This window comes from Adiantum capillus-veneris, chromosome 16, assembly GCF_014529385.1.
Source record: "Adiantum capillus-veneris isolate H3 chromosome 16, ASM1452938v2, whole genome shotgun sequence".
NCBI classification, from domain to species: Eukaryota; Viridiplantae; Streptophyta; class Polypodiopsida; order Polypodiales; family Pteridaceae; genus Adiantum; species Adiantum capillus-veneris.
The window spans coordinates 120019702-120091790 of NC_140946.1; the positions used below are offsets into that span (position 1 = coordinate 120019702).

The 72089-nt window shown below is 44.8% G+C and overlaps 1 protein-coding gene across 9 annotated transcripts; it reads right to left on the reverse strand.

The window, feature by feature from the left end:
• Positions 1-2698: 2698 nt before the first annotated feature.
• Positions 2699-48072, reverse strand: LOC147439748 (uncharacterized). Of its 9 annotated transcripts, XM_086485536.1 has the most exons (7): positions 47513-48072; positions 46005-47251; positions 45739-45841; positions 45592-45657; positions 45000-45066; positions 44306-44514; positions 3926-5473 (listed from the first exon to the last, which is right to left on the reverse strand). In XM_086485536.1, the coding sequence occupies exons 1-7, from the start codon at positions 47907-47909 to the stop codon at positions 5409-5411; spliced, it is 2154 nt and encodes a 717-aa protein (XP_086341662.1). In that variant the 5' UTR covers positions 47910-48072; the 3' UTR covers positions 3926-5408. The 9 variants fall into 9 exon arrangements, 1 of the variants encoding a protein (XP_086341662.1); XR_015184633.1 differs by lacking the exons at positions 3926-5473; positions 44306-44514 and adding an exon at positions 2699-3653 and having other exon boundaries at positions 45739-48068; XR_015184635.1 differs by lacking the exons at positions 44306-44514; positions 45000-45066 and having other exon boundaries at positions 45739-47251; positions 47513-48069.
• Positions 48073-72089: the final 24017 nt, after the last annotated feature.

Genomic DNA, 72089 nt, shown 5'->3' on the forward strand with positions numbered 1-72089 from the left:
GGGTCGATTTTCTTCTTAAACGCAAACTTGTAAAGGGTGTCTGTTTTGGTGCTCGTGGATTTTACGAAGTCCTCTTGGCAGATATTGAAGCCAGGAACCTGCTATTAGAAATGTTTCCATAGTTTTTGGCATGCAGATGAGTCATATTTTTCTGTGGGCTCTAATAAGGGACTATCAAAGCCGTATTCATCATAAATGCCCAGTGTGAGTAGAAATAGTAGAATTTTCCCGCACATGGAGACATTTTCTACCACTGTTGGCTGCACAGCTTGGGAAAGACATCTGTTCTCCAAAACTGGATGCGAATACCAACAGGTTCTGCATTTTATGGGACACCAACAAAGCTACACCAAAAGGCATCATGGATGATTCGAGGAATCCATGGGTGGGCAAACGCTCATTCAAGCTTAAATGGGGCAAGTTTGAAAATTCTTGTTTCCGATGTGATAATTTAGGCACATGCAATCTAAATGCCTTGAACCTGTTTTATAGCCTCCACTATCAGCAGTCACGTCTCCTACTCCTTTTTCTGCAGGTAAATTTGTTGGTGAGGTTAAGCAAAATGTAGGCTTGATTGTTAATGTAATTCCCAATGTGGAAAAAGGGAAATCTAAGCTTGCACGGTCTGCAGTTCCAAGTAATGGCAATGCTTTGAAAGGTAAAATGTGGAATCTAGTGATTCCAATGCTTGGATGGTGCCTAAAAAGATTTGCACGCCACTCTCGTTTCGTAACTATGTTCCACCTGTTAATGCGAATAAGAATGCTTTGTTCAAGCAACTTCCATGTAATGATAATTGCACGTTGATTGATGCATGGGAAAAAGCGATGCATTATTATAAAGATGTGCTTCTTGGTGAGGCTTCTACCTCGCCTTTGAATTATGTGGAGGCCTGTCTTCCATTGAATCAACGGATTGGCCCTTGTACAACTTGGAAGCAGGTCTTTGCTGCTCCACCTCCAGCCTCAACAGTGGTTTGTCAGGCATGCCATGTTGCTCTCTCATATACGGCCAATCGTTTCCTCTCAGGATGCACAATCCCTTGAGGAACCTTTCACTGACTCTCAATTGAATTGTGTGCTACATTCATTGGGCTGCTGGCGATCTCCTGGCTGGGATGGACTTAATATGGAGTTCTTTCTTTCTTTTTGGGAGACTCTAAAAGAGCCTTTGCTTTTCATGATGAATGCGGCTTGGGAAAAACAAAATTTGCCAGAGTCTTGGACAGAGGGTTTGCTGAAATTGTTGCCCAAGTAAGCACTTTGTGAGCATTTCTCGCATTGGAGGCCTATTACGTTGATGTTTGTCATATATAAGCTATTGGCTAAGATGTTGGTGAATCGGATTAAGGATCATCTTCTTGCAGGGTAGCACCAAGCTCAATATGGTTTCATACCGCGTCGTCAGATAAATGACAACTTGGCTAATGTGATTATTGGCATGGAATATGCAAAGTACATAAGGACATATTCTTGGATGCCCTCTTGCCTCTAGTTTCATTTCAGCTTGGCAGGAGATTACAGCGTGTTTATCATGGCATGGTCGTTAGCACCCAGAGGGGAATTCGCTTCGATTGGAGAGCCTTCATTGGAGTCGGGTTTTCTCTCTTGCTTTGGTAGACCGCTCGCCTCGACAAACCTACTTTCTCTTGTTGTACCATAGCCTTCGAGTCGTTGGTGATGTGATTGATGAGGCCGGGCACACTTTATAGTTTCCTCTTGCCGCTCGTCGTTTTGGATTGGGCATGCATTATCGTCAGATTTGGAGAGACATTCAACACATGCTAGTTGATTTTTTGCCTGTTCTACTTTTGTTTGATGAGGGTCGCATAGCTAATTGGTGTCTCCGAGGAATGCCCTTTCAAGCCATGTCTACCAGTAATGTCTACGCTCTTCTTCTGCCTCAACCATGGATTGTTGATCATTATAATGCTTCATGGCCGATGCACAAGCCCGCTTCCTAAGTGGATGAAAGCACTTTCTGCCCTTTGGAAGAGCCACTTGCCTTTGAAGGAGCGATTGTTTCTTTGGCGATGCTTGCTTGGAGTGCTCCCTATGGGCTCCTTGCTCAATGCACGCCGTAACTGCTTCTCTTGCTATGTTCGTTGTTCTGTTGTGGAAGAGATTATTAGTCACCTCCTTTGGGATTGTTGTATTTCGCACGGGTTTTTTCATCGTGTATCAACTGGATTGCAACTCCGATTCCCCTCTGTGGTTTTTCATAAAAGGTTTTGGGCTTTTGGCATTCTCCCACCTTCCTTGCAACAATTTGCGATTTTCTTGATGTGGGTCAAATTTTGGGCTTATTGGACTCTATGGCATCATCGCAACAGTTGCATGTTCTCTCAGGCTTATGCAGATCCTTTTCATTTTTTCAAGCTTTCCCTTAGGCAATCTTTACGTTTTGCCTGAGAAGTTGGTGATATCACTTCAGACATGCATCGGCTTTCCTATGAAAGCTTTTAGCTTTTTGCTGATGAACACTCGTGTGTTCTCTCTTTTGTGTATGAGCTTTTATGTGGGTTTTCCTCGCCTTCAGGTTTCCCACTTGTAAATTAATCCCAAAGATTTACACACAAAAAATGTGCATGCGTGTGTGTGTGTGTGTGTGTGTGTGTGTGTGTGTGTGTGTGTGTGTGTGTGTGTGAGAGAGAGAGAGAGAGAGAGAGAGAGTAAAAATGAGTTTTGACCTCGAGATTTGAAAACTTGCTGAAAGGTTTACTCCAGGAAATGAGTGCCAAGTCATTGCCAGTTACATCCTCTAAGAAGGTACCTGCAAAAACACACGGCGTTTACACATGCACATGCTTGCCACATCATGCTCCGTAATTCCTCGCAACCCTGTATCCTATAAGGCTACAGATCAATAAGATGGGGTGTTCACTTTAAGCTTCTGAGACAGTCTGTAAATTTTGAAGAAAATCCAGTCTTTCCTTATCTAAGAGACTCCAGGTAGAATCTCTTCCTTTACAAATGTAATCTGACTTTTTATGCTGTCAAATAGAGCCAAGCACCTCATCCCCTGGACAAGCAAGAGAGAGGCATATTAGCCATCTCCTTCACTTCTGGGCCAACTCAAGAGAAAGGAAGTTGGCAGAAGCCCTTGAATCAGGATTGATGATCCCGTATCTATCCTGCTGATGGCTTTTCTTCTTGCTCTTTAGCTCTTCTCCATCCATTCACTTATTTCCTTATCAGTGCCTAACTTCCTTGGATGCTGCAACTCTGGCCCTTCTTCTCTGCACTCAAATCATCTGCCCAAAGCCATGATCTCCTTTCGCTCTTCCCCAACAAGTAAGAGAAGAGCAGTTCCTTATCCAGTCTCTGTAATACCTTTACCTGCTTTCAGTATGTCTCCTGATAGAATCTGTTGTGAGCTTTTCTAACTATGGAAACCCAAACAATCTTTCCCAGTATGTCTCCTGATAGAATCTGTTGTGGAGCAATCTCTATGAACTCTGACATGCTGCAAACTTTGTAAGAGGTTGCGATCCACAACAAAAATGTTGGCCCTGCTCTGTCATAGGCATTGAGCGATCTGAAGTCAATGGAAGCAAAGTCACTCAAAAGTGCTTCACACTGTCATTAGAAGTCTTGCAATCTTAGTACGGTAGTTGTCACCATGCTGCTTCCACATCCTCCTCAATGTTGAGACTGAAGTGCATGGCCAAGAAAGTCACATATTTAATTTATAGATAAAAAAATCAAGCTCAAAATAGATACAATCCATTTTGGGTATAAATAAGAATTCCCTCTATTTACAACAGAAATATAACTGCTCTAATAATGATAGGTGTACGCCATAGAAACTCGAAGCCATCACCAATGCCCCTGCACCTAGCCACTTACTAATATGCTACACACAACCGCCATATCGTGTCATCATATATCAATCCTCATCGCATCATCAATAAAATAATAATCGATTATTTTATTGATCAAAATAAACAATAATCAATTATTCAAATATTTATTTCCATTACAAATGGTGTTCTTCATTGTGTTTCTCTTGAAATAGTTGGTGAGTGTTGTTATTCAAGTTACAACTCCCACAGTTGGAGGCCATAAGCCTCCCGGGATATTCATGAACTTCTTGACATACTTTTTGGTGAAATTGGCATGAGACAAGCCAGGGCGAGAATTCAAAGATTTGGATACAAATTTCACAGACTCTGGATCGACAAGAGCTACAAGGGGTGCACTTTGATGCCAATGTGATGCAACTGTTCTAGGCATTTTCTCTCTTTATGCAGAAACAACACCCTAAAAAAGGAGAGGAGTCTACCACAAGTTCTCTATTCCAACCAAGTTTGTGGTGCCCTCCATTCAAGAGACCTAACCATCCTGTTAGGAATTGCCTTAAAGCGAAGTATTCCCTTTCTTCAACTTAGAACGTTCTGTGGAACCTCAAACAACCGCATCAAACTGTTCGATGAAGCCAAACGCTTTATTCTTGTCTACATCTCCATTGAAAGTGTCGAACTTCATTGGAGATCCACCTTTCTTTTAGTACTTTCACTTGCCCCTTGGTGACAGACGATCCTGAGGAGGAGGTGGAAGAAAGCGGGGTCAGCCACAATATATCCGCCGTGGACCAGATGAGACTACAATGCTCCATCCTGACATGACATGCATATCCTGCAAAATTCCGCTTTTTCCATCTTCTCGTTGTGCTTTCAAACATACTTCAATCCTTGTCTCTCTGTCTGATTCAAAGAGCGGCTTAGAAACATCAGCTGTGACATCATGATGACAGATGATGTATTCAGGCAATTGATTCGTAAACCAGTCGGTACACTAGTGACAGGCGATCACACTTCATCTGCAAGCTATAATCGTAGATATTCAGGAACAGAAACGCAGATTAACACTGGTGCACCCCGTAGCAAGACCACCACATGGCTGAGAGGAAAAAGGCCACGAAAATGGCCTTACTTTATTGCAGCAAAACTGTGCTGGTACAAAATTCTTCAGGATGTGAGCACCATGCTTTGTGGTTACACAAAGCCCTCATAAATCAGTTTACAAGAGGTGCCTGGCCAGATCTATAGGCTCCAAAAGCACTTCGTGAAAAGCACACCCCTTAAGAAGCTGAGGCGCCCAAAATTCACCCTCCAGGCCAATGATTTGTATTTCCAAAAACCTGGCCCCATCCGATCTCAAAACCTGGCTTCACTTCTGCTGTTTTATGTGCTTTTTGACAGCATTTTTCAGCGGTGCATTGCTTTTTGGTTGACACACACAGGTTGAAAATTCTCTTTTTTTTCTGCAACTGCCAGCATATATGTACGCAACTTCCATATATGTACACTATTGTGCCATATTCAGGCTCAAAGATCTTTCCGCCTTGAAGACCAGAAGTAATGCTGCAGTCGAGAATAAATGGAGACTTGTGTGAAGCTGTTGTCGCTATAAACAAAGTGAAGAGCTTGAAATGAACTCCTTATTGGTTTTGATTGTTAAATCGTAACTACCTGCATCATAAACACCCGTGTCAACTGTGGTGTATCTTTCATCTGATCCGTAATGCACATCTAGAGGTACATTTGTCGCCTTCAATCCAAATCTCAAATGCACACCAACAATAAAAGGCGTTGAGGTGTTAAAGCTCATTTCCAAATTTGTTGGTCACAATGAGCATCAGTATTGGTGTTGCTCCTGCTTTAAACTGATCTTATTTATCTAACCATTGACCTTTGCAAGCGTCCCTGATACAGCCCTATTTTCGTTGTTCCACCCACAACACAATTGCAAGTCACCAGTCACAGACAGTGTCACAAGTTGATGGTAGCAAATTAACTCGAGTCAACATTAAAAATGAAAAAACACAAAGGTCCCAGAAGCTTAATGCTCTTTCCTCTTGTGTAACAAACTTGGACACTCCAAGTCAAGATTCTACCGCGACACAACAGAGATTCACTTCAAAACAGTTCACAGTTCATATTGATTCGACACGGCCCGGCGGAGTTCCGTGCCTAGAGATATTGGCCCCAAAGACTGGCGCCCCTTTCGGTATTTCTTTTTGTATTAATCTTTGTTCAGAGTACAAGAGAGTAGGCAGGCGCTCACTCTCAGTCTCTGCGTCCAGATGCCTTGAGTTGTGAGGCCCTGCCCACGTATTTAAAGATTAAAGGGATGCCCCAAAAGCATAGTCCCAAAAGCATAGTCCCAAAAGCTACCACCTTTAAAAGCATCTAAAAATAAAGCAACTTATCCCAAAGCTTCTCCAAAAGCTTGCATAGGATTTCAGCTGCGCAAAAAGCAGTTTTCCATACAGCCTTGCCACGTCAGCTTGCTGCCGCAAATTGTGCCGCAAGTCACGGAAAGTCGTACAACGTGCCACGTCAGCATTTTAGCGCTTTTTCCGGGTTAGTCTGCCAGCTGTGTGTCCGGTCTGCTACCCCACTTGATGCTAGGGCCATGTCACGTCACCTGTTTGTGACATACCCCCCCTCTTAAAAGCATTGTAATCGCCCTCGATTACGCCTGCAAAACAGACAGAGGCCATAAACTATTTCAGCAGACACTGACTGTTAGTATTGACGCACTAGGAACAACACATCTAGCACATGTACCAATCGACAGTCACATCACAAGATATCACTTGACATCACAGGACATCACATGACAAATCACATTCAACAATCATTCCAATCACAGACCATGATTAATCGGCAATGTATTTAGCAATCGCATCTAGATCCAGTCGGGACCTCTCAGATGCCCGATTGACTAATCCTTATTACAATCATGTGTATAGAGATTTATCAGGCTGAAATGCTGCAGTCATTTCGTCTATCAGTTCCTGCACTCAAACAAGTCAAGTACAAATCAATCAATATCATTTTCGGGAATTCCAGTTCATAAAGTCATTCAACAGAATACTGTCAGCTCAACAGTATCCCTGAAACTCAAAAGAGACATCAGTGACTTTAGTATCAAAAATCGGGGCAATCTGTTGACAAAGGAGTGGAGCGACTCCCCTCTTGTGCATACCCGCTGCACCAAATTCCACCCAAGCTGATTTCGGGGTTCAATTTGGAATAGACTATGCTGAACCAGAAGCTTCAAAGTAAAGGTTCACAATCTGAGGAGTATCTGCCAGGTCCTCCTCCTCCTCCATCCACTCTGCATCCAATGCGGGATAGTTCTTGAATTTAATCAAGAACCGCCTTATCATTTTACCTTTTACCTTTCTATCTTTATGTGTCAATATCTATTGTGGAACGAGTATCTCCTCGTTTTCGTCCACTTCGGGTTGCTCATCTGGCTCCCCATCATCGGGCACATCGCCTTTAAAAGGCTTCAAGAGACTCACATGAAAAGCATTGTGTATTCTCCAGGTATCGGGCAGCTTCAGTCGAAAGGAGACATCATTTATCTTTTCTTTTATCCGGAAAGGTCCATAGTATCTCATGTGAAGCTCTGGAAAAAGCCGCTCCTTTCCTTTTTGTTTTCAGGCGTGCCTTCTCAAAACGTAAGAGCACCCAATCGTTCTCCTTTAATTTCACATCGCGACCATGTCGATCTGCTGCCTTCTTATGTCTTTCTTGAAATTTCTCTAAAGTCTCCCAGACAAAGTCCAAGTCCCTTATGAATTGGTCAGCTTCAAAAATCTTATCTTTCATGCTAAGGAAGGGTGGAACCTTCGTAGCAAATTCAATAATCTCAAATGGCGCCTTCCCCATCAAAGAGTGGATCGTATTTTTGTAGGCAAATTCCACCAAGGGCAAAATACTTTTCCCATGTAGTCTTTTGATCCAAAGAAGAAAACTTCAATAAATCCAGTACGAGTGAATTTGCAATTTCCGATTGCTGATTTGTCTGCGGATGGAAAGATGACGAGAACTGCAACCGCGTGCCAATGTTCTCCCAAATAGCCTTCCAAAACAAACTCGTGAATCTGGGGTCTCTGTCAGAGACAATTGTCTCAGGCATGCCATGTAATCTGAAGATCTGGGCCACAAACAGTCTCGCTAAGTGATCCGGCTTGACTATCTTCTTTACTGGAATGAAATGAGCTTGCTTGCTAAATCTGTCAATAACAGTCCAGATACCATCGTGCCCACTCTGTGTTCTCGGGAGATCAAAAATGAAATCCATTGCAATACTTTCCCAAGGACGGGTGGGTATGGGTGAAGGCTGTAACAATCCCTGTGCTTTATGCCTGCCAAACTTGACCACCTTGCATACAAAGCAACTACGTACAAAAACGTCCACGTCCTTCTTGAGTCTCGGCCAAAAGAAGTATCTCTCCTCACCTTTCAAGGTGGTAGCAATGCCGCGGTGACCGTAAATGGTGGACAGTGGCATTTGGTTAAAACCTTTTCCCTCGACGGCTGTGTAACGCACAACATTGTTTTCTTTATCAAGTAGCCATCCCGAATGGAATATCCCGTTACTACCTCCCCATTCCGTATCCGAGTGAGAATATCTGCAAAATCTGAATCTGTGGCATACTGATCGACCATATCCACGAAGCTCTTATGATGTATCGCGGAAATAGCCAGAACCAACGGCTTTCGGGAAAAAGCATCCGCCACCAAATTCTTATGTCCATGCACATGGACAATCTGGAAGTGAAACTGTGACAAGATGTTCGCCCACCGTATCTGCTTTTCCGATAGCTGCTTTGTGACAAGAAGTAGTGTAAACTCTGGTAATCTGTGAAGACCGTAAAATCGGCTCCGAGTCGCCACTGAGTAAGAGCATGGATAACCGCCAAAAGCTCTTTCTCATATGTCTGTGCTCTCAATTCCGACCTTGAGAACAATCGGCTCTCGTAGGCAATGACATGTTCTTGCATTAAGACCGCACCCAGACTATGACCACAAGCATCACAATATACTTCAAATGACTTCTGCAAGTCCGGCAAAGTCAAAACTGATCCTGTAGTCAATTTCTCTTTCGATGTCTGAAAGGCAGTCACCTTTGTGGATCCCCACGAGAAAGGAACTCCTTTCTGTGTCAAGATATGCAAAGGGGAAGCAACCTCTGCAAACTTTCTAATGAACCGCTGGTAGTAAGAACATAAGCCTAAGAAGCTTCTAACTTCATGGACATTCTTCAAATCGGGCCAATCATGTATAGTCTGAATCTTGGCCGAGCACTCCTGCTGCTGAGAAGATGTGTCCCAAAAAGTGACCATCCTCCAATACCTGTCGTATGAAGTGGTACCGCACATCTATGTGTTTGGTACGCGCATGAAACATTGCATTTTTTGCTAAATAGACAACACTCTGGCTATCACAACCCAACACTCGAGTATGAGCAGGCATGCCAAGTTCTTTTGCAAGTCTGTCCAACCAAATGGCCTCCTTTGAAGCCTTTGTGGCTAAAATGTATTCAGCCTCAGTAGTACTCAATGCCACGATTTTCTGCAACCTAGAACACCAAGAGACTGCACCACCAGCAATAGCAAATACATATCCAATGGTAGATTCGCTGACATCCATGTCACTTGCCATGTCTGCGTCACAATATCCCTGCAACTTTAAGTCACTTTTGCCATAACAAATACACTTTGATTGTGTACCTTTCAAATATCTCAGAATGCATTTAACAGCATCCCAATGCGCTTTGCCAAGATTCGACATGTATCGACTAACAACTCCCACTGCGTAAGCAATGTCGGGACGAGTGGCAACCATAGCATACATAAGAGAACCACAAGCTGATGCATAAGGGATTCCCTTCATTGCTTTCAATGCCACCTCATCCTTTGGGCAATCTGCTTTGCTAAGCTTGGTGTATGGAGGTAGAGGTACTCCAAGAGTCTTAGCATTAGCCATATTAAATCTGTCAAGTACTTTTGCAATGTACTTTTCTTGAGATAAAAACAACAATTTCAGCTTTCTATCTCTTTTAATACGCATGCCCAAAATATGCTCTGCATCACCCAAATGCTGAATTTAGCTTACGCTTCAGAGCATCGAGACTAGTCTTATGTTTCCCGGCAAGTAGCATGTCATCAACATAGAGAACAAGTATGATGGGACTACCATCTTCATCTCTTTTCATATACAAACAATGATCTGCATGGCTGCATTTAAAGCCTTGAGACAACATAAAAGTGTCAAACTTCTTATACCACTGCCATGATGATTGTCTCAAACCATACAAAGCCCTTCTCAGTTTGCATACTAGTTCCTCGCGTGTAGGAACTACAAAACCCTCAGCTTGTTTCATATATATGTCCTCTTCAATGTCACCATGCAAAAACGTTGTCTTTACATCCATTTGATTCAATTCCAATTCAAGCACCGCCACGAGCAAAAAGGACACGTAAAGTTGTAAGCTTTACGACGGGGGAAAAGATTTCTTGAAAATCAATTTCTTCTTTCTGTGCATATCCTTTTGCAACCAATCTTACCTTGTACTTGGGTCTTTCATCCACAATCTTAATCTTGTACACCCATTCGTTAGGAAGAGCCTTTCTCCCTTTAGGCAATGGCAAAAGATCCCAAGTATCATTTGCATACAAGGATTTCATTGCATTGGAAGCTCCCACTTACTGCTTAGACTCACATGACTTAGCCTCTTTATAAGTAAGAGGTTCACCCTCATCTATCAACATTACATGATGCAAAGAGGAATTAAATCTCTGCGGTTGCCTTCTCAAACGAGTTGACCTGCATACCCAATGATCTACATTCTCAAGCAACGGTTCTACATCATAAGACAACTCATTTTCAGCTCTATCATGCTGCTGAAAATCATTTTCAGCCAATTCAAGTGGCTGTCCATCCTCATTAGGAGCATCAATATCATGTCCTACCTCTTCTGGCTCAAGGTTAACCAGCTGATTATCAATATCAACTTGCAGTAATGCATCATGAGGCTCTTTTTCAACATCATGGATTGCACGGAAGGCTTAAATTTAACTGTTTTCTTGTCAGCATAAGGTTTTGTAGCATTCTTAAGCAATTTTGCCTCATTGAACACTACATCTCGGCTACGAATTACCTTTCTAAATTGTGGTAACCACAATCTAAAGCCCATTTCTCCTTCTTCCCCATAACCTATGAAGACTCCCTTAATAGACTTCATATCAAGCTTTGTTCTCAAGTCATTGCGTACATGAACGAAAGCTTCGCAGCCAAATACTCTCAAATGATCATAAGAGGCAGGTTTGCCATACCAAACCTCCTCTGGAATTTCATTTTTCAACGTACTATTCGGAGAGCGATTGCAAATATGAACTGCAGTTTTCAATGCCTCTCCCTCCAAAACTCTTGGGAAAGATTAGCGGTGGATAACATGCAACGCACTCTCTCACATAAAGTGCGATTGTACCTCTCAGCCACACCATTAGAAGACGGATTATAAGGGGTTGTCAACTCCCTTTTAATCCCATTATCATCACAAAAACGCTGAAATTCAGCAAATACATATTCTCTTCCATTGTCCGACCTGAGACATTTAAGATTAGCACTCTTTTGAGTAGTGACAAAAGCATGAAACTTCTTAAAAGCATTAAAAGTCTCACTCTTACTTTTCAACAAATGCACCCATTCTTTCCTAGTACAGTCATCAATGAATGTAACAAAATACAATGCACCACCAAAAGACTTAACAAGCATAGTGCATACCTCGGAGTGAATAAGATCGAGAGGATTAGCTTTGCGATAGACACCAGAGTAAAAAGAAGATTTCTTTTGCTTTCCATGAGGACAATCGTTACAAAAATCCAAGTTTTTGCCTTTTACATGAACCCTCTTCAAAGAGGAAAGCACATCAATACCCTTTTGGCTCATATGGCCAAGTCTCTTATGCCACAATTCCGTATGTGAAGCAACTTCAGCAACAGCAAGAAACTTGCCAGGCAAAGCTTTGCATCGAAGATAGTACAAAGTACCTCTTTTAGATCCTTTTGCAACAAGCATAGAGCCCTTAAGCAACTTCCATGAACCCCAACAAAGATGGTAGTATAACCATGTGCATCTAATTGGCCAACAGATAGCAAACTTTTCTTAATGCCTGGTACAAACCTGACATCATTCAACACAAGCTCTGTCACAAACTACTGACGTGTCAAAGCCTTGAAGAAGGGAGTTAACTTGCACATGTCGGCCAAGGGACCTAAACCCTAAGAAGAACAAGTAACATAAGAAGAAGTTCTACCAACTTATGGGGACCCCGTCCGATGGGGCCCCAAGTGACATAAAAGGAATAAAATAAAGCACGACCCGCACACACACGCAAACTGATGACATGGCAAATTTTTGAAAATTGCACTGGCATGATAACGTGGCATGTTGTACGGATTTCCGCGTTTTGCGCAGACTCCTGTACGAAATTCCGTGATTTACACTGGCAACTTTTTGGCATTGCTTTAAAGCCAGGAGCTTTTGAGTTTGAAGGCTTTTCATGTAAAACTGCTTTTGGGGCCTAGGGTGGTCTTCAAATATGAGGTTAGGGCTCATTCTCTGGCATGCTTCCTGGAGAAGGTGCAGAGTCTGGAGTACCGGCTTGTACTCTGTTGATGCAATATAAAGAAATACCGAAAGGGGCGCCAAGGTTTGGGGCCAATACACTCTAGGGTGGTATTCCGCTACTCCGTGTCGCGTGTTGTCTCTCTCTCTTTCAGTTCAGTTGTTATTGAAGTGCTAAAAGTTTGTTTAGTCTGTTCTTTTCTATTAGCATGTGGTGCCAGTCTTGTGACAGTGGTTTCAGAGCATCAGGCGTGTGCTTTTCTTAAAGCATACCGGTCCTACAAAAGAGCAGACAGAGCTATTGGAATTTTATTTGAGGTATCTTCGTGTTGTGACCCCGGACTTATTAGCCACTCCCACCCTTACTCCATCGCGCATCAGACGCGCTCCCGTCTTCACCACTGTGTCTTACAGGGCATAAGCCATAAAGAACCCAAGACTAAGAATTCATGGATTCAGCATAATATTTGCAGTTTCTGCTCAATGAACTTCACGACATTCTTTCCCGGCATCCTCAGCAAAATCTTTCAATGCTGCAAAGTTTTCAATAATTTTTGAACTACATGTTACCCCCTCTGATGCCCCAGGTGGTACCTCCTCCTCCGGCATCAAAAAGTACCGAGAGCTTCCAACCGGCAACCTTCTCAGCCATCTGTTCCAATCGGGGGAGTTTTTAGGAATATGGTGCAACCATCTGACCCTGATCCAGTACAACCGCCTTTGCCACCGCCGTTGCCCCCACCTCCATCACCACCACCGCCACCAGGATACAATGGTTAGAGCCCATATGAATACCCTTATTATCCATACCCGGGATATGCACCTAACCAAGCCAAAGATTTCAAAAATGGCGGCACGACAGTCAAATTTTTCACTTTTTCCGGGGTGAAAGATCGCAAGAAAGCATTGCAATTCCTACAGCAATTCGACAACATCTATGCTTTAGGGAACTATACAGAAGAATCCAAGATTTCTCGAGCAGCGGGATTTCTTAAAGATAATGCTATGCAATGGTGGAGTTCAATCGCGACACAACCGCATGCTCCAAGGACCTGGCAAGCTTTCAAGACAATTTTTGCACGTAGTTACATGACTTCTATGTTTGAAGTCCGGATTTTGACAAAGTGGGGCAACTTGAAAATGCTTGCCACCGAAACCATGGACGAATATAACCAAAGGTTTCTCGACGTGTACCTTTCGGTGTCCTTCTTTAGATCTGTTCTCTTGGAGGCCCAATGCGAGCGATACACATTGGACTACCATCACCATTGCAAGAATATTGTCTATCCAAGTAAGTCTCCACCATGCAAGAACTTATGGATCGTGCCACAGTCGGCTACAAACTAATGAAGGGAAAGATAGAGTTTACCACAGAAGAATCTCTTGCCACTAACCACCACTCTCGCCAACAAAGAACAAATTCTCGAGAGTCTCGTGAAAGTCAACCACAAAGGCCTCGTTTGACACCTCAACAACGAGACACCTTACTACAAGAAGGCCGATGTTTTGGATGTTTTCAAACAGGACATAACTATTTTGGTTGTCCCCAACGCACTGACAGACCCGCGGAACCAACTCCCACGTCGATGGTCGACAAAAACCCAGGACCATCTCCAGCCAAACGAGTTAAACCGGCTATTGGATTAGTACCTGACATCTATGGCATACGCCTTGAAAGTACAAATGAATTGAGTTGAGCATATGGCAAAGTCAATGGCTTCAAAGCCCTTATTTTCTTTGACCCCGGAGCTAAAGAGAACTTCATCCATCCAAGATTCTTAAAGCAAATGCACTTTGATTATGATGCGAGGGTGGAGAAATTGAAGCTGAGCTAGCCACGGGGCAAACTCAGAAAGTGGTACCATTCATTGGTGCTCTTCCAGTGACTATTCAAGATTATCATGGAAAAGCTGATTTCCACATCATGAAGTTGGGAAATTGTGATGTTCTATTAGGCATGCCTTGGCATGACAAGAATGATGCGACTCTCCAAGTTCGAAACCGAACCATCAGCGTGATGCAGAAGGGCAAGCCAATCGTCCTCAAAGTTTGGTTGTCCGAACAAAACCCTGAATGAACTCTCTAGTTGTTTTATAGTTAGATACTTTTGAAATTTGTTTGAGAAAGTATTGTTTGAAACTTTGTTTGAAATGGATGGTATCTATTTTGAACCTGTCTTGGTGCCGATTTGAAATGTTTGACTCTAGTTTTAATACTGGTTTCAATGATTGGTGATTTTACTCCCGAGTCGAGGGTGAGAAATGATGTTTGAGAATGCTTGTTCATACTGATGGCCCAGACCCTTGTGGTTATTTACGGGGAGAGTATTGAAGGATTGAAAAGTGTTGTTACTCATGGCCCGAACCTGCATGGTTATTTACGAGGGGAGTATTAAGAAGTCTGAGTAGTGGTTACTCTCAGCACCTCCAAACGACGCAAGCTGCAGTCTTGGGGACGTTTGGTTGTAAAAGGCCTCTATATCTCATGGCCTGGACCTTTTTAGATAATTTGCGGAAGGAGTGATGAGGGAGTTGTTAAACAGCTCATGGCCCGGACCTGGATGGTTATTTGCGAGGGGAGTGTTCATTAGTGGCTTTATGTTTCTATGTCTTGTAACATGCATATGTGAGCATTTGTGTTGCATTGTGATGTGCCAACCACTAAATATTCCTAATTGGATGAGATTGCCTGGGTATGTAATTTTAGTGCATCAAGACACCCGTGGAAGATCAATATGGTCTGGGTGTGATGGCTAATTTTACTACGCCGGAATATCAAGAGTTCCAATCTGGACAAAAGGAGAAGCTAACTCCTTGATCAAAAAGAGCCGAAAGGAAAAGCTAACTCCTTAACAAAAAGAGCAAACTGATTGTCCCTTGGAATGACCCTCTGAAATTTTTGAGCTAACTTGAGTTGTTTTGCAGATATGCTATAATCGCGGACGATTACTCTCTTTCAAGAAGGGGAGATGTCACAAAATGCCGACATGTCAAATCCTTGAAGAAGGGAGTCAACTTGCACATGTCGGCCGAGGGGCCTAAACCCTAAGAAGAACAAGTAACAGAAGAAGAAGTTCTACCAACTTATGGAGACCCCGTCCGATGGGGCCCCAAGTGATATGAAGAATTAAAATAAAGCAGGACCCACACGCACACGCAAACTGATGACGTGGCAAATTTTTAAAAATTGCACTGACATGATGAAACGAACGAGGAGAGAGGATCTCCCAGCTACACAGACCGCCTACAAATACGCGTCGGACGAACCACCCGACCATAGCAACCAACCGGCAGCTCCCTCGTGCTGGGGCCAGCGTCCGAGGACGTAGGCGTGCACCTGTAAGACCGAGCGTCCCATACCACCCGGCCTCACCTCCTCAAGGTGACCTCGCGGGCTCCTAGCCTCGCGGGCTAACCACTGACACTCTACCAGTAGGGTTTGATAACTGCAAATGAGCCCTTGGCCTCCCTTTTGTAATAATGGCCGGCCACATTGACCGTGTTCACACTACGTCCGCCTGGGCACTGGACACCCATCCCGACGGCATCTGGGCTAGATCCCCTCTCCTATGAGCGGGACATAACATACTTCCCCCTTAAGAACCATTGATGTCCTCATCAATGAAGTGGCAATACTGAGCCTTCAAAGCTCTAACAGGTTATAAAGTAGCAAACCTTTCAGATTGACCCTTCCATTTAATTAAGTACTCGTCATAAGCCTTTTGGCACGAATGACGGATACAATGATCTAAAACAGCTTCTGGTTCTCGAGGAATATACTAAGTTTGCATATCTTGCCATACATTTTCCTTGATAGACACAACAACGTCGGCTTCGCCCAATTTCACTTTAAGGCGGCTGACATGAAACACTGGATGTACACTAACACCCGAAGGAAGAGCCAGTTTGTAGGCAACTTGGCCAATTTTCTTTGTGATCAAGAACGGACCACAATATCTAGTTGAAAGCTTATAATGCTTTCCTATTCGCATAGTCTTGGAATCCTTGGGTATCTTCAGATAGACCCATTGTCCCACATCTAGAATCCTCGGAGACCTCTTTTGATTAGCATAAGTAGTAACTCAATCACGAGCCATTCTTATACTACCCTTAGCCAATTCAAGCATTTCTTGCATGTCATACAGAAAATCACGAGCTTGGCGTTCCTTGACTTTCTCTAAGCCAATAGCAATTGGGGATTTAGGCTCAAATCCATACATCAACATGAACGGGCTAAATCCAGTAGCAGAATGCTTGCTACTATTATAGGCAACCTCTAACTGTGGAAGATACCTTTCCCAATCAGATTACCTGTGAGAGACATAGGCTCTCAACATGTCCTCTAATGTCTGGTTCATCCTCTCAGTTTGTCCGTCGGACTCAGAATGATCAGAAGACGACATACTCAACTTCGACTGAAGATGAGCAAACACATCTCGCCAAAATCGGCAAGTAAACTTAGTATCTCGATCACTGACGATATCCTCTGGCAGACCATACAGCTTATAAAGCTGATCGACAAATAAAACCGCCAACTCATGGCTTTTTACTGTCAACTTCGTTGGTATAAACTTCGCCATTTTTGCGAGTCAATCGACCACAACCCAAATAGCGTCATTGCCCCGACTAGTATTTGGCAAACCAACGATGAAGTCCATGGAAATACTTTGCCACTTGGCATCTAGGATTTCCAATGGGTGTAGCAGGCCAGCTTTCCTAAGGCGCTCTGGCTTATTGACCTGACATTGAGCGCATCTCTTCACATAGCTCTCTATGTAAGAGCGCATTCTTGGCCAATAGAAATATCGCTTGACCAAAGCCAAAGTTCTCTGGATGCCTGGGTGCCCAACGCTAGGAACATCGTGGCATTCGCACAAAATCCTTTGTCGAATCTCATCGATTTTCGGCACGCAGACTTTACCATTTCTGAACAATAGTCCACCTCTTATGGAATATTGTCGATGTCTTGTCTCTCCAGCATGACTCACTTGGGTCTCCGGACCACCCAAGCTTGTATACGAATCATGCCCCGCTTCGACCTCGTTCCATATCTTGCCAAAATGGCCATCGGAACGACATAGCCTCAAAGAGAGAGAGAGAGATAGAAATCCGTCGAGATTTCAGCCATAGACAAGGCACTGACCTCAAGAATCATGTTGAGCGCATCAGCAACTCGATTGTTGGATCCTTTTCTATAACGGATCTCGAAGTCAAACTCTTGCATAAGCTCAACCCATCTAGCCTTCCAGCCTCTGAGATCACCCTGATCACAAATATAGCGCAAGGAGTGATGATCTGTCCATGCAACAAACGTAGAGCCATACAAGTAGTGCCGCCATTTCCTCAGGGCGTGGACTACGGCGTAAAGCTCCTTCTCATACGTTGGATAACGCATCTCAACATCAGAAAGTTTCTTACTTTCAAACGCAACAGGACGTCCATCCTGATATAATGCCGCACCAATAGCATAACCACTAGCATCCGTTTCAACCACAAACGGTTTGCTAGGATCCACAATGTGTAATATTGGCGCAGTAGTCACCAAGTGCTTTAATGTCCGAAAGCTCTCGTCGAGACGCTCATTCCAGACAACAAGGGATTACCTTTACAATGAGGACCCGAAGTCTTTGACCCTTTCACCCCTCCTTTTAAAAGTTGCGTAAGGAAAGCAGCAACTTTAGAGTAATCCTTGATAAACTTGCGAAAGAATCCAGAAAGCCTAAAAAGGAATTTACTTGGCGTACATTCTTCAGAATGGGCCAATTTCGCACTTTATCCAACTTTTCAGGGTCAACGCGAATTCCATCGCGAGTAATGATGTGACCCAAGTACAGAAGCTCTTTCCTAAAGAATTCACACTTAGGAGCCTTAGCGTAAAGCTTCTCAATTCTCATTACTTCGAGAACAGTGCGTATGTGCAGTAGGTGCTCAGACAAACTTCGGCTGTAGATCAAGATATCATCGAGAAATACAACAACGAAGTTGCCTAAAAATGGTCTCAGCATTCATCATCAGTTGAAACGTAGCTGGAGCATTGGTTAAACCAAAAGGCAAGACCAAAAACTCGTAGTGACCATAACGCGTATGGAAGCCTCTCTTAAGAATATCTTCCAGTTTGATCCGTATTTGATGATAGCCTGATCGCAGGTCTATCTTCGTAAAATACAACGCTCCATGGAGTAGATCTATCAGATCGTCTAGACGCGGGAGCGGATACGTGTTCTTGACAGTGAGCTTATTGAACCCCTTGTAAGCCACGCAGAAGCGCATAGTGTTATCCTTCTTTCGAGAAAGTAACACTGGCGCTCCCCACAGGGACTTACTTAGTCGAGCAAAACCCCTCTCGAGATAATCTTTGAGCTGCCGCTGAATCTCGTCCTCTTCGGTTTTACTAAACCGATAGGGTTGCTTTGAGAAGGGTTGGCTACCAGCCACCAACTCAATGCCATGATCTACTCCTCTCGAAGGCGGCAAGCCAGGAGATAGATAGTCAAGAAAAACCTCCTCAAAATCAGTCATGATTTCTCGGATAAGGTTGGATTCGTCGGAATCCCCAAGAACATGAAACATTTTTACGAAATTCAGTGACAGAAGTACCAAGCACTAATGAATCAAACCAAGCAGATGGTACACATTGATAAAAGTCAACATCAGAAGACTTTATTTCTTTATACATTTCCAAAGCAATAACAACTGGTATTGCAAAACCATTATTTACAGACTTCTGATTACAAAGCGACACAGATACATGAGGCATGTTCTGCTTAACAAAAACAAGAGAGTGATGTACATAGTCTATATACAATGAGTCTTGTTTATCATAAAACCATGGAATTCCTAAAATAACATCTGCTCTGTCCAGGTGCATGATGTGGAAATCCAGGTTCTCTTTGTAATCAACTAGCTCAAGCGACAAGTCTGTAACCATCCGATTCCATACATCTGTATCCACGCCACGAGCCATCTTCACGTGATACTCGTGATCATTGTCCGCGTCCGCAGGCTCAGTTTCTGCACCAATTTTGCATCCACAAAATTGTGTGAGCTTCCATTATCAAGGAGTACGGTCACGTCGTGACCATTGATCTTCCCGCGGAAACGGAGAAGATCGTGCTTATCAAACACTTTGGTGCTAAAAGTACAATTAGTGCATGAACTGTGCGCTAAATGATGGATTTCAACTTGAATGACATCAGAGTTACCTGAGATCTAGTGAATCCGAAACGAAGGACGGCCTTGCGGATTTTTTGTCTTCTTTTTGGGGCAATCTTTGATTTGGTGACCCGTCTGGCCACATCTGAAGCAAGCCCCCTTCTTCACTGCATCAACAACTGAAGCATTTCTTGCTTTCTTCTTCTCCTGAGAAGATCTCGGCGATGATTTGGACTTATGCTAGAATCGAGGTCGCTTCCTCGAAGCACCCTCACCGGATTTATGGTCTGCAGTTCTTTTCTTCTCATAATTCGCTCCATTTATTAAATGGAACATCCTGGCCTTTGCCACTGCATCCTCGACATCAGTCGGGGCTTTGTCCTTAATTAAGGCCCAACGGTAGTCCTCATGCAATCCCAGCAGATATATGTGCACAGCGTGAGTAGAATCCACCTTGCAGAAGGTGCCTCTTTGAAAGCTGTTGTATATTTATCAAAAGATAGAGTTTTCATCGAAAGACTCTGTAGTTTGGCATACGCTTTCAAAGGATCCATTTTGGCGAAATCCCTCTTGAATTTCACACAAAGGTCAGCTCACGTCGTAGACTTCTCTGTCATGTCGCGCCACCAGGTAAGCACCTTACTGTGCAGATAGAGAGGAATCATCTAAATCCTCCGTTCATCATGCTCCCCATGGAGATCAAAGTATGTGGTCCACTGGTGCAGCCATTTATTTACGGCCAGTTCCGTACACTCCTTCTCTTCACCTGAGAAATTTGTAGTTTTGTACAAAATTGTGGCAATTGGACCACCCTGTGAAGACCCAAAAGCAACAATCTGCGTCCGCAATTGCTGGAGATGGGTTTCGCTCTCGCAAATACCCGCAGTTGTTGACTGAGCCGTATTTTCTAAAGCAGTAAGCCGCGAACTAAGCCCTTGCACGACCCCTTCGAGAGAGGCCAAGCGAAGGTTCGTCTGAACATTCGCGTTTTCCAGAACAGTAACACGCTGGTCGAAACTCTGGAAAGTACTTGTAATCCATGTGTAGAGAGCATGCATGAATGGAATTTGAACATTACCTGACGCGTCGTCACGCTGCACATCTGAGCTGGAGGAATCCATGGCAAAGTGCGTGAAAAACTGGAAATTTCACGCAAAACTAGGCCTTTTCTGTACTTTCCATTTGCGAAAAGTTGAAGTTCGAGGAGCTCTACGCGTCGGCGTGAGCGTCTGAAGGCGAGCAGGTGATGGCGGGAGCGCGGGAGCACGAGCAGGTGAGAGAGAGGAGCGGTGGGAGAGAAGCAGCAGAGCCAAAAAGTCAGTTTTCTATAACTTATGAGTCTCTGTAAGTGAGTTTTTTAATAAACTCAGGTTTCAGACCATACTTTAAAAAACTCAAAATGTCCTGGCCAGGTCACTTAAATACATGAGTAAAAAAAACTCAAAAGAGGGCAACGTTAAAAGAATCCGAACGCTGGCTGTTCGTACAGCTTGCCACGTGGAGTGACGAAGAGAGCGCACGTGCATGGCTTGGGAAATCTTGTGCTCGCGTGTGTTAAGCACATGATGCGCTGCCAATTGAGCACCACCTTGGAAAAAAACACACGCTGGAAGCCAGCGCTGGCAGCAAGGATCTTCTCTCTCGCTCTCTGCGATCAACCGTGGAGGTAACAGAGAGGAGAGCCAAACTCTCTCTCTCTCTCCCCCTCTCTCTCTCTCTCTCTCTCTCTCTCTCTCTCTCTCTCTCTCTATGCTTCGCACAGAGAAAGAGATTATAGAGAGGTTTTTTTTTAAAAGCTATTGTATGTTAGCTTTAAGCCAAAACTAACAGAAATACGCTGATTTTCATCAAAAACCAGTAAAAAATGATAAAAATCCTCTGATTTGCAGCACTTTCACCTGCCAGTTTGCTGATTTTTTTATTAAAAATCAGCAACTGAATATTATTTTCTTACTTGCAAACATGCTTTCGAGAAGAAAAGTAAGTAATTTCAGTAAATTAATCACTAACAATTACATCAAATTGAGGTTTTCCGACCCGAACCGATCCGTAGGTGTGCACATGGTCCCTCACGTAGCCAAGCCAGCTCTGATACCATGAAACGAACGAGGAGAGAGGATCTCTCAGCTACACAGACCGCCTACAGATAAGCGTCGGATGAACCACCAGACCATAGCCACCAACCGGCAGCTACCCCGTGTTGGGGCCAACGTCCGAGGACGTAGGCGTGCGCCTGTAAGACCGAGCGCCCATACCACCCGGGCCTCACCTCCTCGAGGTGACCTCGCGGGCTCCTAGCCTCGCGGGCTAACCACTGGCACTCTGCCAGTGGGGGTCGATAACTACAAATGAGGCCTTGGCCTCCCTTTTATAATAATGGCCGGCCACATTGGCCGTGTTCACACTACGTCCGCCCGACACTGGACGCCCATCCCGACGGCATCTGGGCTAGATCCCCTCTCCTATGAGCGGGACATAACACATGATGACGTGGCATGTTGTAAGAATTTCCGCATTTTGCGTTGACTGCTATTGAAACCGGCTCATGGGACGGTAGGCGTTGGCTTTCACCCGAAATTCTTTACTTTAGACACACACAGAGCACTTTGGAAAGGGAACTTCCGACGGAAATTAACACTTAAGTACACACACGGCTCGGAAGCTAGAATGCCTCGAGCAGACGCCGACACCCTATAGGCCTCAAAATTGGCGCCCCTTTCGGTATTTCTTTATACTTTGAGAGGGTAAATTTACAACGTAGAGTCTTGGGAATCCTTTGTCTATATCCAACTAGATACCACTTGATTTGGCCAAATTTCGGCAACATAACAACCCCCAAAACTTGCGCGAAACCAATTCCCCTACTGGAACTCACTTCCACTGGCATAAACCCTCTGATTCCTGCCCAAAAACAGTAAATTCAGCACACTGTATTTACTGGTTTTTGCCCTATTTTCAGCCCCAAACAATCCCCTAACTGTCCTCTGCCAGTGGGGCACTATTCCCAATGGTTCTGGCGTCCGTATGGCTGAAAAACAGTCAATAAACAACGCATACACAGCGCTGAAAACGCACCTGTACGGTGAGGTTATGACCCTCACCGATGCCGATTCCTACTCAAGGAGGCTCTTGCCTCAGCACAAAAGCATGAAACCACACAGTTATACATCAATCAAATGAAGAGCCCTTTTGTGGGGCATCACATAACTGCACGTACGGCACACAGAGAGAGAGAGAGAGAGAGAGAGAGAGAGCAGTGTGTGGCGTGCAGGGCATCACTCCTAGCACCACACTGTACATGGGAGGGAAAGAAAGCACTCCATAGCTCTTAACCTGTGAACAGGTTCTCAATGAAGCATCCTCCCAGCATAAATCGAGCGCACCCTCTTCTGCGCTGGACCTGTAATGCATCTGTGAACAAATAGATGCAAAAAGAGAAAGATTTCCATGGCTGCCAAAACCTGCGTATCGCTGAAAATGCAACAAAACAACCCTTTAAACACGCATCTGATGCCTTCCAATGCTGAAAATGAGCTCCTTGGTCCAAGGTAAAGTCATGGGAAGCTCAAAAATGGAGAGAAATGGCTGAAAATCATACTTAAGCCTCCAAAACTGCTCCCAAAAGTCTGTCACGAGTTCTGTTCTCCCAGACTTGGTAAATTGACCAAAAAGTGCCACTTGGCACTCATTCATGCAATTTTCCCGCATTGGGCTTCCTGCTTAAAAATCTATCAACTGGTGCATCAGTTGACTTTGCAGCAGAGTAATAAAATGTTCCCCTGGTCATACCAAAGGTAATGACGCGAACACATTTCACGGCCCAAAATAGCAGTTCCCTAAATTTTAGGAGATGCTTCCGTTAGGCTCCCACTGGTCATCTGACCATCTATCCTCATTGGGACCGCATCCAAAAGTGCAATGTGGCCCAACTGTCGGATACTTTCTGTTGGTGATCCCACCTTGACTTTATGCCTTTATTAAGTTCACTTCCTAGTATCCACCAACTTGCTAAGTGCGACGGGGGAACCTACATGATCTTGAACTGAGCCTAGACATCCTTTTACTTTACGAGTTCCAATGCTGACCAACTTCCCGTCTGCGGGTAAAACTACCGTTCACATTGGCCATACAATGTCCGACCATTTGCAACTTCAAAAAGAGGATCTCAAAAATTAAACAAAAATCATTGAAAAGAAACCAACAACTAAGGTTAGCAATTGCCACGTCCTCGTGACAGCTATACGGAATTCCGTGATTTACGCTAGCAACTTTTTGGCATTGCTTTTGGACCAGGAGCTTTTGAGTTTGAAGGCTTTTCGTGTAAAACTGTTTTTTGGACCTAGGGCCTTCAAATATGAGGTTAGGGCTCATTCTCTGGCATGCTTCCTGGAGAAGGTGCAGAGTTTGGAGTACAGGCTTGTACTGTGTTGATGCAATATAAAGAAACACCGAAAGGGGCGCCAAGGTTTGGGGCCAATACTCTCGGGGGTGGAATTCCGCCACTTCGTGTCGTGTGTTGTCTCTCTCTCTCTTTCAGTTCAGTTGTTATTGAAGTGCTAAAAGTTTGTTCAGTCTGTTCTTTTCTATTGGCACGTGGTGCCCGTCTTGTAACAAGCTCTTGACCATTGTTAAGAGCCAACGCATGGTACCAATTCCCTCAATGTTGCAAGCAAAATTATCACCAAGGTACACCTTGCCATAATTGCCTGCAGCATATGTAGCAAAACACTCCAAAGATGGAGTCACATGGAAAGAGGCACCAAAATCTACTATCCAAGACTCAGATAGGCCATCATTAGCACTAAGCAATGCATCAATGACATCTTTCTTCGAGATAAGCATGTCTTCTGCATCAACTATTACCAAATCTGAGGGACGTCAAGCCGCAACCAAGATTTCCTCAACGTCTGACAACGCCTCAATGACCACATTTGCATTCTCAGCATCCTTGGAGGAATCGCCTCTTGATTTTTCTCCTTTTCTCTCATCTTTCTTCTTCTTATCTTGCGCTTCCTTCTTCCTATCCTGCTCTTTCTTGAAATACCTGCAATCAGGTTTCTTGTGACCCTTTCTGCCACATTGATAGCAAATGACATCCTTATCCTTTGTCTTGCTCTTACTTCTATTTTGAGTCACATTGACCGCATCACGCTTTTGATTTCTACCTCTTGCAGTGTAGGCAGAACTGTCAGCTTCCCCACTAGACTTGCGTCTAATCTCTTCATTGAGATAGACCCTCACACCATCATACCGGAGGGTGGGACTGTGACTCAAAGAGACAACCAATGTTTCCCAAGTATCTGGCAATGTCATAAGCAAGAAAATAGCTTTCAGATACCAAACAAAAAATCATCATCTTCGGGTACGGCCTTGCCTGTAGGACGCGCTCGCTGCTACTGTGCTAACCCCATCGCTCCCATCCTCCCCCCAGCGCTGCCGCTGCCCCCCCCCCCCCCCCCCCACGCTACCCTCCTCAGCTAGTTGCCTCCCCCCCCCCCCCCCCCCCCGCCCCAGTCCCCTGCTGCCCCCCCTCGCGCTGCCCTTATCCCTGCCCGCCCGCTGCCCCCCCTCGCGCTACCCTTATCCATACCTGTCCGTTGCACACACACCCCCCTCCCCCCCCTCGGCCTTGGCCCGCTAGCCCGCCCGTGGGGTTCCTCCGCATCAACGACTCTCTGCAAATCGACACCTTCGGCACCTGTTTCATTTCTTTGGAGCAGTGGTTGGCGCGCCGAATTGCACCGCCCTCCCGTCGTCGCCACCTTCTTACGCCACAGCAGTAGACACAGATGGAGACTCCAGCTTCACCACAGAGGGACTCGCCAGAAGCCCCCTCGCCCGACCCCGCTGAGTCCACCATTCGACTTGCTCTATCGCCTACAGAGCAAGCGAGCCTTGTCGCAGAGGTAGAGAGATTGCAGGCGACTTCGGTCATCTGCAAGGTTCTCGCCACCCGACCTAGCAGAGGAGAGCTGCGAGACCTTCTCCAGGCCCGCCTTCTCGCAGAGGTGGGCAAGATCTTGGATGTCCAGATTCTCGGACGGGGATACTACCAGATCGAGTTCGAGACCTCCGAGATGGCTTCCAAGGTCATTGCTATGAGTCCACTGGCCATCCGAGCATCACGCGCCCACTTTCGACAGTGGCGACATGGTTTTGACCCGACTTCGGACGTGCTAGTAGAGGAGGCAGACATCCCCATCTCAGTCTGCTTTCCGGGTTTACGGAGGGAGTACCTACCACTTCTCTCCAGGATTGGCTCCGCCATCGGGACTGTCCTGGAGTCACCTCGCACGGCGGCATCAGTAGCTGCCAAGGCGGCTGGCATTCCCTCAGTTCGAGTTTTGGTCAGAGATACCCACACGCTCTCGAAGGCCATCCTTCTGCCTCGGGTGAGTGGGAGTTGGTTTAGACAGAGTGTTGAGTACTCGGGTCTCCCGAACCAGTGCTTCATTTGCAGACAGATGGGCCACTTAGCGAAGGCATGTCCACGGAGGAGGCCTCGACCTACACCTCAGCCACCTCAGCCTCAGCCTTAGCCCCAGCCTGCCAAGGCTGGGCCGCAGCCACGGCCAGCGGCGCAACGCACAAATTCGGAGCCACCCTCCGAGCATGGGGCTCCAACGGAGGAGGGGTGGCAGCAGGCCCGTGGCCGTCGTCACCAGGGGCCACAGCGACAGCTTGGCCCTCAGAGTGGCCCGCAGGTGCCGACTCAGCAGCAGTGGGTTCCCACGGGGAACCGTTTTGGCCCTCTTGAGCAGGAGGAGCCTCCTACGCCATCCTCCACCTCCACTTCACCCTCGCCAGCTTCCCCACCTTCAGAGTTCCCCTCCTCCTACTCATCCTCCCCCCCGCCATCTGCTCCCGCCCACTCCCCTCCTCGCCCATCTACTTCTACCGCCCCACCCCGCTTCTCTTCCCCTCCGCCCCCCCCCCCCGCTCCTTCTCCCCCCCCTCCTGCTCCAGTTCCACAGTCGACTCGGGAGACTGGTCCCTCGCCGGCGGCTAGGAGATCTCTTGGCAGCGCCTTTACCACGAGTCGCCTACCGAGAGAGGGTCTGCCCTTCTTGCGACCCCCTCTGCAGATTCAGACTTCTTCCCTTACAGCCATCCCCCGTGGTCTGACGAGCATTGACCTCCGACGCCGCTGGGATTTCTTCGACTACGGGTTCACTCGCTTTCTCGGCGATTCCGCAGCAGACCACGAGGCAGCCTGCCTCAGGGTCCACGCTTTGTTCCTCGCAGCTAGGGGGGCAGAGGCCTTGGACTTAGCAGTTGGTTTCTCCTTCCCCCTCTGTGGTAGGACCGAGATAGAGTGGTCCCTCGACTTAGTGGTGGGATGGTTGCGTACACAGGTTCTCGAGTTCTCTCACCACATGGGTGAACTTGGAGTTACAAATTTGCTGCAGACTTTGTGGCCACTGGCCAAGTTTGCGGTGACACCCCCAGACTCAGCAGGATGTAGGCACATTGTGATGTACTTTTTTGCTGATACGCAGTGTTTGCCTTGCTATGTATACATTCATGCGGACTCCTGGACAGAGGAGGTTGCTTTACGCACGGCTCGCTCTACTTGGGCTTGGGCTAGGCACTCACTGCAGTCTCGCCTATCTAGAGGACGCTCGGATGCGGATTACTCCCCATCCAAGCCAGCCTCGAAGATATCCCGACTTGCTGCTGCGACAGCATCTGTTCTCTCTCGTTCCCCATGAGGATCGTCTCGTGGAACGTGCAGAGACTAGGTGGGCCCCAGTTTCAGCGACAGCAGGGCCGATTGCGTCAGGAGCTTCAGCGCTGCCTTGTGGGTGGAGAGATTGATCTCCTCATGCTTCAGGAGCACCATTTGTCTGAGAGCCGCATTCGGCGTTGTGGTCAGATTTTGCGTGGACGATATGACACCTTTTGGTCAGCTGCTTTTGGACCTGGAGGTATCCAGGGTGGGGTATGTATGACTATTGCGGACTCATTGCAGCAGGCCATTGTGGGCAGAGGGATTATTGTGCCAAGCAGGGCTAAGTGGATCACTATGCAGGTTCAGGGTGGCCTTGTGGGCTTCCTGAACATCTATGCGCCCAATGCGGCGAGTGCTCGTGCAGAGTTTTGGTCGCAGATTGTTGAGTCTTTGCCACAAGCTGACCATTGGTGTGTAGGAGGGGATTTCAACATGTTGGAGGACCCTTCTGACAGGATTGGAGGCAGCCATGCTACCGTGCATGGAGTGGAGTTAGCAGCTTGGGAGAGGTTTTGTTTAACTTTGAGGGTCTCGGATACATGGCAGCACTCTGGCTTTGTGAGGCCTCCAGAGAGTCTTGTTTTCTCTAGATCGGACCGCAGAGTGGGAGGAGTAAATCTATCGCGGATAGATCGCTTCTACACTAGTGATCACTTCAGTGACTTGGGGAGATCAGTGGGCATCATGGCAGGGACATCCTTCTCGGACCATGCACCCGTGATCCTCACAGTGGCAGACAGGCAGAGGAGTGGGAGCACGATGCTTCGCATCCCAGAGAGGGTCTTGTTGGACTCGGCACTCAGAGAGCGGGTAGAGGCTCTCTGGACAGAGGGCATGGACAGCCAAGCTCTTCCTGCAGACAGAGTGGCCTCAGGCCTAGCTCAGCTTAGCCATTTTTTTCTTGCTCGACAGGAGCTTGCTTGCACAGAGGAAAGGCGTCATGAGTTTGCCTTTCACCAACAGGCATCTCAGTGGACTCAGGTGGGTGACAGAGTGACAGGTGCTTTCTTTGAGACAGTGGGACCTCGGCACTCGCATGCCAAGGTCAATTAGTTGAGGAGACCCGATGGGTCAGTCGTTTGTGAACCCGAGGATATGCGTGCAGTTGCTACTGACTTTTACCGTGAGTTACTGTCGGCTGAGCCCCAGTCAAAGCGGCAGGATGCATGCAGGGAGCAAGTTTGGGCACAGATGCCTTGTCTTGTGACAGAGGAGATGCGCCAAAGGCTAGAGCTGCCACTTCAGCTTGAGGAGCTGCACACGGCTCTTAGGGCCCTTCCTCGTGGTAGCTGTCCAGGTGAGGATGGGTTGACTCCCAGCTTTTTCTTGGAGTACTAGGACCTGCTTGGCCCAGATCTTTGCAGTGCCTTTCAAAACATTTTGCACACAGGAGTGATGCCTGATAGCATGAGTGAGGGCCTGATTTACCTCATTCCTAAGGAGGGTGGCTCCTTGGATGAGATTCGACAGTGGCGCCCCATCACCATCCTCAACTCAGCCTACAAAATTCTTGCCAAGGCTCTGAGTTTGAGGATTCAGCCACTTTTGGAGAGCCTTATCTATGGGACTCAGACAGGCTTTGTCAAGGAACGCAGTATCCTTGACAACATCTTCACTTTTTGGGAGGCTTCTGCCTTGGCACGGCTCCGTGGGGAGGACCTTGTGATTCTTCTTCTCGATTTTGAGAAGGCATACAACAGAGTTGACTAGGACTTTCTAGAGGGCACTTTACGCAGGATGGGCTTCTCTGATGCTTGGATCAGAGGGGTGTCAGCTTTGTACAAACAGCTTTGTACAAGCAAGAGGTAGAGGTGAGCATTTCATGCTCACACGATCGGTCAGACAGGGTTGTCCTCTTGCCCCCTTCCTCTTTCTGTTCTATGCGGAGGCGATGAGCAGATTTTTGGTGTCACAGCAGGTTGGTCTGAGGGGCTTAGCACTCCCTATACGGGGAGATGAGCTTCTGGACGCTGAGTTTGCCGACGACTCAGCCTTGTACTTAGAGGGCCAGGAGGCCAATCTTCACAGATGTGAGCAGGCTTTAGAGACCTTCTGTTGTGCATCGGGCGCACTGATCAACTGGAGAAAGACAGTGGCTTTCTCGGTTGGCAGTGCTCCTGTGCCAGATTGGATGCTAGGAGAGGGTTTTAGATGGATTCCCCCAGGGACTGCAGTTCGATACTTGGGTTGTCAGGTTGGCCTGGACTTGTCCCACGAGCAACAGATTGCTCCGCTTCTCCTGTCCATCAGGAGAAAGCTGTTACATTGGAGCTCAGCACGCCTTTCGCTGGCTGGCAGAGTAGTAGTTGCCAATCAGGTTCTGTTGGCGACTATGTGGTACATCACTTCCTGCTGGATCTTCTCGAGTTCTTGTATCAGCCAGGTAGAGAGGCTGATCAGGAACTTCCTTTGGTCAGGTCGTGACACTCAGATTGCCCGAGCCAAGGTGGCTTGGTCGGTCATCACACTTCCTTGTTCTCAGGGAGGGCTTTGGATCATTGATCCAGCAGAGCCCTTCTTGGGAAGTTCGTTGTCAGAGGACTTCTTCCGGGCGAGGAGCCCTGGAAGGAGTTCTTGCTGCAGAGGCTTCGTGCCAGGGTGCCTCAGTCAGGAGGCCCTTGGCAACCTTCGACCAGATGGATCTTTACAGAGATGCGCCGAGTTGGTTTGAGCCGGAGACTGGAGGACCGCTTCGCTGTGAGTTTGCTTTGATCTTGGGACCCTGACCCAACAGCTCTTGAGACTGGACACTGGAGGCTGTGGGCTTGGGAGTGTTGTCCACTGGCACAAGTACAGTGGGATCCTCGTGAGTGGCTATGGAGGGACCCCTTCTCTTCTGTAGACCGCCCAGGAGTCCCTTTCTTTCAGTACACTGTTCGGCTTGGACGTCATATACTTGCCGCACAGAGAGGCCCGCCCCGCTGCAGCACGTCATTGGCAGGAGGAGGACCTCACAGTAGATTTCTTGGCAGCCTTTTGGCAGAGGCTGTGGGACTCCAGACAGCCGAGACACGTCACTTTGTTTCAGTGGGTGGTTGCACACAGAGCCACAGCAGTAGGGAGCTGGCTTGTACATAGTGGTCTCTCGGCCACATGTGCAGCTTGTGACCAGTTGGTGGAGAGTCAGCGGCATTGTCTTTGGGACTGTCCCTCGGCCCAGCAGGTGTTGGCTACGAGTTCTTCAGCTGATGCCTGCCCTCTCCACGGCTCGACAGTACACTTGGGGGGCAGCGGCTTGGTCCACCCTCACGGGCCCGGCACTCCAGTTTGAGCTATCTTCCACCAGTAGGATGATAGCGATGCAGGGGGGGCGACCTACACTCCAGCCTACTACAGAGCTTACTCCACAGGAGTGGTGCAGTGAGAGAGATGAGTGTTGGGAGCTCATCAATGGCCTGACACTTTGGTTCATCTGGCAGGCCCGCTGTTTTCGCATCTTTGAGGCTCGCCTTGTACCACCAGCAAAGACTGTTCGTGACTTTTGGCTAGAGCTGATCCATACTCTCAGAGGACAGCTTGAGGGACTACAGGGTAGCTCCGACTGCATGCGAGAGCGCGGCGAGGCTTTCCTTGGACTCTGGCGCCCTGGGCCTTTCTTCACCATAGCCACGGGGGTGCTCAGATGGCACTACTGTCCACCTGTGTGGCTCTTCCCTCCTCCCATTTCTTGATTTAGCCTCATTGTACATATGCTTCTTTTTTCACTGGGAGAGTCTCCCCATCATTCTTGTTGTAGCCCTCTCTTGGAGAGGTGGATGTAGCCCTACGGGCAGTTCTCATTAACTAATAGAAGGATCTTTTTCTCGGAAAAAAAAAAAGAAAATAGCTTTCAGCTTATCATCAAATTGTTGAAGCCCATTGTCCTGCAACTAACTCAACACACTTGTAAAAGCACTCAAATGCTCAGTAGCTGACTTTGAGTCATCAAGCTGCATATTCACCAACTTTCACATCAAATGCACCTGGTTCACAGGCATCATGTTCTCATAATTTGACTTTAGCTTTTGCCACATTGCATAAGCAGATTCCAAACGCTTGATGTCCGTCAAAATGTCATCATTGATAGCCATTTTGATGTAGACCATGGCCTTTTTATTCAACTTGGCCCACTCCAAGTCACAGGCGGCTTATTCTGTTTCAATGCATCTTCACAATCCTTTAAGAAAAGGATACCTTGCATGCGTTCTTGCCAAAGATCGAAGCCTTGACCATCGCGCCGTTTGATTTCCATCAAACTTTTAGTGTCAGATGCGGAAGAAGAAGAGGCCATCTTAACTCAACCACAAGTGTGTATACAAGATAGATGCAATAATCTGAAAATTTAAGCAAATAGGAGCAACCACAAGACTTTGCATACGATAGGCCACAATTTCTTTACATGAAACTGTCTAAATTTTCATTTTCAGCTGAATAAGCGATTTAAATCACATGTACTTAACTTTTGACTCAAATCCTCGCACAAAACATCAATACATGTGTTCCCATAAATTTGGTACACCTACGTATTGCTGTTTTAACCTGTAAATCACATGTTTTGACATAAAAACAACCTATTTTGGGTTGTTTTGGTGACCTTCTCGACCCCTGAAGCAAGGGGCTTCGCGATGGAAGCGAAACTGATCGCGGGAGAGCAAATTCAACTTGTTGTCCAACAAACTGCGCAAGGCTGTTTTAAAACCCTCGGGTTCTGAAACCAGTTAAAAGCACGAAGCAGGGGCTGCCGGTAGATGCCCGAGGTGAAGGAGTGCAGGAATTGGGTCGGGTAGAGCAAGGCACAGTGCAACAAAGAGCTAGCGCTAGAGATCGAAATCACAAAGAGAGAGAGAGAGAGAGAGAGAGAGAGAGAGAGAGAGAGAGAGCTCGCACATTTTTGGGGAAAACTCCATAAGTGAGTTTTGGGCTTTTCTACTTTTATTATAAGTGACGTTAAAAAAATGTGTCTAAGTTCAATGTGAACCTGGACAAAGTATAAAAATGTACAAAAAGGAGTTAATTAGACCTTTAACCCAACAGTTGCAGCATTGGAGCCGCATCAGATAATTCTGTCGCTTTTGGCGTGGCCCAAAGAAGCGAGCATTGCAAACCTTCATGAAGTTCAAGTATCACTCGACACACGCAACAGAGTGGGCCGGCGAGGAGGACTTCGCAAGATCCCAAGAGTTGTTGGCGGACTCTACAGACGCCATACAGCTCGATACCCATATCTCACCTTGATAAAGGGGGATGTCACGTGCACATCTAACTTTGTATATACATGGACAAGTTGTTCCTACTTCTAGGGTTTAGGAAGCATAGGAAGTGTTCTGGCAACCTTGTGAGCATGTGCGCAAGTCGTGCATGTCCAGGCACTTGGAGTAGCTGTATACCCTCTTATTACACAACCCAGGATCATTAGCATTAGTAGCCAATACCGAGCATGAGCATTTTCCACCGCGGAACCCAGTTCCTAACCGCGTGTGGGAACCACCTCTTATTGGCATTTTTATTAATAAGTGACTTTATCGCTTATTACTAGTCCTGAATCGTGGGGGCTAAAAGGATACTGCTCGACCCAAGAATTGGCACCTATATAGGAACGCCCTTGGCGCCACTAGAGAGTAGATGACAAAAGGAGAGCACACGCATCAGATGCACAGGCCCTCCCAGCGTTTGCTCAGCAGTTCAGCCAAGTGTTTTCAGTTTTCAGCCCTTAGCTTCGCCGGACCGCAACTCCCCCTTGCAGATCCTCGCCGCATTGACCAACCAACAGTAGATCAGCCTGGCGTTTTCAGTTTTCAGCCAAGACAGCCAGTGAAACCGGCCCGTGGGGCGGTAGACGTTGGCTTTCACCCGAAATTCTTTACTTTAGACACACACACAGAGCACTTTGCAAAGGTGACCTGTAACAGGAATTAACACTTAATCACACACACACGGCTCGGAAGCTAAAATGCTCCGAGTAGACACCGACAACCTGTAGGCCCCAAAATTGGCGCCCCTTTCGGTATTTCTTTATTCTTTAGGAGGGTAAAGTACAAAGAAGAGTCCTGGGAATCCTTTGACTGAATCCCACTAGATACCGCCTGTTGGCCAAATTTCGGCAACATAACAGCCCCAAAACTTGCGCGAAACCAATTCCCCTACTGGAACTCGCCTCTACTGGCGTATACCCTCTGATTCCTGCCCAAAAACAGTAATTCAGCATGCTGTATTTACTGGTTTTTGCCCTGTTTTCAGCCCCAAACAGTCCCCTAATTGTCCTCTGCTCGTGGGGCACGATTCCCAAAGGTTCTGGTGTCCGTATGGCTGAAAAACACTAAAATTACAGCACATACACAGCGCTGATTTTGCACCTGTATGGTGACGTTATGACCCTCACCAGTGCCTGCTTTGGAGTAGCAGTTAGCTACCCCTGTTCCTGCTCAAGGAGGCTCTTGCCTCAGCACAAAAGCATGAACCCACACAGCTGTACATCAGTCAAATGAGGAGCCCTCTTGTGGGGCATCACATAACTGCACGTAGGGGAGAGAGAGAGCAGTGTGTAGTGTGCAAGGCATCACTCCTAGCACCACGCTATACATGAGAGGGAAAGGAAGCACTCCATAGCTCTTAACCTGTGACAAAAGCTGAAATGAGGCCTCTCCCAGCTTAAAAATCAGCGCCCATTTTTCTGCAAGGGGAAAGTTCATGAAAAATCGACACTTGGCGTATTTACAAGCATTTGCCCGTTTCGGGTTCGCCGCTTAAAAATATCCTGACCGGTTGCCCAGTTGACTTCGCGGCAGAGTTGTAAAATGTTCCCCTAGTCATACCGGAAGTAATGACGCAAACACATTTCACGGCCCAAAATAGCAGTTCCCTAAATTTTAGGAGATGCTTCCGTTGGGCTCCCACTGGTCTTCTGACCATCTATCCTCATTGGGACCGCATCCAAAAGTGCAATGTGGCCCAACTGTCGGATACTTTTTGTTGGTAGTCCCACCTTGACTTTACGCCTTAATTGAGTTCACTTCCTAGTATCCACCAACTTGCTAAGTGCGACGGGGGGGACCTATATGATCTTGCTCTGAGCCTAGACATCCTCTTACCATACGAATTGCAGTAACGACCACTACCCATCTGCGGGTGAAACTACTGTTCACATTGGCCCTGCAATGTCCGACCGTTTGCTACTTCAAGAAGTGGGTCTCAAAAACAAAACAAAACCCCTTGGAAAGAAACCAACAACTAAAGTTAGCAGTTGCCACGTCCTCGTGACATAGTTAACAATTGCCACGTCCCCGTGACATACCCCCCTCTTGAAATCGTAAACGTCCTTGATTGCATACCATAAATACACACCATTGATGATCTTGTGCTATTAACACTCTTTTATCATCGCATGTATCCGCAAAAAAGGTCATAACATATAGATACAAATGACTTAATGAGGCCTTCATACTTTTGTCATTTCCATCCATTACACTGAATTCATATGTACATTTGATGTACTAGCTCTATCATTACCCCTCCTTTGCACACGGGTTGGGGCATAAGTAGGCTATAACCCAAAGGCTTCAAGGTAAAGCTGCAATACATTTGGTGACTCTGACAGTTCATGCTCTTCCATCCACTTTGCATCCATAGGCGGATAGTTTTTCAACTTCACCAAATAGCGTCTTGCAACTTGTCCTTTAACTTTTCTGTCCTTATGTGCCAAAACTTGCTCAAGTACGAGGATTTCATCAAGTTCCTCAACTTCTGGCTGATCCTCATCTGGCAGATCTTCTGGCACATCACCCATGAAGGGTCTTAGAAGACTCACGTGAAACGCATTATGAATCTTCCATGCATCAGGCAATTTCAGCCTGTAAGCCACATCGCTGATCTTGTCAAGCACTTGAAAAGGCCCATAGTAACGCATGTTGAGCTTAGGAAACAGCTGTTCCTTGCCCTTCATCTTCTTTAACCTTGCCTTTTCGAACCTTGACAGAACCCAATCACCAAGTGATAGTAGCAATTCACGACGGTGACGATCAGCAGCCTTTTTCTCCTTTGCTTGAGTATTCTCCAAGGCAACTTTAATCTTCTTATACATCTCATCCATGTTCTCAACATATCGATCTGCCTCAAAGATCTTGTCCTTTGTATGCAAAATGGGAGGAACCTTTTTACCGCCTTCAACAATCTCAAAAGGTGCTTTGCCAGTAGACGAATGCACCGCATTATTGTACGCATACTCAAGCATAGGCAAATATTGTTCCCACTTGCCTTATTATCTGACACATAGCATTTCAGCAGATCTAAGACAGTAGAATTAGCCTCTTCTGACTGTCCATCAGTTTGTGGATGAAACGAAGACGAGAACTTGAGCGTAGTGTCCATGTTCTCAAACAATCCTCTCCATAACAAACTGGTCATGCGAGGATCACGATCACTGATAATCGATTGTGGCATACCATGGTACTTAAACACATTGTACATGAACAAGCGTGCTATCTGATTAGATTTTATCTTCTTCCTGACAGGGATAAAATGGGCCTGCTTGCTAAACCTGCATATAATGGTCCATATACCATCATTCCCTATTAGCGTCCTTGGAAGATCAAAGATAAAGTCCATACCAATGCTTTCCCATGGCTTATTCGGAATCGGCAGTGGTTGTAACAACCCTGGTGCCTTTTGCCTGTCAAACTTGACCTTTTGGCAAACTATGCATACTCGCACAAAGGCATCCACATCTCTCGTCAAGGTAGGCCAATAGAAGAATGTCTCTACTGCTCTAACCGTTGCATCGATGCCACGATGCCCTGCATACGGTGGGACATGACTCTCTTCCATGACCTTATGTCGCAGTGGCCTAGTGACACAAAGTCTGCCATGCATCATCATAAAACCATCTCTGAGGAGGTAGTGCTCGTGATGTTGCCCCTCTTGTAATTGTTCAAAGATCCTTGCCAAATCCTCATCAACAGTATATTGTTCCTTCATGTCATCTAACTCATGATGATAAGGAGTTGACACAGCTGAAATTTGTGGCTTTCTTGATAACGCATCAACCACAACATTCTTCTTGCCTTCCACATGCATAATCTGGAAGTGGAGCATGGAAAGAATGTTTGCCCATCGCATATGCTTTTCGGATAACTTTGACTGTGTCAAGAAGTATCGCAAGCTCTGATGATCTGTTTGGACAACAAAATCAGCACCTAAGAGGTAGTGCTTCCAGCTAGAGAGCGCATGAATCACGGCCAAGAGCTCTTTCTCATAGACTTACATAGTCCTCTCTAGCCCTTGCAAAATTCGGCTTTCATAAGCTACTACCCGTCCATCTTGCATTAGCACTGCTCCGATGCTACTGCCACACGCGTCACACTGGACCACAAATGACTTCCTGAGATCTGGCAAAACAATAACTGGATGTGAAGTCAACTTTTCCTTTAAGAGACTAAAAGCTGAAATCTCTTTTTGGGTCCATCTGAAAGTGACCTCTTTCTTTGCAAAGCGTGAAGAGGCGATGCTATCTCTGCAAAATTTCTGATAAACCTTCTATAGTAGGAACACGATCCCAAGAAGCTTCTGACATCGTGCACAGTCTTCAAGTCTGACCATGTCTTGATAGCTTCGACCTTTGCGGGATCCATTCTAACACCATCCTTTGAGACTATATGGCCAAGAAAGTGGATCTCTTCGAGAAAGAATTCACTTTTCTTAGGATTGACAAGTAACCTGTGACTGCGCTGCTCTTCAAACACAATGATCAAGTGACGCCTATGCTCCTCTTCATTCTTCGAATACACTATCATGTCATCGAAGAACGTTCCAATAAACTGTTGATGTGAGCGGAAAATCCGGTCCATCATTCTGTTGAACGTGGCAGGAGCATTTGTTAGCCCAAACGGCATCACTAGAAACTCATAAAGACCAAATGTCGTTCTAAACGCAGTCTTGTGCACATCCTTTGGCCTTATACGAATCTGATGGTACCCACTCTTAAGGTCTATCCTGCTGAAAATTGCAGCACCCTCTAAACGATCGAGAATATCATCAATTCTAGGAATAGGGAACCTATTCTTGATGGTATTCTTATTCAACGCACGGTAATCAAAACACATGCGCCATGAGCCATCCTTCTTCTGCACTAGGAGCACCGGGGAGCAAAAGGGTGAAGAACTAGGCTGAATCAGTCCCTTCTCTAATAACTCCTCAACCTGGCCCATAATCTCTTTCTGCTGCGCCGCACTAACCCTGTAGGGAGGTCTATTTGGTGGGCTACACCCTGGCACCAAATCTATCCGATGGTCCTCAGGTCTCTCTGGCGGCAATTGCGACGGTAATGAATCAGAAAAATAGTCACTAAACTTTTGCAAAAATGCTGACCTTTCTTTATCTAACACAGATAAATTTGACTGATCACTATCTGAGACATCACGTGCAAAAATCAAGTACACAGAAAGATGATTCTTTATTGCAGAAGTGATAGCAGAAGCAGATACAATAGGGACTGACTCTCCTTTAAGCTTTACATCCAAGATGTGAGTTTTGCCCCTATGTTGTACAATGATCTTTTTGTTGTAGGCATCCAAGACTCCATGCACTCGGAACATCCACGAGATCCCCAACAAGGCGTCACAACCTTCCAACGGCATGATGTAAAACTCTTCAGTGTCCACATACGACTGAATATGCAGACGCAGTTTTCCAATGATGGGAGTAACACACTCTGAGTGGCCAGGACATGCCAACCCTGCCTGTGCTGTGTACCCCATCTCTTCAGCTCTGATGCCCAGCTTCATAGCTAACTCTGGTGAGATAAAGTTGGCTTTGGCACCTGGATCAAAGAAGATGAGTGTCGTTTGATCCCTAACTTTACCCCATGCCCTGCATAACTCACTGGCATCTGTGCTGGGCCTGTCACCCACCATGTCTGGCACTAAACCTGCCGTGGGTTTAGGCTTCTTGCCTTTCTGGTCTTCTTTATCCTTTGAGTCAGCTGGTCTTTTCCTTTGTGGACAATTGATAGAAAAGTGATCAGGATGCTCGCATATAAAGCATTTGTTCTCAGCCATTAGGACCTTCTTTTCCTCGAGCGACTTGCGCACAAAAGGCTTCCTTTTCTGTTTCTTTGCCTGCGATCCAGAAGTCCCGGCTGAATCCTTGTCTTTGGTGGCCTTTTCTGACCCCTGTGACGCATCAGAAGCCGTTTTCACAAAGGGCTTCTTCGCTGAATTTTTCTTTTGCTGCCCTCCTTTGTCACTGCTCGGAAATCCACTGTCCTCTCCTTTCAACAAGGCAAGACCAGTGTTCGCAACTTCCATAAGCTGAGTAAGGGTAGCCACTCTGTTCTTTGTACAGTAATCGCGAGGCCCTTTAGGCAACCCACTACAGTACTTTTCTATCTGCTCTGTCAGTGGCACAAATCTGTAGGAAGTCACTGAGAGTAACGCTTTACAAAACCTCCTATTGTACTCCAACAAGCTCTTGCACGAAGCTGAAGTAAGTTGGTGCCAATCTGTCATGACGTCCGCTTCAAATTCATTTGACAGCCAAGCAGATGCAAACATTTACTTGAAGTAAACCCAAGTGGCGGGTGCCTGTCCTTGCATTAACAATGTCGTCCACCATGTAAGCGCATTGTCCTTTAAGAAAGTGGCAGCTTTCCTGACCTTCAAGGCCTCTGTAAAATTCCCTCCCGCATAAGCTGTATCAAACTGCTGGAGGGAAGTGAGGGCCTTTGTCTTATCCTTGAAACCACTGAAGGTACTGAACTTTACTGCTGCACCACCTTCTTTGTAAGCCTTCGGCTTCTCTAGTGTCCCCAAGTTGTCATAAGGGATGGTTTGCAACATGGGCACTATAGTAGGCATGATCGGCACATCTTGGCCATTCACATTTTGCGTCAGAGGTGCGATATCTGGCTGCTGTCCAGAAAAACCAGCCATGCCAAAATGACCCTGTGGCACCCCAAACTGGCCCTGGTTGCAGTGGAAACCTTGTTGCATGCCGATACTACCATACATGGGGTTTGGCATGATGCCTTGCATACCCCCGAACATTGTTCCTAGCATGTACGGCTGACTTCCAGGCGCATAACCAGCCATACTTTGGAACACTGATCCAACCCCCGAAATACCCAAGATGTACCGTGGGTGGTGGAAAAACTGAGTGCATTGCCTGGTATCCAGCTCCCTGTCCATTCAAGACAGCATGCTGGCTCTGAAAGGTGGCCGGTTGAACTGGCATAACCTGTGGAATAGGCGTTCTAGCCACCTGTTCAAGCACGGGAGGAACCTGCTTTGGAGCCCCCGACTCCGCAACATGCGAGTGTTCCCTTTCCTCCTGCGCCACATGAAGTACCACGGCTTGAGCATCAACAAGCTCTGTACGCGGCGTATTTTGCTGTTGCACTGGTGGCGCTTGCAAGAACTCCATAAACCTCGGATTCTGCACCAGCTTCGAAAAGACATTCACCGCGGCAACTAACTGGGTCTTGAACGCATCATCCTCAAGTTGCCCAGTCATAAAGCCCATTACTACTGGAGGGACATTCACGTTGACAGGAGGTACAAACTGACGTGGCCGTGAGCTCTCGCCAATCTCAAAAACCATAGGAATCTCCTGCCTCTCCTTTGAAGAAGAACACTCTTCCATAATTCCCTTCCCCTTGTCAGTCATAGTGTAATCCCCGCGTTCCTACACACTTTGTCTTTATTTCAAAACAATCCAGGCTCACTCTTTAAGGAAAAAGTGATTGATGTCCCGACAACAGAACCATGAAACCGGCCCGTGGGGCGGTAGACTTTGGCTTTCACCCGAAATTCTTTACTTTAGACACACACACACAGAGCACTTTGCAAAGGTGACCTGTAACGGGAATTAACACTTAATCACACACACACATACGGCTCGGAAGCTAAAATGCTCCGAGCAGACGCCGACAAGCTGTAGGCCCCAAAATTGGCACCCCTTTCGGTATTTCTTTATTCTTTAGGAGGGTAAAGTACAAAAAAGAGTCCTGGGAATCCTTTGACTGTATCCCACTAGATACCGCCTGTTTTAGCCAAATTTCGGCAACATAACAGCCCCAAAACTTGCGCGAAACCAATTCCCCTGTTGGAACTCGCTTCTACTGACGTATACCCTCTGATTCCTGCCCAAAAACAGTAAATTCAGCACGCTGAATTTACTGGTTTTTGCCCTGTTTTCAGCCCCAAACAGTCCCCTAACTGTCCTCTGCCAGTGGGGCACGATTCCCAAAGGTTCTGGTATCCGTATGGCTGAAAAACAGTAAAATTACAGCGCATACACAGCGCTGATTTTGCACCTGTATGGTGAGGTTGTGACCCTCACCAGTGCCTGCTTTGGAGTAGCAGCTAGCTACCCCTGTTCCTGCTCAAGGAGGCTCTTGCCTCAGCACAAAAGCATGAACCCACACAGCTGTACATCAGTCAAATGAGGAGCCCTCTTGTGGGGCATCACATAACTGCACGTAGGGGAGAGAGAGAGCAGTGTGTAGTGTGCAGGGCATCACTCCTAGCACCACATTGTACATGAGAGGGAAAGGAAGCACTCCATAGCTCTTAACCTGTGACAAAAGCTGAAATGAGGCCTCTCCTAGCTTAAAAATCAGCGCCCATTTTTCTGCAAGGGGAAAGTTCATGAAAAATCGACACTTGGCGTATTTACAAGCATTTGCCCGTTTCAGGTCCGCCGCTTAAAAATATCCTGACCAATTGCCCAGTTGACTTCGCGGTAGAGTTGTAAAATGTTCCCCTAGTCATACCGGAGGTAATGACGCGAACACATTTCACGGCTCAAAATAGCAGTTTCCTAAATTTTAGGAGATGCTTCCATTGGGCTCCCACTGGTCTTCTGACCATCTATCCTCATTGGGACCGAATCCAAAAGTGCAATGTGGCCCAACTGTCGGATACTTTTTGTTGGTAGTCCCACCTTGACTTTACGCCTTAATTGAGTTCACTTCCTAGTATCCACCAACTTGCTAAGTGCAACGGGGGGACCTATATGATCTTGCTCTGAGCCTAGACATCCTCTTACCATACGAATTCCAGTGCCGACCACTACCCATCTGCGGGTGAAACTACCATTCACATTGGCCGTGCAATGTCCGACCGTTTGCTACTTCAAGAAGAGGGTCTCAAAAACAAAACAAAACCCCTTGGAAAGAAACCAACAACTAAAGTTAGCAGTTGCCACGTCCCCTTGACAGCCAGAGTTTTGCAATTCCAACCCAGATCAGAGCATTTTGTATCCTCAGCCCTTGCATGACTCGGCGGTTGCAGATCAACCCCGCAGTATCGCCACAATTGCAGATCCCATCAGCATGACCTAGTGTTTTCAGATTTCAGCCATTAGCATTGCAGATCCCTATCTTGACGACAACCCCATCGTCGTCATCGTCACAGTCACCGTCGTCGTCGTCGTCGTCAACTTCGGCATCATCAAGTACCACAGCATCTAGAAGCATTATACTAGACTTTGTGCAATCTAAAGCAAATACCTCTCTAGCAATAGAGAGGGGGGCCCTTGGAGGGCAGTTTGGGACCCCATCTAGTGTCGTCTCTTCTCTCTCTCTCTCTAGTACTCTCTTGCACTCACTCAGAGTTTGCATTCTGCTCTCGTGTTTGGTCATTGCACATTCTCTCATTAAACCAAGGAAGGCTCTCCCTTCCCGTCAGTAAAAGGAACCTTGAGCACTTATTGTTCACTCATCCTGAGCCATACACCATCATTCACTTCCGCTACACATACATCTTGATATTGCCGCCTTGAAAGCCTTGTTGCGTGTATCCTCAAAGTGTCATGTTGATTTGTTGAATTGGAGTCGCTTTGCATTACCCTTTTGTTGGTATTGCGAGAGCAAAAAGGCGATAGAGCAATTTAGAACTTGCAAAAGAGAGCTGCAATTGCCTCAACCGCCTTAGCAATTATTTGCACACAATATTGATCGTGTGAACGAAAGATTAGTTAACTTATTAAAAGCTTACTTGAATAAATTAACGAATTTGCTGGTAATTTCTCACGAGGCTTAGTAGCAAGGCTTATGCGCTGGTGTGAGCATCGGGTTTGATTCAGAGTGCGCAGCAGACGGCTTGCAGCCAATCCGAGTCGAGCCTGCAGAGACTAGCCGATGGAGCTGGTGGACCACACAATAAGTGCGCTGATAGACAACAGCGTTGCAGATGATGATGAAGCAGTGCAGCGAGGCAAGCCAGTGAGGTGCCAAGTTGCAGGGGCCGAGGCTCTTGATGAGAGTAGAGCTGCCGCAGTGCACAATGGGCCACGGCAATGCTAGCTGTGAAGTTGAGTGACGGGCCACGCTTTAATGGTTGAGAATACCAATGAAGGTGAGCCAAGGGCGAGGCAGTTTGCCTAGTGAGCAGGTTATTGTGTTGAATACGTCCACCTTCTGATTGGAGAAGGTGGATGACAGTCGGATGCACACGTAGCTTTCTGCAAGTTGAGTGTAGTGGCCCTTGTAGAGTTGCACAGGTGTTGCAACACCTTGGAGACAATTTTATCAATTGTCAATAGTGCCTTTTGACGTGTCCACCCATAAGAAAGCTTTCAATCCTTTGAGTGAATAAATTGTGGAATACAAAAGGCTTGTAAAAGCCTACAAGATAAGTGATAATATATATATATATATATTATCACTTATCTTGTAGGCTTTTACAAGCCTTTTGTATTCCACAATTTATTCACTCAAAGGATTGAAAGCTTTCTTATGGGTGGACACGTCAAAAGGCACTATTGACAATTGATAAAATTGTCTCCAAGGTGTTGCAACACCTGTGCAACTCTACAAGGGCCACTACACTCAACTTGCAGAAAGCTACGTGTGCATCCGACTGTCATCCACCTTCTCCAATCAGAAGGTGGACGTATTCAACACAATAACCTGCTCACTAGGCAAACTGCCTCGCCCTTGGCTCACCTTCATTGGTATTCTCAACCATTAAAGCGTGGCCCGTCACTCAACTTCACAGCTTCATATATATATATATATATATATATATATATATATATATATATATATATATATATATATATATATATATATATATATGAATGATAATAAGTCTCACAACAATATGCTCTAATACCACTTGTCAGACTTATTAATCATGGCGGATAATTATTGCTCGCATTCATAATAATTGAACGACCTATCCTAAGCTGACACTTGAAATAACACTCAATACTATACAAAAGGATGCAATAGATTATATTTCATCGAGGTAGTGGTTTTGTACAAAGGGTCTCCATTTATAGATGTAGTAGTGCATGCAAATGATGGAAGTGGTGGATGCACTAATGGCAGATGCTAGTGCATCCACCTAGATAGGTGTTGTGTGCATGAGGAGATTTATACAAGTGTATGCTCCACGTGGCATTCAAATGAAGTGCTAGGTGTAGGAATGTTTCACACAATGACGTGAGGAGCTTAGACTGGGCATGGTTCACACGTGGTGAAGTAAGGGTTATCCTAACATTCTCTTGCTCTAGTCTCTGGAAAAGGTTATACTTGCAAGAACAAAAACACAATAGCAAACTCTACGAATCTCGCAAACAAACATCACTTATTGCTTCCGGTACAGAAAGCAATCTTCAAGTAGGATCTCCTTGCATGAGCTTCACAATCCATAGCCATTAAAACTCGGTAAAGATCTCTCCACAACAGGGGCGCCTCTAGAAACTGATGCTGGAAGGAGGCAGGGTTGCTTTTATATGCATTTGGACAGCCACTAGGAATCAAGGCCCCCTTTTTTTTCCACAAGAATAGGGCAGCCAAGGGGCGCTTTTTATTGTGTTGAAAATAGAGAGCAGGAAAGGGAGGGGGACTCCACACACTTGCTTTTTCCAGACAGGGGATGCCCTGTTTTTGGGCAGCCCTCTTGATTTAAATTGAGGCCAAAGCCTTCTCCTGGTCTAGTCTCAATAAGCGATTACACCTGCAAGAACACAAAGACGATAGCAAACTCAGTGAATCTTGCAAACAAACATCACCTGTTGCCAAAAGCAACCTCCGGATACGTCCTCGTGTGAGCTCAACAATCCGTCGCTGTAGAAACTGGGCAGAGAATGTGTATCTCCCTCTCCAGCATTTTCTCTCTTGAGCAACAGTTTCTTTCTCTAACCGTCCTCCCTCTCTTTGCCTTGTGTTATTGCAGATCCCTCTCCTTCTGTGACTTCTCCTGCCCCAGGCAACTCTCCAACTGCGCATACTTTGCAGATTTAGGAGATCACCATGACAGGTTCCAATTCCGAGGTTGCGCTGACCGCCAGCACATACAAGGTTCACATGTACAGTCACGTACCATCAATACACGTACGAAGACATGAGGTCCTAATCGAATTACAAAAATTATAACGTACTATAAATTTAACGTACGATAAAAAAATAGAAGACTTGTTATTTTAGCCTAGAGTCTCATCTATAGAGAGTAAACATGAGGCAAAAGAGCTTACTAGGATAAAGAACCTAAAAAAGCTAGAGCCCAAACACATGGAAAAAGGCCAAAAATGCAGCCCACAATGTTCAAAAATGGTCATTTTGGCCGGTCCACAGAGACCCCAACCTTGACCTAAAAATTGTCTAGTTCTGAACAAAACATACTAGTTCATTGTACAGAACAGATAGCACAAGTTGTCCCATTCGTCGAACATGAACAACCTTGAGCACATACGAGAGGTTGTGCACCTGTTGACGCTGTTTTCAGCCATATCCGTCCATCTTCCGCTGCCACTCTCGACAGATGTGACATATGCTGCCAATGGAGGATGCATTAGAGAACTTGAAACAAAACCATAGCTCCAAATCTCTCTTGGCATGGGAGAACTACAACACCGATGCGAAGAATGGAAAAATTAAAGCATCAATCGTCCACTTAGTTATATTTTACAGCAAATAGAGCTCTTGAAAGTCCTCACAACTGGTAGGTGCATAAAAAATTCTCCAGTGTTATCAAAAATATGCATAAAAGGAGGTGTTAAATGAGACCAGAGCACGAGGGCAGTAAGAAAAAGGTGCGGCTACCAAGCAGCTAGCTAGGTTTAGCACAAGTTCTTCTTGTGGTGATTACGTGACCCTTGTATCCAAATCCCACCACCTTTCATGTGCTTCTCAAATGATGCTCTTAAAGCTGAGGATTCCTAGTCATTTGACAGAAATAAGGTTTTTGAACAGGCAAAGGCTTTTAGAGCTAGATGTGTTCCTAATCCCTTGTCAATGTGCAGCAGTATTAAGGCTGCCTAAAAACCTTCCTAACTTCTTGGTTCAAACTGAGACTTACTTTGTATGTTGGAAGATAAGCACTCCCATTCACCCATGCTCAATGTCTCCGACACGATGTGAGGACCTGCAAAGGGACCAGTGTGAGAATTCAATAATCATGTATCGACTGTTTAAGCATTGTCCTAAAAAGAAATAGGACTCTTACTTGACAAATGATAGGCGGCAACAAAATGAAAACATGGAGCTTCATCTTCTTGTGGGAAGTTCAGTTCCTTGTCAATCGAGCTCCTTTTATAAATTCTTGAGACCTGTTAGAGCTAGCATGCTCTTCTGGAGCTCCCCATTGCTTAGCCAGGCAAGCAGCATTTTGACACCATCCAGAATAGTGCTAAAACAGGGTTTATGCATCATCTGCTCCAACAGCTGCCTCACAAGGTACGTATTATCACCTTGACAAAGGACAAACAATACTTCCACAAAAGAGCTGAAATGATTTGCAGGTGCATTTTCTAAGGCCTTGTAAAGAAGTGTACTTGCACTGTTAGTGTCGCGTCCATCACAATAAAGATCACCTAAATCTTTTGAAGTGACCTCACTCAATATGATTTTAGCTGACACTAAATCTTCAAAGACCTTGCAAGCAGAGTCAAACCTTCCTTGATTGCAGAATCCAAGAATAATGTTCAAATAGTACTTTCTACTTGTGTCAAATCCTGCCTGAGACATCTTTTTTAAAAGTTTCGAGGCATCATCTAGTCTTCCAGCCCTGCTTGCACTTCCTATCAGCAACTTATAGGTAATTATATCAACCTTCCTTTCATTAAGTTTATCGAACCAGGTCATGGCTTCCTCAATCAAACCGCTTTTGCAAAGTCCATCAATCAAGGCCTTGCAATTTGAAAGGCTTGGATATGTGTTCTCCTTGACAAGACTCATCATTATATCATACGCCCTTGATGTTTGACCAGATTTGGAAAGGCCATTCATAAGAGCTCGATAAGTTATAGCATCAGGAATACAATGATTGCAAACCATATCATCTAAGATTGTATGTGCCAATTTAGCCTTATTTGATTTACATAAACAATCCAGAAACATAGTATAAACGATAGTATTTAAGGAAATTTTTCTACCCAGCATCTCTACCAAAAGCTCAAATGCTGCCTCTAGACGATTTGCCTTACAAAATCCATCCATTAAGACTCCATAAGTTATAACATCTGGAATATAGCCCTTGTTCTTCAGCTCCAGAAACAAACTCCAAGCTTTGTCCATCTGACCAGCCTCTGTGTATCCATTGATCATTACCGTGTACGTATGGGTATCAGGAGAACATTCAAACTCATGCATAGCACCCAGAATTTTTGCTGCATCCTCTACTTTTCCAATCTTGCACATGCCATCGATCATTATATTGTGAGTAACAACAGTAGGTCTACATCCATTCCTCAACATGTTGCTCATCAAACAGTAAGCCTCATTGACTCGACCCTCTTGACAGAGGCCCTTCATCAAGATGTTGTAAGAATCTGATGTAGATGAATAGCCACTTCGTATCAGTTCTCCCAGCAACAGGTAGGCATCATTCATTCTTTTCAACTTTGTCAGACCATCTATAAGGGTGTTGTAAGTGATAGAATCTGGAGAGGGACCACTGCTTGCCATTTGTGCGTAAATGTCCTTCGCTTTGCCCCAGTCACCTTTTTTCACATGCGCATCTAGAAGCGAATTGTAGGTCAAAATGTCAGGGACACAACGAAGAACCTTCATTTTCAAAAAGGTTGCCCAAGCTTCCTTGGCTAAACCAGCCCTTCCATAGCTTGAAATGATAATGTTGAAAGTGACGGTGTTGAGCTTGCATTTATCACATTTCATGGCTACAAGCAATCTTTTCATGCACTGAAACTCTTGCTTGCAACCAACTAGCTTCAATATGCCATGATAAGTGACAGAGTTATGTTTAAATCCAACTTGCTTACCTGCCCACAGAAAGAATCCAACAGACACCTCTACATTCTCCATGCGCTTGAGGACTTCAAGTACATGATTTGCAGTAAGCTTCTTCAAAGCCTGCTTAAGCTTCTCCGCGGCATTGTCGCCCCAAAAGTTTTCATGCAAAATTTGGCAGATAGCTTGAACCTCTTGCTGAAAGCTCGTATTTTGAGCCTCATCCTTCGAGGTTGAAGTTTGACCCTCATCCTGCATGTTGGCATTGCAATACCCGAGATTGCCACTCTGTCCCTCTCTTTTACTAAAGACCTTGCCGTTCCTTCTATGAAAATATGAACGGTTGGGTTTGTGTGATCTAGAGCTAACACACAGAGTAGCAACCCACATTGCAAGATAAGGTCTTCCCACGGCCAGAGAGCGCGCCATTCTGCTGCTCTTTTAAGGAAGGCTCCGCGCTCATCTTTCGGCACTATTGGGAAAACGCATAAGCTCCCTACATGGAAAAACCTCGGATTGAGCCACTCCTGCTGTCGCCCTACTACTACGTAGAGCTCGTTGTGCTAAAAACAAAATGAAATACTGTAGGCTGCTGATTATGGGAGTTTTATGGTGTGGCTAGCCATGTCACTATAATTGTGGGGCATAAGGGGGCTGTCCAATGTCCAAACAAACTAGGGAAGGAAATGGTAGTGACCTCGCTCCAAACTAGGAGTGTGATTGCGTCGAGGAATGGTAGTTTGCCCATGCAAACACCAGCAAGGTCCATTATGTACAGGGATGATAGGAGCTTACAATGTTGCTTGGCAAGCGTAGCCACACAATGTCTCAACGGTCTTACTGTTGCAAGGTGGTCATCTAGGAGCATTTCTCTTTCTCTTCTCATGACCACAAAGAAGTCTAAAGCCCAGCGCCCAACCATGGTGAGTGATAAGTTGGTTTGCGCTTCTTGACTAGTTAGTGGCCTTTGTAGCCCAAGGTGCAACTCCTACAATCACTACTAGCCATAGGGGGGGCTTGCGAGGGGCTAACATTTCACACACATCGTTTAACCGATGACGAATGCGCCGCATAGGCAAGCCGTATCTCGTATAAGCAAGGACATTCTTTTTTTTTAAATGGGTTGTCGCATAAACAATGCCTAGCCTTGCATAATCGACGCTAAATAATTGAAACCGCTGCATAAACGACCCCGTGTGACTGCTCCTTGCTTAAGCGACGCAAACCAGCAAGGCTTGTATCGACGGTTGCACACTGCCATGGCGTCTCTCATGCGAGGCACTTTCATAATACTCCCTCGCGCCTTTCAAATTGCTCGCGGGAATCTTCACACAATAGTGTCATTGAGCATCGAGTAGCTACAGGCCAAACGAGGCGCGGGTACCCTACCCCACCCCTAGTGTTGTTATGAGACTGGGCACCCTCCTGTTGTAGTGGTTAGCTGCAATTGGGATAGCTGGCATAATGGTTAATTATGTGCTGTCTATTTATTTTATTAATTGAGTTGATGATGATTTTGTAGAGTGGAATGCGAGGAGTTGATGAAGAGGCGACGGCAGTTACTCTTGGCCATTTTATATTTGCACAGTAATTTAGAATATCATTTCAATAAGTCATTATGGCTCTGTAAATAGTTGTAGTGGGAACTCCCCTTATGGGTCATGCAAGAACTAATGAGCTTCACTCATTTACAAAAGTGAAGTGGGTGTAAAAAGAGGGGGCTCAATTTTTGGCACCTTAAACTCGAAAATAATGTATTAAATACCAACTCCACAAGAGAGGTGCCGTAGAGTTTGGGGCTAAATTTGAAGGAGTACGAGCGGAAGTGCGACGCGAGAGAGAGTGCGAGAAGAAGAGCACGACGATATGGTGAACTCGCTCTATTGTAATGTGTAGAGCATAGTGAGTTCTTATTAGGTTTTAACAAAAGAATATGTGTACATACCTGGCGGCCAGCCCACTTACCTGGGCAACCACATTGGGCTTTATATCCCAACAACCTCCCACTTAAAGTCCAATGTGGTACTTTAAGTGTGAGAGAAGCTACTATACAAGCTAATATACAAGAGATGTAGAGAAGTGATGTACTACCCTACACCTAACTGCTTGCAAAAATTGCAAAGCTCTCTGACGGAAGTCCTTTTGTAAGTAGATCAGCAGGATTTTCTGTGGTGTGAACTTTGACAAGCTGAAGTTGCTTATCCTCGAGCATTTCCCTGATGAAATGATACTTCACATCCACATGCTTTGTCTTTGAGTGATAAACTGGATTGCGAGCCAATTGTATAGCACTTTGACTATCACAATATAACACAGGCATCTCTTCTTTGATTCCCAAATCTGTTACTAGTCGATTAAGCCAAATTGATTCTTTGCATGCCTCTGACGCTGCAACATATTCAGCCTCTATAGTAGACTGAGTAACACAATCTTGTAATCTAAAACTCCATGATACTGCTCCACCAGCCAATGTAAAGACATACCCTGACGTAGACCTTCGGTTGTCTAAGTCACCTGCATAATCTGAGTCTGTAAAACCCTTTACACTTAGCTCCTGACTCCCATAGCATATACGCATACTCTTTGTAGCTTTCAGGTATCTCAATATTCCTTTCACTGCCTCCAAATGTTTCTTTCCTGGGTTTGACATGTATCGACTTACTACTCCCACTGCAAATGCAATGTCTGGGCGAGTAGCAATCATTGCATACATCAAACTACACACTGCAGACACATATGGAATCTTATCCATTTCAGCCTGTTCTTCCTCAGACACAGGACAATCTTGTTTGCTAAGTTTCACATATGGTGGCAATGGAACACTCAGTGCCTTTCCCTTCTCCATATTGAAACGTTGCAAAACCTTGTCAATATACTCTGTTTGAGATAACCAAATCAACTTCTTTGATCCGTCTCTCTCAATGTGTATACCAAGTATATGACTTGCCTCACCCATCTCTTTCATGTCAAACGATTTTGCCATCTTTGACTTCAAAGCTGAAATTTCTTCCAAGTGCGTGCCAGCAATCAACATGTCATCCACATACAAAATAAGGATCAGCCAACTACCATCCTTAGCCTTCTTTGTATATAGTGTAAAGAATGAGGATGCAAGAGAGCTACACAAGACAAGCACAAAGCACACAGAGATGGAAAGCTTCTTCTTCTTCTTCACAGAAAAGAGAGTACAAAATGACTAAGTGCTAAAGCTGAAAAATAGCACATATGTACATGCGGTCACTAAGTGTGAACTCGCTAGAAGCGTACTAGGCTGGCACTATAAGTGTAGTCCACTTGTAGAATCACTGGCAGAGATCCTCCGTGTCGGTCACCTAACGCGCCAGTGAGTAAATGCCGTAAGCGGCCAAGACCCATAGTGGATGCCAGCTCAAGGTGTAGAGCTCGACATCTCAACACTCCCCCTCGAGCTCTGCATGTCGCAGAGTCCAAGCATAGTCCGGAAACGTCGAAGCTTCTCAGCTCCGAGGGCCTTGGTAAAGATATCCGCTATCTGCTCCTCTATGCTGACGTAGACCAAGTCGATGTCGCCCGCCAACACTCGCTCTCGAACGTAGTGGTAATGGACCTCTATGTGTTTGGTCCTAGCATGGAACACTGGGTTCCTAGCCAACTGCATGCTGCTGAGGTTGTCACAATGAATGACAATCTGCTGGTCCACCTGCACTCCCAAGTCCTCAAGTAATGTGCGTAGCCAAGCTACCTCGCACGCCGCAACTGCTGCACCTCTGTACTCAGCCTTTGTGCTCGATAAAGCAACCGTAGGCTGCTTTTTGCTGCTCCAAGTAACAGCAGCACTCCCAAAAGAGAACATGAAGCCACTCGTAGATCTCCTATCAACAATGCTACCTGCCCAATCTGCATCTGTATACCCATACAATGCTAATGGTGCATCTGCTGCATAGAACAATGCGTAGTCAAGAGTCCCTTGCACATACCTAAGTGTGCGTCGTACTCCATCCAAATGTGGCTTCCTTGGAAGCTGCATGAACTGACTCTCCAAGCCTACTGTGTAGCTCAAGTCTGGCCTTGTGATAGTCAAGTAGATTAGACTACCCACCATCTTCCTGTACATATTGACATCCTCAACAACATCACCCTTCTCTGTACTCAGCTTTGCATTCACATCCAAGGGAATAGAAATCGGCTTACAATCAGCCATACCATACTTTGACAACATGTCCAAAGCATATTGTCTCTGTGACAGCCATACACCCTCTGGAGTCCTGATCACCTCAATGCCAAGAAAGTATCGCAACTCGCCCAAATCTTTCATTTCAAACTCCTGTTTGAGAAGACCCTTCACATGGTCAATCTCCATAGCATTGTCACCCACAATAATAAGGTCATCTACGTATATGGTAATGACCACAATCCCCACATCACTCTCACGTACATAGAGTGAATGATCAGCATGAGCTCTCCTAAAACCAATACTGACAAGATACTTGGCAATCCTGTCATACCATGCTCTAGAGCACTGCTTCAAACCATACAAAGCTTTGAGAAGTCTGCATACATAATCTGGGTAACCTGGATCGACATAACCAGGTGGCTGATCCATATACACTTCCTCTTGCAACTCACCATTCAAGAAGGCATTCTTTACATCCATTTGATGCATAATCCATCCTCTAGATGCAGCCACTGCTATGACAGCTCTCACAATCGTCATCTTTGCCACTGGAGCAAAGGTCTCCTCATAGTCTATGCCATACGTCTGTGCATAACCCTTTGCGACCAGCCTTGCCTTGTGACGATCAATGTTACCATCAGCCTTATGCTTGGTTTTATACACCCATTTACAGCCAATAGCTTTCTTGCCACTTGGCAATGGCATCAACTCCCATGTGTTGTTTGCTTCCAATGCAGCCATCTCTTCATTCATTGCATCATCCCAATGCACATTTCCAACTGCATCCTCAAAACATGTGGGCTCCACATCCTGTATCACCTTAGCCATGTAGGCTTGGTGATGCGCTAGATACCCATCATAAGTCAATTTCTGAACTGGATTTCTGACTCTATTAGATCTGCGCGGTCCTGGGTCACTCCTTTGCCCTCTAGCATCTTCTTGTACTTTCCTTACACCAGGTGTCTTGACAGCCGGAATTCCAAATTCCTCATCAAGACTTTGTTCAGAACCATCTGAATCCATGTCTACATGTGAAAAACCTGATGATGCATCAACCATAAAGGGAGGTTCATCAACCTTTTCCTTTCCTTTTCGTGATACATTCCCTGTACCTGTTGGTGGAGTAACCTGCGTACGTAGTCTACCATTCCATGGTTTCTCAACAGAGCCATGAGAAGAGGAATCTTGTGGTCCACTCAAAACCTGTGACTGTGGCCTCACATTTTGTACAACCACATCATCTTTTACATCAGCCCCAATAGTGCCATGTGCATTACTGTACCAGCTGCTCATCTCATCAAAGACTACATCTCTGCTCACTCGTAATTCTCGTGTAGTAGGATTGTAGCACCTGTACCCCTTTTGTTCAAGGGAATATCTCACAAGAATACATTTCTCTGCTTTAGGATCCAATTTCCTACGCAACTCATCTGGTACATGCACGTAAGCTATGCAGCCAAACACTTTCAAGTGTGCCAAATCAGGCTTTGTACCTGTAAACTTTTCCTCAGGTGTTACATCATGCACCGCATCTGTAGGTGTCCTGTTCATAATGTACACAGCTGTATTTACAGCTTCAGCCCAGAAATGATGAGGCATGTTCTTCTCATTCATCAATGCACGTGCAACCTCTGCAATGTGCCTGTTTTTCCTTTCTGCGACCCCATTCTGCTGTGGAGTATATCTGCATGTAAACTGCCTATGTATACCATGCATTCGCAGAAAATCTGAAAAATCATTGGAGAAGTACTCTCCCCCTCCATCTGACCTCAATGTCTTGATTTGCATATCTGTCTCCTTCTCAATCATGACTTTGAAGTCTTGAAAGTGACCAAACACTTCACTTTTGTTACTCATGAAGTAGACCCATACTTTCCTTGTATGGTCATCAATGAAAGAGACATAATACCTGCAACCATGTATACTTGCAGTATCGGTTGGACCCCAAACATCTGTGTGCACCACCTCAAGTGGCTTTTTACATACATTGTGCTCATGTGGAAATGAGCCCTTTGACTGTTTTTCAAATTGGCATGCTGCACACACTTTATGCATACCATCCACCTTGAATTTGGGCAAACCTTTTACAATCTGTTTTGATTGCATGCTGCGCAATCTCTGCTCATTGACATGGCCAATGCGTTTGTGCCAAATGTCAACATCAGCCACAACACCTGTGCCCTGTGCAAATAATGCAGCTTTTACCTCAGGCATGTCTACATTCAGCGTAAACATTCTGCCCACACATTTTCCCTCTGTGATCAGCTTACAGCCATTCTGGAAATCTTCTACATAACAGCCATTTGGATTGAAGCGAACCTGCAAACCCTGCTCAACCATTTGTCCAACAGAAACAAGATTCTTTGTAATGTTTGGGACATGAAGTAAATCTGCTAAGTACTTTGATTTCCCACTCTTCGTATTTAGAGGTATGTCCCCTACATGAGCAATGGGGTGAGCTGTGTCATCTCCTGTCTGCACATAGCCTGACACATCTGGTTTGCGCATATCTCTAAACCACTCTCCACGAGACGTCATGTGATTAGAGGCACTTGAATCCACATACCAAACATCATCTTGGGTGGAATTCTCTGCAGTCATTGTATTCATTACATGCTGCATAACAAACATGCGCTCGTTTTTGCTGTCATTTGCATCTCTGCTAGTAGATGAATAGTTGCCCTGTTCTCTCTTTCCACTTGCTTTTCCCTTTGGACAGTCACATGACATGTGACCTCTTTCACCACAAGTCCAACATTCTCTGCTAGCTGCAGTATGTTGCTGCCTGCTTGATCCTGCATCACGACCTCTTTGACTCCCCCTGCCTTGAGACTGGTTTCCCCTACCACCTGTATTGTTTTGATTTGATTGACCTTCTCGAAATTGGCCCCTGCAACCACTTGGGCCTCGACCACGACCTCTACCTCTACCTCTGTTGGAGTTAGAATAGAAGGCCTGTTCAGAATTATTTCTGCCATGAGAAGAAGATGTGTCAAGGTTCTTCTCCTCAAGAATAAGCATAGAAATCAAATCTTGGAACACGGGGATGTCGTCTCTTGTATTCATGGAAGACCTGAAATGTACATACTCATCTCCTAGACCATCCATGCATGCACGGACAATGTCATCGTTTTCCACTGAGACTTTAATAGATCCAAGAGCCTCAATGATACTCTTGATCTTCAAAGCATAATCATTGATGGAGAGGTTATTCCTCTTAACCTGATTTAGCTCCGACTTTAGTTGAAGCTTCCTGGCCTTGGTGTTCACCTCGAACACTCTGCCTAAGGTTTTCCATGCAATGGCGGGGGTTTCAGCATCCTGTAGATAGCCCATCATGCCATCTGTGATGCTCATAGAAAGCCAATACATCACTTTTCTCTAGCCTTGTTGCCAGTCCCTCAAAGCTTTCCTTTGTTCTGTTGTAGCATTTGCCTCGGGAATCTCTGTTTCCTTTTCATTGTCTCCTTCTACATAGTCCCAATAACCTTTTCCTTTTAGGAAATTTGTTATTCTGAACTTCCATGCAGGGTAGTTATTTTTCTCAAGCTTCTCAGTAACAATCTGACTGAAACCGTCAGACATCTTGAAGCACTAAGACAAAATAGCTGCAATCTGCAAAAACCTGCAAATCTGCTGAACCTGCTATCGTGGTTCCTGTAACGCTTTCTACACTCAATGAGTGTCCACAATCAAGCGTACATACAACCACTGTACTTGTACAGTAAATCTCTGTATACTGCACTTTGGAGACCTGTTCAGAAACTTGTGCGAAAAACCCCTAAAAATTTTGTGATGCTCTTGCGAACGAAGGGATTGTGATGCTCTTGCTCTCTTAGCCTCTCTTGCCTGCACCAGGCTCTGATACCATGTAAAGAATGAGGATGCAAGAGAGCTACACAAGACAAGCACAAAGCACAAAGCACACAGAGATGGAAAGCTTCTTCTTCTTCTTCACAGAAAAGAGAGTACAAAATGACTAAGTGCTAAAGCTGAAAAATAGCACATATGTACATGCAGTCACTAAGTGTGAACTCACTAGAAGCGTACTAGGCTGGCACTATAAGTGTAGTCCACCTGTAGAATCACTGGCAGAGATCCTCCGTGTCGGTCACCTAACGCGCCAGTGAGTAAATGCCGTAATTTAACTAGCTTCCATGTCCTGTTTTTATGAAGAGTTGTCATCTCTGACTGCATGGCCAATTGCCAATTCCCGGAGTCCTTCATTTGCACTGCTTCCTTGTAACATGAAGGCTCATTGCAATCAGACAACATGAAATAGTTCATAGATGGAACAAACCTATCAGGAGGTCGCGTGACACATCCAGATCTACGCACAATAGGTGGCTCAGGCTCAGCCACAACCTGTGGTTCCACTCTATCCCGTCCTTGCTCCTCTTGAGCCCTGACATTTTGTCTTGCACGTGCAGGTCCATCTTCTTGGAAGACAACTCTTCTAATCTCCTCAACCCTCTCTGGTTTAGAATGATATTTGGATTCATTAAAGTGAACATCATTGCTGCGGACAACCTTTCTGGATTCGGGATCCCAAAGTCTGTACCCCATCTCACCAGAATTACCATAGCCTAGAAAGATGCACTTTCTACTCTTTGGCTCAAGTTTGTTCCTAAATTCCTTTGGAACGTGAGTATATGCCTCACAGCCAAAGACTCTGAGATGCTTGTTTGAGGGCATTTTGCCTGACCATACCATCTCTGGCACTAAATCCTTCTGCAAAACCTTGCTAGGAGATCTATTTACAAGATGAACAGCTGTTGATACAGCTTCAACCCAAAACCCATTTGGCAGATGTGCATTAGACAACATACTTATGACCTTCTCTTGTATGGTCCTATTCATCCTCTCAGCAACACCATTTTGAGGAGGATTGTAAGGAGCAGTAAGTTCACGTTTTATACCTTTTGACTCACAAAAGTCCTGAAAGGCCTTTGAAACATACTCTCCACCATTGTCAGTGCGTAAGCATTTAAGCTTCTTGCCACTCTGATTCTCCACAAGTGTCACAAACGTTTTGAAAACACTAAACGCTTCATCCTTGTGCTTGAGAAAGTAAACCCATAATTTCCTCGAGTAATCATCTATAAATGTCATAAAGTAAGAAGCTCCCCCTAGAGATAGGTTAGGCATAGGTCCACACAAATCACTATGAACAAGTGCCAACTGTGTATCTCTTCTACTGCTTCTATGCTTATGTGGCTGCTGTGTTTGCTTACCATACAGACAATGTTCACAGAATTCAAAATCATTAAATGAAAAGCCAGGCAAATAACTAGAGCGAGACAAGATTTCCATTCCCTTCTTGGACATATGTCCTAACCGGCTATGCCACAAAGAAACGTTCGGCTGCTCGGTTACATTGATTACATTTTTAGAGACATTTGATACATAAATCATGTAAAGTCCTCCAGACTTTACTCCATGTGCTACTGTCATAGTACCCTTGGATATCTTCCACATGTTCTGTCCAAAAGTGGTGACGTAGCCAGCATCATCAAGTAAACCTGTGCTGATCAAGCTCTTTGTAATTGCGGGAACATGTTTCACATTCTTCAGCGTGAAAGAAGAGCCATTCTGAAACTTCAATTGAACATCTCCAACACCTAAGATCTCACATGTCTGCCCATTGCCTAGCCAAACATGATCTTTAGTGGTCACATAAGAGGTAAACCACTCCTTGTTTGGAGACACATGAAGTGATGCCCCTGAGTCTATAATCCAGTCACTCAGTGCATTTCCATCAGATGCTGTAAGAAGAGCTAAGTCCATTGTATTCTTCAAGAAGTAGATGTCTCCTGACACTAGACTGTCATCCTCTGCAACAGTGTTTGTCACATTTATTTCTTGGATCTTCACTGAGGACTTGTTCTTCTCACCATGGTCTTCAGCTTTCTCTTTGCCTTTTTCTGCTTTCCATTCTCTGTAGTCTCTTTTCATGTGACCCTTCTTGCCACAATGGTAGCATTCTATGTCACTCTTGCCTTTAGCACTACGGGACTTGCTACGAGACTGATTCCTCTTTCCACCTTTGTACTTTTCTTTGGTCCTTCCCCTGACAACTAAGGTTGTTCCTTTGCCTTTGTCCATTGTCTTTCTATTGGTTTCTTCAGTAAGCAGACTTCCTTCTACACCTGCTATGTTCAAACCATCTGGAGGTGCAGAATTACTCAAAGCTATGCGAAAAGTGTCCCAACTTTCCGGCAATGTGATCAACAGGAACATAGCTCTAACAGGTTCATCAAACTTGACACCTTGTCACAGCCCCAATGATTTAATATCCCTGTCACACGATTCCTGTTCCACCTCAAGTCCCTTTCTCCTCAAGACTATATTAGGTTCCTCATTGGGAACCTTCAAGGTCTCACCGCTTTGGTCAGTATCAGGTAGCCCTACCCGAACTCCTCTGTCACAATACTCCCTTATGGCCATACATCTCGTTCAATATTTGCTTCCGAAATCCCTAACCCCGCAACAGTTTACGGAGGTTATCTCCTTCTCCGAGGAGATCAGCTCTATAGTATAGCATAAAGTCGGCACTCCACAAGGTACCTCCAACAACCCTTTCGGGATTCGATCATCGACTTAGCCAGGAAACTCTTCCTCGCCAATTTCTTCCTCGAAAAATAAAACAACATCCCCTTCCGTTTCTTCCTCACTCGACGCGTCAATACTCTTTTCTTCCTTCACAATTGCCACCTCAGTGGCCCACTTATCCTGCATCATAGCCACCTTCTCAAAAAGCCAGGTTATCCCCTGCTCTTGCCGACTGAGCTCGTCCTCCAACAAATGGATACAAGATGATACCCCTGAGAGAGAACCATGCTCATACACACACCCATACCATAATACCCCAGGCCGGTAGTAGAGTTGTTAGGTGTTGAAAAATGCTATGGTTGAAATCTGTGAATCTTCATCAACTGAATTCTGACTCTATGTCGATGACGACGGCGATGACAACGATGCAATGACGATGTGCTGAAATCTACATTTTTCGGGTTGAAACTGCAAACGCTCGTGGATCTGACCATGCAGTGAGGAACTGCTGCGAGAAGGTGAGATCTGCGAGGTTTGGGAATTCTATTGTGGAGTCTGGCTGCTGAAAACTAAAAATGTTGGTCTAGATATGGGTTTCATTGCGGTAGATCTGTAAAACGTTGGATGGTTATGCTGATGCAAAAACACTAGGGCTGAATGTCTTCTTGCTATAGAAATCTATTAACGCTAGGGTTGATATGCTATCTTGCTGTGGAATCTGTGATGCTAGGGCTGATCTGCAATGCAAAAACGTCAGGGCTGATATGTCATGCAAAAACTCTAGGCTTTTTAGATGGGCTTCACTGGCGGTGGTAGCTTCCTCGTATTTTATAGTGAATTGGATAGCGGCGTGTTTTGATTACCTTGTACATAGCTACAGAAAGAAAAACGAGTCTAAAGGGAATCGAACCCCGACACTACCCATATGAAGCTATCACCACGAGACTCCCCACCACCCACCCTTATTAGTAAGATTTCAAAAGAATAAAAATCATGACTTAACAAAATAAATTACTGTGAGATTAAATCTTACCCAATATAGGTTGATTTGTGAGTTGACACGCACGGCTAATAGTCCTCATCGTCATCTTTGAGATTAACCGTCAATAAAATCTCATCTTCATTATTTTGTTTATTTCTTCAAACTCCTCTGCCATTAAATCTGTGTTGACGTTCATTTCCTCCATGTGCTCGACATCCACTATTTCTTCCTCTTCGGTGTCTGTAGTGTCAGAGTATGGATGGTTGTCGTTCTCATCATCTACAATGTCATTATGATCCGCAAGGGAAATTCCACACATCTCTAACGTGGATGTGTCTAGATTCGAGGATGTTACCAATTCATCATGATTTGCTTCCTCAGGGTCAATGCTATCAAACAACTGACGACCTCTAGGTTGGACATGCACAACTTTCCACCATGGATGAGAATCTCGGTTCTTGTAAAAGAGCGTTTGCTCAACATGAGTTGGTAGAATGTAAGGCTCTCTTGTTGCACCCATTAACTTCGAGGAGTTGACGGATCAAAATTTAGACGGTTCTCTTCTCATTATGGCACTGTTGACTTTATACTCAGCACAAAAACAATTCACCTTCAGAATCACCTGTCAAAATGCACGAATCAAAACTTTAGAATTATGTATAACTTCAAGAAATCTACATGTCATTGTTGTATGAAGAGAGATTTCATTCACCTGTTTGAAGATTCGATACGATATTTCATAAATGCCGACTATGGTTCCCACATAACCAAGCTCACTATCGACAAGATTTGTGTCTCTTGAACTTGCACGTGATAATTGCTTGAAAGAGGCAACAATGGAAGAATCTTGAGGTAGATGTAATTTTCGTCAACAGCTTTTATCCAAAGATGTTGACCATAAGCCCACATGTTGGTATACACGAGCCTAGATCAATATATAAATGATATAAGAAAAAAAAGGAATATTGCTTGTTTAAAGTTTTCAAAACCCAAAAGTTACCTTTCTTTCACATCCGATAGAAAAAAAGGAATATTGCTTGTTTAGTTTAAAGTTTTCAAAACCCAAAAGTTACCTTTCTTACACATGCAATCATAAACTCTCTCTGTTATCTTGAGATTCTCATGATCTCTATCCGCCCGTTGCATACGGGTGTATAACCAATCCATAAAAAAAGGTATGTCTTTGATGTTATTTACGTTGGTTTGACGTCTGGATCTCCTGTTTTTCTGTCTGCCAGCTCGTTTGGTTTGTAGGTTCCTCCTCGTACTCCTCAACAAATTGTTTCATGCATTCGCTATTATAGACAATGAAAGTAGAAATATCCAAATTATCTTGGATCTTAAGTCGAAAAGGGACTCCTTTACCAGACAATACCTCGTTTGACATGGTAGAAGAAGACTCATTTGTCCATACACGTAGAGCTTCAAAATCGGTTTGCTCAAGATATCCACAAACGTAATACATGCATTCTTCAAGCATCCATCCTTCTGCCATAAAACCCTCTGGTCTTGCTTTTTGACGTACATAACCTTTCAGTACTCCCATAAATCTCTCAGCCCAAAACATTCATCCAGTAGAAACAACACCAGCAAGCTCTATCTCGTCCACTAGATGGATTAGTAGATGAACTTGGATATCAAAAAAGGAGGTTGGAAGTTCCTTCTCCATTAAACAAAGAAGCTCTATACATTCACGCTTCTTTTGTGGAATTAATCCTTTGTCAATTTCTCTAGATGTAATCCATCTATCAATAAAAGAAAGAAGATATTAAAGTTATATTTGAATTAAGAACTTATCAACTAAAATTTTATGCTAAAATTTGATGAGTGATAAATACCTTGTAAGCGATCCAAAGTGATATATTACATCTCGGACTCCTTGGGTGATACATCCATCAATAACAAGGGGTAGAACATGTTGTATACATGATTAATATGATCAACAAAACATGCAAGACAATAAATACTTATGAAGATTGATCAAACTTTACCTTCACAAAATTGTGCCAATCATGTGTTTTAAACCAGACAAGCTCTTGTCATCCAAAGTAAACATGTTTCGACAAGATGCTCCATATCCTGTAGGCGTATGAATCAATTGAATCCTCTTGTTGATAGTCTGCACCTCTTCTGCGCTGAGTACCCATGGGGCAGACTCATAGGTTGTCTCACGTCCAGTTTCATCAGAAAGTGGGCATAGATTAGGCTTTGAGTTTTGATCCTTTAAGTCATTTCTTGCTGCCATTGTGTCTAGCCAACAAGGTGTTGCCATAATGAATGAACAACGTTCTTAAATATATGCATAGGATCAAGAAGATGAAATATCTTCAAATCCTTCCAATATGTTAAAGTGTACCATATCGAAGGACTTTGAGCCATAGAATGTTTTCCTCTGGCTCGTACCTTCACAGTGTCATCATCATCGCCGCTTATGATCTCTGACTCCGGATCGATAGCGGGTCCAACAATCCACTTTAGATACCAATCCTTTGGTGTGTTTGGTATTGGACATCTCCCTTCTTCTACCTTCCCGTTAAAATGTATGGCTTGCCTTCTATTTTGTAGATGATGCTCTTCAGGTAAAAATCGTCTGTTTCGAAGATATATATTTTTGATGAGGGTTTTGCTATAAGTCGATCTCAACCAATCACCACACTGAGGACAAGCTTTATAACCCTTCGTACATATTCCTGCATGAAAAACATAACAAAGATGATTAGCGTAATAAATATACAAAAAATGTATGAGACAATGTATATATTTAAACATTTACCTGAGCAAAAACCATATCCTGGAAAGTCGTGGATAGTCCATGTTAAAATCCCACGAACAATGAAGTGTCTTTGACCAATGCTTCTTGACATATCCACGACATCACTCCCTCTCCACAAATCTTGAAGACCGTCAATGAGAGGAGCCAAATAAACATTCAATTCTTTAACTTGTCGCTTTCTCGAGATTAAGAGTGAGAACATTAAATGCTCTTTCTTAATATTGAGATATGGAGGTAGATTATAGTTAATAACTACCACCGGCCATGTAGACCATTTACTTGATTTTATAGAAAAAGGATTCACACCATCTAATGCTACACCCATCTTTAAATTGCATGATTCTTTTGTGAAATCTGTTCATAGTGAATCAATATGCTCAAATACAGGACTATCCTGCGGAATTTACATTACTCCATCTTGGCTCTTGTGCTCCACTTCCCATGTCATAAGCTTAGCTAATTCGGGACTTTGAAACATATGTTTTATACGCAGAGCCAAGGGAAAATGTCTCAATACCTTTCTAGGGACTTTACCTTTCTCCTCTTTATAACGAGGCATTTGACATTTTGGGCATGTCACACTGTCCTAGTACTGATGTCTATATAAAATACAATCATTGGTACATACATGTATGGAAGAATAGTCAAGTCCAAGACTACTTATCATCTTCTTCACCTCATTGTGTGATGCAGGAAGGGAATTGCTTGTCGGCAAGGACTTTTGAGAGAGTAACCTGCAAGTTGATTAAAAATATGATCAATAACAAGCACCAATGTTTAGAGTGTAACAAATAAATATGTTAGATGTATACATACTTGAATAGAGCTGAAACAAATACATTACTCCATCCAAAACGGTTTTGAAGATTAAAAATACGTAAGCTCGTACTTAGTCGTGTCAGTTGGCTTCCTTCGTAGATATGCTTTAGAGCTTTTTCTCAAAGATACTTCTCGTTGTTAGGAATATTTCTCGCACTATCATTTTGATGCCAATTCTCAATAAAATCAACCATGCCATCATTGCTATCAAAGGCATCATTACGTCCGTTAAAGTCCTTAGAATATTGTTCTTTTAGTCTTGCATACATATTAGGATCACTCCTATGTAGGATCCTCATGCACTCTATTGACATTTGAGATACGTCATGTGAATGTTGATTTGTGACATTATCAATGTCATAATCTGGAATGTGCAAATTTGAAGGCAAAGAAGATTGTATCAATAGCATGCTTCTATATCAAATGAGAGAGAGATGTGCATGGAATTCAATAACATTTGGAGACAACAAAAAACAATATCAAATTAAATTAGCGGACAATACGGAACGTAATGCAAATCAAAGTATAGAATTAGGGTACAAGAGTTCAAAATAACATTAGGAATTGTATACAATGAGCTTTCAACCCTCATCTGTTAAGGGTGCTCGTGGAGGTCTACGCCATCCATAATTGACTAGCAATTCATCACCAGCACATAATGATTTAATAGCATGGACAACTATATATCTTGGTACATCCCTACTCATATGTCTTGGTTCATGACTATTTTCACGTGACTCCACAAACGTGCAATTGGTTCTTGCACTTCTCCCTCGACTACTATTGATTAAACCTACTATGTTTCCTTGAGAGTAAGGTCTTCGATCAACATAGAGTCTTTGGCCTTTTGTATGTGTAATCCTGTTAACCCTCACGGCTCAAGGACACCCCATCACCTACGACAAACGTGTATTATGTATTTGGTAGAGCCAGGTACCAGGCTTGTTGGACCAATAGGAAAAGGGTAAGAGTGATCGCCGATGAGAGGCGCACTCTAACTGGGACATTCAAGGGATTAGTTGGCTAAGCATGGGCGCCCAAGTGTGAATGGGGTGAGCTCATATAAAAGCCAACTAAACCTAAAATTCACTTATTCTCTCATTTGTGCAATAGAAGAGTGCTTTTGCTCCATCTCCATCTCCATCTTCTTCTTCTTCACCTCCTTGTGTGTGTGTGTGTGTGTGTGTGTGAGAGAGAGAGAGAGAGAGAGAGAGAGAGAGAGAGAGAGAGAGAGAGAGAGAGAGAGAGAGAGAGGGAGAGTGTGTGTGCGATCGAGCATTACGAAGGCACGGCGGTGACGAGGTGGTTGAGCGCGACGTAGCGGCGTCTCCTTCTTCTTCGCGGCGAGGAATCCTCTACGGCAGGAGCATAAGGCGGTGAGTGACACACCATTGCCCTCTTTGAGCTTACTAGTTAAACTAGTTGTGTGCTTGGAGCCGTCTGCGGCTCGTACACGGTGTATCGGCAAGTCCCTTGCTTCGACAGTGCGGCAAGGAGCGCACATTTTTGGCGCCGCTGCCGGGGAATAGCCCTGCACTAAGCCCAAGAGGCACTTTGTGCTTCTTGTATGAGTGGTTTGCAGTAGGAAAGAAGAGGGAGAGGAAGGCGTATTTTTTCTGCAAGTTGTTAATTCTGTTTTTCTGTTGCGCACAGTTTGCATTTTCTGTTTTTCTACTGCGTACATTTAGTATTAGTTAGACAGTTAGCAAAATTCTGTTTTTCTGCTGGCACACAGTTAGCATTAGTCACACAGTTAGCATTTCTTGCGTTTTTTTGCATTTTCTGCATTTTCTGGTTTGCACTGCACAGCTCTGTCAAGTTTCAATTTTCTGTGTTTTTTGTGTTTTCTGGTTTGTGCACAGTTAGGCGCACAGTTAGTTAATTAAATAGGTTAGTAATTAGGTGAACCATTGATTAGCAGGTCAGTAGGTAGGCGAGACAGTAAGTAGGTAGGTGAGGTCAACGCGCACCAAAACGCGCACCCAAAAAAAAAAACTAAAATTTTTTGCAAAAAAAAAAATCTCAAAAAAATAAAAACGAAAAATAAAAACGTGAGTGAGGGGGAGGTTAAATTTTTCGAAAATAAAAAACGTGAGGTATAAAAACGGACGGGTTGGTTTGTATAAAAGATAGATCGAGATCATTTCCCCAAGCCCAAGCCCAAGCCCAAGCCCAAGCCCAAGCCCAAGCCCAAGCCTCAGTCCTCATTCTTATGATTAGACTCACTCTTATATATATACCCTACCCCCTCAAGAGGGAATGAGAGCATGTGGGACAAGTCCTCCACTCTCCTCCCTTCTCTTCCCACTTGCACCCTTAGACTTGCTATTTGGAGCCTAGTTCCCCAGCTAGGAAAAGACTGTTTCGGGCTTTTCTGAAGCAAAATAGAACCAAACGGTGGGCTGTAAAGCACAGCGCGTCCCTCCTAGCGATACGCTCGTTTCGAGCTATCACACGGCCCGTTCCACGACACGCTCTAAAAAATCTAGCAAAAAAACAAACAAAAAACACGCAAAAAACTAGTCACAAGGCCTCCTAGAGCAGCTTTTTGACACCTGAGGGTATCAAAAGCACATGCACTTACGCTCTGGGCGGGTGCTAGAACACGAGCATATTGAGGGTGCCTCTGTTCATACGGACACCCATTACCCATCCACGATAGGCTCTAGACCCTCAGCGGGGACACAAGGTAGCACCACCCAAGACCCTAAAATAGCCGCTAGTGATTCCTCCTCCGACTCAGAAGTCATGGAAGCATACCCTACCCAAAACACTGAGAGAGAAGGCCATGCACCTCCCGAAGCTCCACAGCCTAGTACTAGTATGTTTAGCCGTTTCATGGAAACATTAGGTAGAGCTACTCGCTCGAAACCTGATGCAAATGAAGCACACGAAGGGGGTGGGGAAGTGGACTCTCCTTTCACATCGCACGTGGACCCCACACCACCAAAGAGTGTCCATGTGGATATCATGCCAACTTCTTACCAAGAAGGCCTTGTTGAGTTGCCTCCTTCAGAAGTTCCCTCTAGAGTACCGTTGGTGACAAGTAAAACCACGGGGAGCAACATTGCTTCTACCTCACAAGAAACCGTTAACACGTCGACTCTAGAAGGATTGTTCATTAATGATCATTGGACATACGACCTCCACACTGAGGTGTTGACGGATCTACACTCTGGCCACGCCTACCATGTAAGATGGATAGAGATTGTACAATCCACCTCTAGTGCCACAAGCATCGAAGATCAACAGAAAATGATCTGTAATGTTATCCATGGCATTATTCAATCAGAAAGGCAAAACCGAGGGGTAAATATACTCTCAACTGGCCCCATGAGATTTTTGGATACGAGCAAGGCTCAACAGCCTACTCTATCACAAATGGAGACTCCTCTAATGAGTCCCATGGACCCATCTTACGTCATTTCACCTGGGGTCTTTATGCAATCTGAGCCTCCGAGCGACAACTTTAGCTTCCCTAACTTGGCTCAACCCTCTATTAAGGAAAACACAGTGCTCACTCCAGGGATAAGCCTGACAGAGAATGTACCAATGACATCTACGGTTAGCGCAGTGCCACTACCTAGTGTCGTAGTACCTAATATGGGGCCTCGACCGTATGTGCCTCTAGCCCCTTATGCACACATGGCCCCGACACCTCCAATTGTACCACTTGTTTATGCTCCTCGAGTGCTGCTCCCTAGCTCTTATCCGAGTGGACCTATGCCCGGTTATGTTCCATATCCTGCATCATCCACACATATGCCAAGACCGGTACCCGTCCCTCTCCCACATATGATTCCAAGAGTACCTCCACCGGCCCTGCCTCCTCACATAGGTGACTTGGCAGCGTTTGCTCAAACCATAGGTCGATCTATCGTGGAAAATATGCGTCATGCATCTGATAGAGAGCCTAGAAGTAAAGCAAAAAAAATTGCCAAACTCACGCAAAAATTCAATGGAGACGAAGATGCTAGAAAACACGTTGAAGTGTTTGCACAAGTATGTGATTCCTTAGGGGAACGCAACGAACTACATAAGTGCAATGCCTTAAGCTTGACATTAAGTGGGAAGGCTGGAGATTGGTATAGAACCCTAAGGGTGGACGAGAAAACAATCTACCCTACCCTTCGAAGGTCGTATCTAAAGGAGTACATACGAGAAGGTGTGCTTTGGGGTGTAGCATCTCAGCTACAGAAGGCCGAACGTAAGGAAGGAGAGTCAGTAAGGGACTTCATTAGTCGTCTAAAGCACTTAAACTTTCGCTGCCATGTAAATGAACGCTTCAACAATAACCAACTGCTTGATCGATTCATCCGAGGGTTGAGGAATGAAGGAATCTATAATGGACTAGTGATTAGAGGTATCACAACCTGGGAAGATGTCACTGCCAATGCAATCCAATTAGAGGACAACTTGATGATAGCAGGCATGAGGGTGTCTACTGACACGAGATCCACTAGCTCACAAGCCATTGAGTATGAACCCATGACTGCAAAGCCCATTGCCAATGAGCCAAAGGTATTTGAGACATTCTTGACAGACCTCACCAAGGCAATCCAAGAGTCTCTTAAGGATAATCGACCCCCTAAAAATAGTCACATGTATCCAAGAAGGGAGCAACAATGGTGTTCCATTTGCTTGGGTCCACATAGCTCTAGTGAGTGCCCTACATTTAGAGTAAAATTTAATGGGACTTGCAACGCATGTGGTAGGTATGGTCACCAAGCTAAGGATTGTTTAATGATCAAAGGTATGATGGCAAATAGACCACCTGTAGCCTGGACGGATGCGCCTCGAGCTCCTGTATTGATGCCTGCTCCACCTGTTGAGCAACTACCGCAACACATGGTTCCTAGATCTCAAAATGTTGTGCAAGCTACACCGCTACCACCTCCTGTGCTAGGACCGTAACCCCCGCATCCAAGAGTCGCCCCTATGAACCAAGTGGGTTGCGAGCCATCAAATACTTATGCAGATGGCTGTGAGGAGGAAATAGACACTAGTATTGCCTACGGACTTGATACATTGGAAGAGTGTCCTATATACTACATGGAAGATTGTTGGGGGCACGTCAAGCCGGTTTATCAAGCTGCTGCTCTCGCATCCAGAGGTCAAAATATCAACACCCAGGCTAGGAGGCCACCTCTTCAATGCTACGAGTGTGGTGGACCACATCGGGCAGCGGAGTGCCCTATTAGGCTGCAAAAGAATGCTGCACAGATGCAAATGAATCAAGGGAGCACGTCTGCAATGCCAATACTCACATGTAATCGTTGTGGCATAGATCACTTGATTGCCCAATGCCCCTATAACCCAAATGCGCCTAAAATCACACCCCTAAATTTGGTTGAAATTGCTAGTGTGACATCGCCAATACCACCCGTCGCACCCGCTTATGCGATTACACGGTCCATGCTTCAAGGGCCAGGCCATATCCTCGAAGAGAGAGATACCGCGTCAGTTATCCAAGCAAAGAAAAAGAAGACACGAAGGAAGAGGTCGCAGAATACGGGAAATTCAAAGCCAAGTTCCAAAACAAACATAGGAACACGAGATGACCCCGTGTATATGAATGACCTCGAGGATGATTCAGATTCAATCGAGACAATGGAGACTAGAACCAATACCACACAGGGAAAGACCAACAAAGAAAACCGTAACATGGAACCAAATGAAAACCGAATAAGAGAAAACCATAAAGAGCCTCTGAAAACACCACAAGTGTTTCCAAATCCAATCCAAGACCCCCAAGATAAACCGCAGGGGCAAAAAGGGAAGAATCGTAAAAAGAAGATTGGGACGTACCCAAACCCAGTAGACGAGATTGAGCAGGTGAAACATCTAAGAGGTTTAGTGGAGGAGACTCAAGGAACTAGAACCAGAACCCATGCATGTCAAAATTCATGACACAGTGTTTCCCACGCAAGTTCATCCACCCCACATGAACCATAGACCGTTAGCCATATCTAGTATCATCCAAGAAGGGAGTGAGGACGGGACATCAGAAAGTGAGCATACACCCTTCTTGTTGGAAAGGATGTTTAACGAAGGAATACCTGATCCCATTGAGGAATATGAGATTCCATCCTCACCAGTTCCTAGTCAAGGACCTACACCCTGCAAAATGCCAATGAATGTTGCCAAACTAGTGGACTTCATGTCTTCTGAGGTCCGAACCACGATCATAGCAAAGCTGTATGGAGATCCTGAGTTATTCCTTGCACTTTGAGCATTCCTTAACGGAGAGCTACGAACGGGATTACCGGAGTTTGCGCAACCAAATAGGCCTGACTCGATTATGATTGATGAGGAAAATCATGTGCAATCACTTGACTTAGATGGACACGAGTCTGTGATCGAGGTACCCATTAACGAATTAGGGCAGTATTTTGAAGGTGACGAGTCTAATGCGACCCTACCCATCACTACCAAGGGATTAACTATAAAGGGAATTCTTGATGGTGGTGCAGGAGTTAGCATCGTTACAAAAGATTGTTGGGAATCCATGGGAAAACCCCGCCTCAGTGTTACTAACATTGTGGTAAAGATGGAAAATGGTACCATAGCCAAACCTATGGGGATGCTCAAGGATCTGAAGATCAAAGTTCTAGGACACAAGGTACGACATACGTTCATTGTAATGGATTTCTCTAAACACCTTATGTCATATGAAATGATTTTAGGACGACCATTCATGAGGAAAGCACAAATGGTTCATGATTGGTCTAAAAATCATGTCTATTTGCAATTCCAAGACTCTGTCCTTAGAGTGGATTTGGTGACTGGTAAGGTACACCCCTTAGGGAGTAAAACCATTATTGATCATCTCTCTGACACCACAGTTCACTCGGCCCCACTACAATATTGTTACACTTGTAAGAAGGATACAGACATTGGCCAAGATTCTCCTTATATGGATATCCTACCTGGGATGACTGAGTCGGACAATGTGGATTGGGTCCAACTAGCAGCAACCATAGACACTTGGGGAAATAGGGGGACGACCTGGGTAACACATGAGGGGGATGAAATGCCTATACCCTTAAATATGCTACAAGCAATGCATATCGCTTCCGACAAGACTCATCCTAATGTAACGAAGGAAACATACAAGTGGGTCCCTAAAGCTTCTTTAGTGACCATAACTAGTGCTAAAAAACAGAAGCCTTGTAAGAAACGTACCACTCGCTCCAAGAAAAGTAAGAAAATGTTGCGATGGATCCTTAAACGACTATTGGAAGCCCAAGGCTACTATCAAGGAAATGATCAAATCTGGGTGCCAAAACGTAGATTGTGCTCTTACCTATCACCTGACCCAAGTGAGCCCAATCCCGTAGCTCCAAAACGAATCAATGATCGTGGAAAAGGAAAGATCACAGAATGCTACACACCTAGTCCAGAGCTAGTTTGGGTACCAAAGAAAGAACGATTTGTTCCACCTAGCTCAGGAAGGGGGGAGTCCCATGAAGCTTCTAGCTCCTCATGTAATACATCCATAGAGGTAAAAGCTTCTACACAGCCTCCATCTATAGTAGTGGACCTCCATGAAGCTACCAAAGAATCCACACCTCACAGTGTTCAAGAATCACTTGATGAACCACTTCAAGTTCGATCCTGGGAGAGTACCTTACCACCCTTGCAACTTGACGAGGCACCTAGGGTAATAGAAAACTACTGGCAAAAATCCTCACCTATTACCAACTGGAACAATTGGTTTCAAAGGGTGACAAGCTCATTTCAAATGGTATGATCTACCCAAGGAAGGGGGGAGTGTTTGTGGACATCCATCATTCACTTGCTTCCCTCTCAACCTTTCTCCCTGACCTCTTAATCTCCGATCTTAGGGAATGTACATATAAAGCTTTATACTCACAAAAAAATAAAATAAAAAAAATAAAGAGCAAGAGCAATTAGCAAACGAGTATGCACATTAAAAGTCAAAACATTGACTCAGACCTACACATGTCACATCTGGTACAGTGAAACAGAAACCTATGCCATAAAACACCTTTGATCCTCATCACTTGAGTGATGGAGGGTAGGTAAGATTAGTACGATAGGAGTGTTTCTATTTTAGAGTTGAGAGATTAGCGAAGTTCTCTTTTCCCACTAATGTGCCTCCTGGAGGTATTCCTTTTGTTTCCTAGTGTGTACAGGAGCGTGTTACTATTGATAGGATTTGGACCTTCATGGAACCTTTCTCTCGTTCACACTTCAAATCAAGCGCGACCATCAACACAAACAAGTGTTTTATATCCATTAGCATTGCCCTTATCTTTTTGCATCCATGTTTGTCTGCCTTGATTGTGATTGGTAGCATAATATTCAATGCATTTTCTTAGTATCAAACATTTAATTCAATGTAATGTTTTGTCATAATCAGTTGTCTAGGTTTAAAACTCAAGCAGTCCGACTAAGCTAGTTTGACCAAGCTAGGTATTAGAAATCTTCTCTTAATACCATGGGGAATGCCTTCCTAATAAGCAATGGTTACTTAGGTTCTTAATCCGATTTAGGCAGCATTGTGTGAAATGTACTAGGGCTTTCTAGTGGGTTTAACCCTATTGACCTTTAGCTTAAGTATTATAAAGGGAGTTTACTAATGTGATGAGCCTGGGGAGGGTTACAGTGTTATATGAACCCCCAAAGTTACAAAATTAAAATGCTAAAAATGAACACACAAAAAATCAAAGTGCCACAATGTAAAATTTTAAGCTGGAAGAGAAATTCCTACTTAAATTGGTACTTCACTCACATGTATCGCCTATGGTACTAGAGCCCTAGAGGTTCCCAGTGTGGGCGCTTTTCCTTGAAAAGCAAAAAACCCAAGGCATACAAAATAAGCACACACATCAAATTGAATCACTGTGAAAAGACCTTGGGGGGTCAAAGAAAAGGTAATCAGTCAGGCGATGATTTCATGAGAAATTCCTTTTATCGTAGCTTAACTACAAAGTCTTCTAGGTATAGCCTCTAGTCAGCCCTCGAACATCAAATACTTGTCTCTCACGATTAAACAACTTAATTGACCAGAGAAAATTGAGAAGTTACCCATGGTATTAATAGTCGAGCTCTAGTGCCTTTTGACCGTTAAATTAGCGACCCCGGACTTGTTTAGTTTTTTACCTTTACATCTGTTTATGCATTTGATTATATTGCAATTTAATGTTCATTGCTAACAAATTGTTTGAAATTCTTTTACCAATCAATTTGTCTACCTAAAACTGCATATGCTTTTTAAGAGAATGCAATTACTGTGCCAATGTTGTTTGATTTTGCAGTGACTGAAGAAGGCTAAGGACATTCATCTCAAATGCTCTTCCACCT

Coding starts and splice junctions, on each gene's coding strand:
- LOC147439748 (XM_086485536.1), bottom strand. CDS start 47,909: ATGGCGCGCTCTCTGGCCGTGGGAAGACCTTATCTTGCAATGTGGGTT. Junction 45,842..46,004: donor ATTTCAGCTCTTTTGTGGAA/GTATTGTTTGTC, acceptor TAGCTCTAACAG/GTCTCAAGAATTTATAAAAG. Junction 45,067..45,591: donor CTTATCTTCCAACATACAAA/GTAAGTCTCAGT, acceptor CTCCATTGGCAG/CATATGTCACATCTGTCGAG.